The 72089-nt window shown below is 45.2% G+C and overlaps 1 protein-coding gene across 2 annotated transcripts; it reads right to left on the bottom strand.

Moving 5' to 3' along the window:
- Positions 1-10563: 10563 nt before the first annotated feature.
- On the bottom strand, positions 10564-58713 carry DNAJC10 (DnaJ heat shock protein family (Hsp40) member C10). 2 transcript variants are annotated; one of them, XM_040440082.1, is made up of 23 exons: positions 58610-58713; positions 50950-51277; positions 47224-47386; positions 43287-43337; positions 38958-39040; positions 38694-38825; positions 31855-31948; positions 31252-31329; positions 29329-29372; positions 27557-27694; positions 27379-27468; positions 24759-24872; positions 22879-22993; positions 19833-19960; positions 18786-18902; positions 18581-18682; positions 17663-17818; positions 15923-16056; positions 15789-15842; positions 14749-14896; positions 13310-13432; positions 12995-13102; positions 10564-11722 (listed from the first exon to the last, which is right to left on the bottom strand). In XM_040440082.1, the coding sequence occupies exons 2-23, from the start codon at positions 51142-51144 to the stop codon at positions 11711-11713; spliced, it is 2379 nt and encodes a 792-aa protein (XP_040296016.1). In that variant the 5' UTR covers positions 51145-51277; positions 58610-58713; the 3' UTR covers positions 10564-11710. The 2 variants fall into 2 exon arrangements, with proteins under 2 accessions (XP_040296016.1, XP_040296018.1); XM_040440084.1 differs by having other exon boundaries at positions 58585-58657.
- Between the last annotated feature and the right edge of the window lie 13376 nt (positions 58714-72089).

Genomic DNA, 72089 nt, shown 5'->3' on the forward strand with positions numbered 1-72089 from the left:
CACAGGTGGACTCTAGTCAAAGTGCAGAAACATCTAAAAGACGATCAAGAGAAATGGGAGTCCCAAGAGCAAAATTTCAAGTGTCATTGTAAAGCGTCTGAATACTGTCAAAATTTTATTTTTCCTTTTTAATAAATGTGCAAAAACTTCCAATTTCAGTTGTCATTTTTTCATCAAGGGGTGTTGAGTAAAGATTGATGGGGGAAGCTGGATTTTTTTTTATTTTTAGGCCGCAACCTAAAACGTGAAAAAAAGTGAAAGGGTCTGAAGACTTTCGGAATGTATTGTACAAATGCTATGGCTGATAAATACATCAGCTACGATGAAAAAAAATATAAAACTGATAACTATAGCAGAGAGCTAATCTAGTCATCAAGCTTACACGCATGTTCAATACGCATGCTATTGAAAAGCTGATGAAAAAGTTTAAGATGCCCATAGATATCAATTAGCCAGATTTATGCCAAAAGCATACATCTGGTGGATCCTTCGAACTGTGTTAAAAAGCATTGCCTACAATTTTCAATATAATTGGATGGAACAAAAAAATACTCAAATTAGCCACAATATTATAACCACTGGCCAAATACTGTAAAGATACCTCTCGCATCACCAAATAAGCTCTGACTTGCTGAGGAATGGACTCCACAAGACCTCTGATGATAGTAGCAGAACCATAAGTTATTTAAAGGGCATCTGTCAGCAGACTTGTCCCAAGGACACTGGCTGACCTGTTGCATGTGCGCTTGGCGGCTGAAGGAATCTGTGTTGGTCCCATGTTCATATGTGCCCACAGTGCTGAGAAAACTTATGTTTTAATATATGCACTATATGTTTTAATATATGCAAATGAGCTTCTAGGAGCAAGGGGGAGTTGTCATTACACCTAGAGGCTCTGCTCTCTCTGCAACTGCCGCCACCACTGGATAGGACCAGGCAGTGAAAACTTTTTTTTTTTCAGCACATCTCATAGATGCTCAGTCCATATGAGATTTGAGAAATTTAGAGGCCAAGTCAACACTTTGAACTCAAACTATTTCTGAACAGTTTTTGCAGAGTGACAGAAGGCACATTATCCTGCCGAAAGAGTCGACTGCTATTATGGAATGCCGTTGCCCTGAGGCATGTACTTTGTTTCCAACAGTAGTTAGGTAGTACTTTCACAAGAACATCCACATCAACCCAAGGTTTCCCAGCATAATACTGCTCAAAGCATCAACAGCTTTCAAAACTCCTAATGTTTTTTTTAAGTATAAAACACAACACAAGCATTGGCTGTAATTTTTCTTTTTATTACAAAACAATTTCAAAAAGGCTTTCCATAAAATAGAATAAAAACTGTAATAAGCTTGAAGACATTCAAATGCAAGACACAAACATGTGATATGAGCAATATTGTAATCAACCATGATCTGTGATAAAAAAAAATTGTCTATTGTAGTCATATATCGACAAGGCCAAATGAAGATATTAACTGAAAGAGACCATAAAAAATTGACAGTCAGTCAATGGGTACACTACACATCACAAGAATATTGCATCTGTCCATACCTTGGCTGTTTCCATGGTTTGCGGATCAAAGATTAAACAACCATGAAAGTCCGAGATAATCTCTGTTCATGAAAACAAATGTAGTAACAGTGAAGATGCATGTGCATTGGCCAACCATAGAATTCACCCGAGGTCACAGAAAAGCAGCATACAACTACAGTTGCAACAGTCACTACTGCAGGGAGGATTTGTCCAATCACCAGACTGTGGGAATATTGCACCAACTTGAAAGAACCATTTTAAAATGTAGTCTGGTTATACAACATTTAAAGGGGTTGCCCAGTCTTATATAAAAAACAAAACACAAAGTAAAAGTGAAAACTAAAACTTCACACTGCTCTTAGATGCTCATGCACAGTACATTTGAGTAGTCTTTCCCTGTGCTCTCATGTCTAATTTGCTAACAGGAAGTTATCATCTGCCATGTTACAGATATAGTGGAGATGCAACCAATCACCGGTCAGGGATACAAGCCTGCTAGCTTACATTATTATTGTCACTCCTATTTGCTTTTCAATGTTTGTAATAACACCCACACAATGCAGAGGCTACCAACTTGAAACAGTGCAGAGGCTGCTGGAATTAAAGGACTTCATTAACTAGCAAATTCTCTGTGCAGATATAAAAACAGCTGGATAAGGCATAGAAGTTAACAGAGGGGAAGTAAATAACTACAATTCAAGTACTATTCAAAAATCCTTCTTCTCTACCCAACATTGCTATGCATGGAGTGTATAGCTTCAAAAGGCAATTAGGCTACCAAATAGCACTCTTTTTCATTATAGGCATTTAATCTTTAAATCACTAAAAACGCCATAATTATTTAATATGCTTTTTGTTTCAATTCCTCATCATTTTCAACATATCTGCTTGCTGTCTGTCAGTAAATCAGTTGTTACTATGTAGTTAACCGCTAACACACTGGCATTTGTAAAGGAGATCTGTAATAAAGCTTTATTTAGGTCAGAGGACTGCATAGACTGCTAGACAGTGACAAACCCGAAAAATGTTTTCATTCACTGACAACAAGAAGTAATACTGGACTTGGGAGGAAATTAAAAAGTATGTTATAAAGTTGCACAGCCTTTCATTATCAAGTAATAAAACTTTAAACTGACAAGTCCCTTATAAGCTATGGGAATCCGTTAATGCATTTTTTACTGCACTTATTTTCGTAAATAAAATATTTTTCCAATAGGTCTCCATTCAATATTTTTCATCATTTTTCTTCTGCAGCCTGCAGAAGGGTGTTGCAGGCTGCATAGGTCTGTTCAGCGTGAAATCTCTTCTGACTTCTTAGTCGGTAGTCCCTCTCCCATCAGCGCTTGTAAATGCTCACTGGAGCTGAATCATGCTCAAGACAATCTGTCTGATGGATTTCACTCTGAATGGAACAGCGAAGCCTGCAATGTATGAGAACACAGGCAGGCTGCAGAAGACAAACAGCGAAGCATTTTTAGTAAAGACCTATTGGAAACATATTTTTAATACCACAATAAGTAGACGACACAGGAACAGTTTCTTTATGACTTGCATTATGCCGCTGAAAATCTTTTCAGTCGCTTCTCTCCATCTCCTTAGTAACAGACAAAAAAATGGCAGTCAGCATACACTGTAATGTAAGAAAGGGAAATTCTGTAGTCTGTTTCTATGGGGACAGCGAGCAGCAATTAATGGAATTTTAAATGATCTGCTGCGAATCTCAGCAAGACTGAAGCTAGACTTTGAGATTACGTGGGCCTACATTTGAGGTAGGCACTGAAAAAATGATTGCGCTGTATAGCGAGTATAAGGTATTATATGAACATAATAAGTTACAGTAGTGTTGTAAATGAATTTATATAAATGATGCACGAAAATGGACATCCAAAAGTTAGATGGTTACCTTTGTTTCAATAAACATTGCATAAATCAATAGGACGGGTTAATATAAGAAATGTTGTAATATATCTTATCAGAGAAAAATGCTTCCCAAACAACATTCTACTGAAAGATCAGATCACATGCTGCCCATAGAAGTCTATAGAGCGGGGAGAGGAAAGACTGAGTGGGCTGGAGTAAGGGAGAGAAAAAAAAAAGAAAAGAAAAAAAGACACACGTGTCCATAGTAGTCTATGGAGAGGGAAGGAAGAATAGAGCTAGAGGGAGAAAGGCATTTTTTTTCTGTTACGATATATTAAAGTTATATATTCACCTGTATTATCGATTTATGCAAAGGTGGGTGAAACAAGTGACCACCTAAATGGCATCTGTCAGCAGATCTGTAGCTATGACACTGGCTGACCTGTTACATGTGCACTTGGCAGCTGAAGACATCTGTGTTAGTCCAATGTTCATATGCGTCCACCTCGTTGAGAAAAATGATGTTTTAATATATGCAAATGAGTCAATTCGCATAAAACGTCGTTCTAAGCTCCAGCTCCATACAGTATTAAAATGTATTGGCTCCGATGAGCCGAAGTTATTGCTTTGCGAAGTCTCGCAAGACTTCACGCAATAACTTCATAAATTGGTACTGTAAAAAAAACATTTCCCGAACTCTGGTTCGGTTCCAAGCAATAACTTCGGCTCATCGGAGCCAATACATTCTAATACTGTACGGAGCTCCAGCTCCGTACAGTATTAGAACTAAGTTTTATGTGAATCGTCTTCGGATGTTTCATCCGAAGTCGATTCGCTCATCCCTACAAATGATCCTCTAGGAGCAATGGGGGCGTTGCCTTTACTCCTAAAGGCTCTGTTCTCTCTGCAACCAATAAATAGGACCCAAGGTGAGGAGACTTGCTCCCCATTCTTACCACACATGCCCTAATGAGGAATCTCTAGCATTCATGACAGCTAGAGATGAGCGAATTTCATATTTTGAAATTCGCTCACGCTTCGCTTACTGGTAAAAGGTGAAGTGCATTATGCATTCCGCTACCACGGTCCATAACGCAATTCTATGACGGAATGCCTTTTAGAGGCATTCCGTCATAATAGAAGTCTATCGGCACCAAAACGGATCTGTTCCGTTATGCAGGGGAGTCCTCTCCTGCATAACAGGAACGGGACAGATCCGTTTTGCAGCCCATAGACTTCTATTATGACGGAATGCCTCTAAAAGGCATCCCGTTATGGTCCATGGTAACGCAATTCACCTTTTTCCAGTAAAAGAAGCGTGAACGAATTTCATAACCTGAAATTCACTCATCTCTAATGACAGCATGTTAAAGCAGCCTGAAAAACAACTCATACCAGTATGACAATACTCTGACAATTACTACATATATTTCTTTGCACAAGAGGGGTCCGTCCTAAAGAATGAGGCCGTCCGATTATCCGAAATATATCTATTAGGTATCCACTATACATTTTTCTGTACTTAAGCAACTGTAAAACATTGACAGACGGTAAACCATAGGAGAAAATATGCTGCATATACAAATCAGAAACCACAGTATAGGCTGCATCATATCTTCTTGTGGCTATGGAATTTAACCAGAAGCAAAGCACAAACCCCTTGGGAAAATATTAGGCACTTTCAAGTTTTCAGATGAGAATCTAGACCGGAAATATAAAAATGTAGCTGTGCATAAAGGTAGAACAGCATCCATTATGCTTTTCCACAGGAGAGAAAACGGCTCAATTTCCCAGTTAGAAACGATTATAGTGGCATAGTCTGCAGAACAGGTCAGAAAATGTAGAGATTACTTATTGAATAGGTTTCTGATGTCATACACATCATCTTTTAGGTTAGGTTCACCGGCATCTTTAGGGCATTTCCAAAATAAAATAAATGCAGTGGACAAAGTGTAGATGCAAGTGGCCAGGAAAGCAATCAATGAGTCTACTGCAAGATATTAAACCACGTGGTGAATAATAGCTGCAGTACTACCGGTGGTTTTAACAAGAAACCCATCCTTTGAACAGTCACCAGGAGATTCCCTGTTGTACTCTATGCAATGCTTCGTAGGGCTAACTCAGATGAATGTAATGATCTCTTTCACTTACCGATTTGTTGCTTCATTCTGGAGAAAAAGTACTTTTAATCCACATGCAAATAAGCGGTCAAGTGCACCAAGGGCGGGCCCAAGTCATTCTGTGCACCCTTACTCCTCTTGCTTCCCCTGCCAGCCCCCTCCCTCTCCTTGATGATTGGCAGGGCCAAGTAGCAGAGTCATCTCATCTGGTCACCTGCATAGACCTCTTATCTTGCTGACCCTCTCAATCAAAAAATACCTGTTTGAACTCATTGAATCTGGGTTCAATTCTGGGGTTATTGACAAAAAAGAAGATACATTTCTTATGAAACTTCTTATGACACTCCACCCATCCCTGTCACAATTTTATTTTTTACCCAAAATCCATAAATCCCTTGAGAAACCCCCAGGGAGACCCATTATATCAGGGATTGGATCCCTCACTTTGAATTTGTCAGCTTATGTTACACAACTTCTTTCTTACCTAAGAGATACAACCCATCTCATAAATGTTTTAGACTCTGTGAAATGGAGGGATGGTTTCATATGGGTCAGTTTAGAGGTGTCCTCTCTTTTCAGTAATATTAAACATGACTTAGGGCTCTTAGCAATAAGTAATTTTCTGAAAACAGACTCCACCGTGCCGGAATCCCAGAAATAATTTTATCCTGAAGGCTATTGAATTTATATATCACAATTATTTTTCTTAAATGAGGTTTTCTATATCCAAGAAGAGGGGACCACAATAGGGACTAAATTCGCCCCTTCTTATGTGAACCTGTTCATGGGACTTTGAGGACAGGATTCGGCCTACTCTCCCACCCAAACATCAGATTCTATCGCAGATACATTGATGATATCATTTTTATTTGGGATGGGAGTGTGGAAATACTTTTGTCCTTCATAGAAACACTAAATACCAACGATTGGGGGACTAACCTTTAGTCTTGAGTACAGCTTTACAGAAGCCATCTTTTTAGACATTCATCACTAGACACTAGAATCATTACAAAAACCCACTTCAAAAAAGTTGATGCCAACAGTTATTTAGACTATACCAGTTGCCATCACCAGAAGTGGAAAAAGAACATTCCCTTCAGTCAGATGAAGAGGGTCAGAAGGAATTGTTCCGATCATGCTATGAAACAGCAACTCGAGACCCTTAAACATCGCTTCAAAAGAAAAAGAAAAAGGGTACCCGAAAAAAGACTTCTAAAAGAATCCACTAAGAGAATTCTGAATGAAAGTCAAAAGGAAGCCTTGAAACAAAAACACATGGAGTCCAAAAAAGCCCAACAAAAAACCCATATAGACTCCCAGGTGAGCCTCATAGCTAGGTAGAATTTAAAACACATGGCCATTAGACAAATATTAACTAAACATTGGGGGGTACTCAAAAAGATCCAGTTCTTAAAAACTAACTACCATCGAAGAGCACAAACTCTAAAGAATGAAACCCTATACCCCTCCATTATGAAAAGACAACTCCATTAGGAAAGGGGCATATAGATGTAATATGAAAAGATGTAAATGTTGTGCTATCATTACCCATAATAAAAAAGAAATCACGAGCTTCTCCTCAAATGAAACATTCATTTTGAAACACGATATGGGTTGCGGGACCAGCAATATCATTTACCTCTTACAATGCCCATGTAATTTACAATACGTTGGCAGAACTACTCAAACCCTTCGGAAAACAATGATTGAACACCGTTGGAATATAAAACGGAAAGTCCTAACACAGTGTTTCCCGACATTTCTCTATTTGCCACGACAGCGACCCCTCTGTTCTTAAAGTCACCCCCCCTAGAGTGGATTCCGCAATCCTATCAATTATTATGTAGAAAGGAGATGTATTGGATTTATCGTCTCAATACTTTATCTCCCTTTGGAATCAATGAATCCTTGGAATATACAAACTATTAAATATTATGTGCTCAATTAGTATTTTACAAAAAGATTTTTCAAACTCTGTGTTTCGCCCAGTCCATCTTTTTACTGACGAGAGAAGTCATCGTGATTTTATTTGGTCTTATTTTACCTAGTTTTACCATACAAATTTATGTATACACTTATTTATACTAAGATTAATTATTCTATACCCATTATCTTCTTATATACTATATCTTATACTATCATTTGTATACCCATCATATTATACTGTATATTAATGGCGCATTATTTATTAATCCTTTGGTTTTATTTTTATTTCAACCCTGCATTAGGATATTATACACTATATTTGATATATATACTTTTTATATATTGCATACTATATATTTATTGTCCTGGATGAGATATATATAGATAGATATATATATATTTTTTTATTTTTTTTATTTATTAAGTATACATATAATAAAGACATTAGATAAATATAACATCGAGGACTAAAATTATATATATATACAATAAAAATAAATTTAGATAAAAAGGGGAGGTGCCAACATATGGCCACTGTATGATAGTGTCACAATAGACTGTTGGAGCGCATGAGCGATCGGGAAAATATTAAGTATACATATAATAAAGACATTAGATAAATATAACATCGAGGAATATATATATATATATATATATATATATATATATATATATATATATATATATATATATATATATATAAATATATAATCACCTACCCCATATGCTTACAGGCCCCAACAAAATATCATTATTGTACTATTATATTTTGGAACATTATAAGAATAAGTTGATATCGCCCCCCCCTCCTTTTTTTTGTTCCCCGTCCCAAAGATATAGACTCAGGAACGACAGACGATCGCACGCCTTTGCGTTTCACTTCTGCGTTCTATTTGAACCGGAAGTGATAGTGCGCGGGCCTATGCGTTCCACCAGAGCGAAAACCAGAAGTTGCCTCCTTACGATCTCGCCCGAGCCCTGATGGAATTATTATCCCCCTTCCCCGGCCCATACGTCTTTCTAACTATTAGGGGACTGGATTGGCATAAGGATAACTTGACAGGCGCGTTGCCTGTACAACACTTAACATATATACATCCGAGACAACGGGGATGCGTTTCACTGTGGAACACATAGCTTCTGAAACCGGAAGTGATGTAATCCTCTCCCGTGCACAAATCAGGCGGGAATACACACTACACATATATATATATATATATATATATATATATATATAAGACCCACATACAAGACATATCCATACACCTCAGATTTTATATGTATACTGATTGATCCTGAAAAAGGAGGTATGTGGTAACACCCCCGAAACACATTAAGCCTGGCTGTGATACAAATAAAATGAAATTGCCAGAAGTACCATCCGTGGCGACTGCGGTTCTTCCTAAGATTCCACAAGCGATCCAGGCGGGGAAGTTGAGCCTATGGGTGTCTTGAGTATATCCCATACACTACCTCCCCGGTGAAGTGAGTTTATGTATATATGTATATATATATATATATATATATATATATATATACATACACACACTTTTAATATCCCGATTTTTTCCTTGTACTAAAAGGCGACAATATTTTCCAATACTATATTTATACTTATGTCACTGCTCCTATTCTTGACAACGTTAACTAGGTGATTGGCGCCTTTTTCGTGGCTGTTCCTTTTAATTTCCTTGACCTCTCAATCAAGCGAGAAGGAGGAGCTAACAGAGGAAGCAGGAGGAGCAAGAGTGCACCGAGTGGCTCAGGCCAGCCCTCAGAGCACTTAACTCTTTTACAAACAGATTAAAAGTACTTTTTCTCCAGAATGAAGCATACAAGTGAAAGACATCATTATATTCAGCGGAGCTACTCCTACAAGGCATTGAGCCAGGCTGAACAGATCATTTCCTGGTGACACACTCCCTTAAAGAAGACAACACACACAAAAATCAAACCACATGACTGAAGGTGTACATGAGTTATGGGATCTGCTGGCTTGGTAACAGTAGTAAAGTTACTTTAATTCACAAATCAGACAACAACTACCACATTCACAAAGGGCGTTTGGGGATCAATCTTGGGATTCTCCAGGCTCCAAAGGAGACCAAGGCCAGTCCAGTACTTCTACTATAGCACTTTTATTTTTTCTTACATTTAGGAGTCCAGAATGTTGCAAGACTGAAAATAAATACTAAGACGAGACTGTATATTTTAGGAGTAGTCTTGTAATAGATTAATGGGGTCATTTAGCAAACTGGTGTAAAGTAGAACTGGCTTAGTTGCCCATAGCAACCAATCAGATTCCACCTTTCATTTTCCAAAGGAGCTGTCAAAAATGAAAGGAGGAATCTGATTGGTTGCTATGGGCAACTAACTCAGTTCTACTTTACACCAGTTTGATAAATGACCCCATGTGTTTTTTAGATCTGGGACTACAAGCTGCTTTTGTGCATCTAGAGCAGGGATGGCCAACCTGCGGCTCTCCAGCTTTTGAAAACTACAACTCCCAGCATGCCTAGACTGCTTACAGCTATCAGCCTACAGCAGGGCATGGTGGGAATTGTAGTTTTACAACAGCTGGAGAGCTGCATGTTGGCCAGCCCTGATCTAGAGGGTCCATCTTTTCAGCAATTTTTATATTGCTCCAATGCATTTAAAATAAGAATTGAAGCAACTGTAGTCTATGGTCTTAATTAAAAATATCAGGCGATCTATACAGCTCGTTGCAGACATATGGGACTCCATGGTTCCACTCTACAAACTATTATTTTTCCTCCATCTACCCCCCTTTATTTCTAACTTACAGACCGCAGCAGAAGAGGTAGAGAATGTGAATATACAATATGTCCAGGGATAGTTTGTAGTGTGCATACATGCAGACACCTACGTTTGCACAGGAGCTGTATACATAAAATGGTGGGGTATTTTTAAAGGGGTTGTCCTATGCCAAACACTTGTCCCCTATCTATGGGACTGTCATAGATAGCCAAGAGCTTGCAAGAGTGCTCGCCACTCCACTGTAACAGGCCCTCATTCTTGTGATAGGTGGAGGGCTCAGCGGTTGGCCCGCCGCCAATCAGGCACTTATCCCTTATCCTGTGGATAGGGGACAAGCGTCTGTCACGTGATAACCCCTTTAATTAATTTATTTTTTTTGCAACTTTGTAAAAGTAAAGAAACAAGGTAAAGGTTATTCCCATCGTGTACATCTACGGCAGATACACAGGATAGGCTGTAAATGCTTCATATGTGTAGGAGAACCAGGGTCAGAGCCTGTGACCCTCATTCGCCAATTCACAGACGCAGTGTTCCCCGTAAACTGCGGTGGAGACGTGGACGCTCTCATCTCTTTCTCCCATGGGCTACAATGGTAAGGGTCACGCGCAAGTCACCTCTCCATTGGAATCTATGAAGAGAGCTGCCATGTAATAAGGACACCCATTCTCCCAGAGGTAGGACACGCACTTATCACACATCTATGGTATATCCGGTGAAATACCATAAATGTATTTGATGGGAACACCCTTATGATTTAGTCGTCACCCTTTTCTATTTCTTGTACATGGAGGAAAGAATCTCTCGTGTTAACACAAACAGTAAAGCTCCCCATTAAGTTGAGAAACTGTCCTAAATTCCATTAAGGCAAAATTATAATTTCTAGTAAAACTTTTATTCTACTGATTTCAATCACCTACAGTAAAATGGATACAGCAAAGCCAGCCAAAATGACTTCAAATGGTATTCCCATTTTGGACATTTCTGCCATATCCACAGGCTGCAGCTCGCACAACTCACATAGAAATATAGAGAAAACCACACACACGTGGCCACCTCTCTATTCATTCTCCACGTGGATGTAGCAGCTGTCCTACCAGGTGGGTCCACAGAGCTGCATGTCCCAGAGAAGGGATCTCCATCAGACACTCCCCTGTATATGCTATAAATGACGAAGGAGAGCATACACAAGAGACGATTGGTGCTTGCAAATGTCATCGTTCTGATCACAAGTGTCATAGATTTTCTATTTCTCTTTTTTTAGGGCACTTTCAGAAAACTAAACCAATACAAGCCCTGAAATAAACGCCAGCAATAGGAGGTATCCACCTCCAAATTATTGTTGAATGAAAAGGCAACATCTTCTTAAGTGCAGGTGGCAGCTTCTTATCCTCATCAGGCATGGTCCTTCATAATGTCCACCGTACGAGTTTTAAGTAGCCCAAATCAGTACACACTGAAGATGAAATCAGTGAACGTCAATAATCCCCTCTGCATCACAATTCATCCTAGAAAGCACAAACATATTACACATGAGTAGAAACAAACCTTAATGTGGTTGTCCAGACGAACATGCATATGAAGGGAGAGGGAAGAAACCTCTGCCAGTGCCTTATCTCCAGAGAACGGAAATCCAATGTGCCCGATTCCTTAACTTCCCCGACATCTGCTGTCAGGGGAGACTTGGGAGGCCCCACACACTTTAGAAATCTTAACGTACATGGCAAGCTTAATTCTTCCCTGGTTTGACTAAAGGGGTTACCAAGACTTTATTATTGATGACCTATCCTGTGGATAGGTCATCAGTATCTGATCAGTGGGGGTCCGACACCTGGGACCCCTGCTATTCAGGTGTTTGAGAAGGCACTGGAGCTCGTTGTAGCGCCACAGCCCTTTTTCAGCTCACCAAGCACAGCGCCGTACATTGTATAGCGGCTGTGCTTGGTGTCGGGCTCGGATCCATTCACTTCTATGGGGCTGAGCTGCTCCTAGGCCATGTGAGCAATGAGCATGAAATCACATGGCCTAGGCTAAGCTGCGAGAAGGACGCTGCGCTACTGTGAGCGCTGGTGTCTTCTCAAACAGCTGATTGGCGGTGATCCCGGGTGTTGGATCCCCACCGATCAGACACTGATGACTAATGTTGAGCAAGAGCAAAGTGAGCTTCGGATGCTACATCCAAAGTCGCTTCGTTCAAAACTTCAGATTAATACTAAATATAAAAAAGTGTTTTGGCTCCGATTAGCTGAAAACTTTGTTGAATATCTTTGGTAGTTGATTTTTAAAGTGGAAGACCACTTTAAAACTTGGAACTGAACTTGGGTGTAGCATCCAAAAGCTCGCTTCGCTCAACACTACTGAAGACCTATCCAGAGGATAGGTCATCAGTAAAAAAAAGTCTAGTAAATATATGTTCTGAAGCCCGCCATACACATTCCATAACGGTTATCTGTCTCAATCCATCTTCCCACATACATACACGTTCGGCTTGGCTGTACATGTATGTGTATTCTTTGGGGAGAGCAGAGAAGGTTGCTGCCAGACACCTCTGGTGGTGGCTTATGTTAACAGGAGAACAAAAGGATGATTATTATTATTGCCCGCCCATCATCTGTTGGGTACTCGCCATATACACAGTGTGTCGACCAAACCCCTCTGTTCTCAATGTGTTTGCTCAACGAAAGACTAAATGTGCATAGCTAGCTTAAAACTACTATACTGTACAAGCCCATAGGGTTAGAACTGCTAAATTAGTGGTTGAACAATATCCATACATTTACCTTCCGAGATGGCTGATTTTGCTTTTGTAAGAATCCTAGTCTTGCCGTCACCATTTTCACTATTTCTTTGGCATCTCTTGTATCCACGTGTTCACCTAGCACATTTTTCTGCACAACAGATCAATCTCCAGATCAGTACATATCCTGGTAAAATTGCACATTTAGAACAGCTATGAAATGTTTTTAAAAAAATAGGAGCGGATTAAATTCTGGAAGAAGATAGGGCCAATAAAACTGGGCACCAGTCAAGCTCCACATGGCATAGCCGCCTCACTGTATACAACATGCAAGTGTAGAAAAAGATATCGCTAATACCTTTTTAGATCCCATGTGAGGGTAAAATTTCACAGTAGGGTATGCTCTAATGCCCGCTGACTGGCAAATTTGTCCATAAGCTTGGCAGTCCACTTTTCCAGCTTTCACTTTTCCTTTAAGAAGCTGGAAAACAATGCATAAAAGGCACAATATTTCAGAAGGGGTCAGATAGAGCAAGGCAATGGTTTTCTATCACATCACACAACACGTAGAAGGATGCTACTACATTCAGGCTAAAACCTGAAAAGGGCATTATGTCATGCAGCAATACAGGTTTGATATACACTATATACGATACCTATCTATATACAATACACACTTACATACATATACACAGGCAAGTGGTAGTGGATGCACAACAGAGTTATTAGCAAGAGGCACAAGCAGCCAGGAGAAGAGATCTTTGGGACCCCCTCACTAACGTGTGGTCTCTCTAAGGGTCTTCCTGTACAAGAGGCTGATATATTCCAATTTTGCAGTCTCTTAAACCAGTGGAGGTCCAACCTCCGGGAGCCGCACCATTGGAAAACAGAACTTCTGAGGCCCCTTCAGCTTTCCTTCTGCACAGTAGAGCTCTCAGATACCCTCTGTGCAATTAAATGCACCAGCGCCCCAATCACGTGGGTTGTAGTTACCTAACTTACCTACTAAATCGCTTTATTCTTAGGGTATGGCCACACCGTCGAGTTTCTTGTTGCAGTTTTAGAAGCCAAAACCAGGAGTGAATTAAAAAAAAAAATGGATAAGTTGTATCTCTCCTTTATAAGGCTACTTTCACACCTGCGTTAGGTGTGGATCCGTCTGGTATCTGCACAGACGGATCCACACCTATAAATGCAAACGCCAGTATCCGTTCAGAACAGATCAGTCTGCATTATTCTGTCCAAAAAAAAAATCTAAGTCTGAGTGTAAATCAAACGGATCCGTCCTGACTTACATTGAAAGTCAATGGGGGACGGATCCGTTTACAATTGCACCATATTGTGTCAATGTAAACGGATCCGTCCCCCTTGACTTGCATTGTAAGTCAGGACGGATCCGCTTGGCTCCGCATCGCCAGGAGGACACCAAAACGCTGCAAGCTGTGTTTTGGTGTCCGCCTCCAGAGCGGAATGGAAGCTGAACGGAGCCAAACTGATGCATTCTGAACGGATCCTTATCCATTCAGAATGCATTGGGTCTAAACTGATCCGTTTGGGGCTGCTTGTGAGAGCCTTGAAACGGATCTCACAGGTGGACCCAGAAATGGCAGTGTGAAAGTAGCCTAATTTCTCTACTTCTGATTTTTGTCTTTCAAAACTGGATCAGGAAACCAGACGGTGTGCCCGTCCCCCTAGGATGTCAGGACCCCTGAGATCAGTAAACTGAAACCATTAGCGACTGGTTATTCCATTCCAATATAAATCACTCAGCAAGACACAAAGTTGCCAAATACTTACCCTGGCCACAAACTCAAATTCAGGAGCAAAACTCTTACATGGGCCACACCACGGGGCGTAGAAATCCAAAAGCCAGTGATCTTTGCTCTCTAAAACTTTCTCGTTGAAACTTTCAGGCGTGAGCTCAGTGGCAATCTTGGGCAAGTATCTGTTTAGATGGAAAGAAAAGCAAACATGCCATTCAGGAAAATCTCTTCTATAAAACGCGGGCCTCACTGTCCTACAGAAACAGCAGCCAATTAGAACTGAGATTTCCATTTTCCAGACCATTTTTAAGGGGGTGTCTGGTTTAATAAACCACATTTTCAGACACTTAAGAAATTATCCAGGAAATGATAATGATGACCTATCCTCATAGAACTACCAAAGAAAAAAAAAGGTTAACGACAGAATCACTTCTTACATTCTTTTCTGATGTTTTTAGGATACTGAAGATGAAATGACATATGTGTAATCATATGAACAAACTTAAAGTTTAACATGCTATCCTACATAATGGGACCATAATATAGCCACAGGTCAATACTACTAGTACCTAAAACTAATAAAAATGTTGCAGTATTTTGCTACTAAAAGCACTGAAAGAATACCCCGGACACATACGACATGGTGACTGACAGGTGGCTATATAGCAATATGGAACTGTAACTAAAATATGATGTCCTTACATAGGAACAGCATATTATAGTAAAAGACCTAAATTAGGGGACATTTACAACACCGGAACTATTTTTACGGTGCGCAAAACATGGATACTGGCCATGTGCATGCTTTGTCACAGTGCAGACCCAATGACTTCAATGGATCCACATGTTCCTTCTGTGTGAATCCGTATCCATGCGGCTGCTCAGCAAAAAGACATGTCCTATACTTTGTCTCAATATAAGGACCACTGACCCATTGAAGCCAATGGGTATCCCCCGTGATGCGGCATGTACATGGCCAGTATCAGTGTTTTGCGGATCCGTGTTTTGTGAATGCACCCTTAATTTGCTTCTTTCTTTTGTTGGAAAATTACATACAAATAAATAACTACTCACGAAAGCCCCCAGCTTTTGAGTGAATAGGAATCTCTCTGCCAGCCGTTATAAGTTCTGAAAGAAAAGGAAGTAAAGACGCGATTACATGCGGCAGTTCCGCTCTTGCATGGAAAGAACACGACGGTGCTACTCACTGGTAATAATTAGGATTGTCCCGGTTTGCTGGGTAAAGCCTGATTTCTGGATAAGCTTGGACATATTCTTTACTGCAAAGTGAGCCGTATTTCTGACAGTCAACGCTTCCAACATTGATCAATCCGCTTACATGCTGAAATAAAGAAAATCCCATTGCAGTAAAATGGTAAGAGATATATAAGACTCCGTCACTAGGACGCAAGTATAATTATTCTCAGTTGTAATGTGAACCGTATGGGGGTCATTTATTAAGACCAGGGTTTTAGACGCCGGTCTTAACCCCGTGTGCTGGATCCGAAGTTATGAAGAGGCGCCTGCCTTTACACAACATCGGTGCATCCACCGCTGGTCTAAATCTACGCCAGCTTCCTTGCTGCCTTTAATTTAGACAATTTTCTACGCCTTCCCCGCCACGCCAGACCTGGCGTGAGCGGGGAATAGGCGCAGAAATAGGCGAATTTCTGTTAGTAAATTTTCCCCTATTTTTTTATTCAGATATGTTTTGGGTCCAATAGGTCTTTAGACCAGGAACTTCAAAGAATCAGGCAACAAATATGCGCAAAGCTCTGTTCACATCACGTAAAAGAGCCTTCTGTCAAATGTACACAGTCAAGAATACTGCCTTAAAGAGGACCTTTCATCGGTCCAAACATTGTGAATTAAGTATCATGACATATACAGCGGCGCCCGGGGATCTCACTGCACTTACAATTATCCCTGGGCGCCGCTCCGTTCTCCCGTTATGTCCTCCGGTATGTTCGGTTTGTTCTCCCAGGCTGTGAGCTGTGCGCTGCGATTGGCCAGCGCTACAGCCTAGGAGAAGGAGACGCCCACAGGACAAGGGCAGACTCCGCCTACTATAACCAAGTCCCCGAACATACCGGAGGACATAACGGGAGAACGGAGCGGCGCCCAGGTATAATAGTAAGTGCAGTGAGATCCCTGGGCGCCGCTGTATGTCCTGATACTTAGTTCACAATGTTTGGACCGATGAAAGGTCCTCTTTAAGTATACCCCTCTATATAGGGATCCAGTAGCCCATAGTCTACCATGGAAACACATAGGATCTCAATATCCGATCAGTTGGGGTCTGACTCTCTGCACTTAGTGATCATCTGTTTAAAGAAGCTCCGGCACCTACTAAGTAAGGTACTTCCGGGTCTTCCCATTGTGAATGAGATGAGAATCAAGTAGAACTATTACGGACTGCTGCCACGAAGTAGACAGCATGCAGGTAGAAGGCCCCATGAAAACAATGCAGGCTCCAGCGCTCCCACAAGCATTGCTGCAGCCTTCAAACAGCTGATTGCGAAAGGAGTTAGACCGCCGATCTTTTATAGGCCATCAATATCCTAATACTGGAAAACTCCTTTAATAGGATATGAACAAAGCTTAAAAATCCTGCTATTTGCATCTAACATTTTAGGTTGCTTCCAGTTGACGTCTATGAGAGGTCTTATTGCTTGGCCTCTATCTTCTCCTGGAGTGAACCAACTGGCTCCTAAAATCTGAAATGACATGGACATCACTGATTTACTCTAAAGACAGCACACCATAAACTGCTGTCCCATATCCTCCCTGTCGTTGCCACCACACATACGTATTCGTCTTTTAACCCACAAAAATGACCAATAACCCATCCTGAACAAACCCAAAAAGTGCGAATCACATTATCAACTTTCTTAGAACATGGATTAGGTACTAGGACCGCAACGCTTAAATAAGACTGTAGGGTATACCCGTGCCATGCGTTTCCACTCGGGCATTAGGGCTTGACATGGTCCACACCAAGGCGCGTAATAATCCACCATCCAGATTTCATCACGACTCCGTCCCTTTACCAGTTCCTTCAAAGTTTCAGGTGTGAGAGTGACAACGGAAGGATTGCGAAGATCCTGCACGTTAAGAGAAGGATGTCAAAATCTGAAGTTTAAAGGGGTTTTTCCAGGACTTCAATGCTAATATACTATCCTCAGGACAGGACATGTCATCGATATCAGATCAGAGGGGGTCCGACACCCAGTACTCCTGTCGATCAGCTGATTCGGGCAGTCATCCAGATGAGAAACTGTACAGTAAACGGAAAGCTCCTTCCACGGTGTAGTTTCTGGTGCCGCTAAAAACTGCAGCTCAGATCTCATCCACCTGAACAGGAGCCGAGCTGCAGCACCCTGGCCGCTGCCACTACACAGTGCGCGGAGCTATCTGCTTCCATTTCCATCCAATGTATGGTTTCTGGCACCGGTGGCTGCCCAAAACAGCTGATCAGTGGGGATGCTGGTGTTGGACCCCCACCGATCTGATAATGATAACCTATCTGGAAGACAGTTCATCAATATCCAAGTCCTGGAAACTAACTTTGACAAAAGTAGAAGACAGCATCCCAAATTTTTGCAGAGGACGAAGCCAATAGGGTATAATATAATGTAAAGAATATTATTGCAGTGAATGTAATTAGTAAAAGATAAACTTCCAATAGCAGCTGCAATAGGCTGATCATTATTCATAACTATCTCTTCACAATAAAACGCAATAGGGCATAAGACAAACGCAGAGGAGGTTTTCTCGTCTCTGAAAGTGGACAGACCTTTAAAGGACTATTATCTGCAGCATTACATGAGGAGCACTAAGGGATGCGACTATAAAACATACCGTACCTCAATGAACTCCAGGATTTGCTCTGCACTGTGATGTCCCTCGTACTCGTGAATATTAGACTGATTGAATACTACGGTTGTTGGGTAGGCTCTTATGTTATGCTGTAAGGGAAAGAAACAACATTCATCGGATGTGGACACGAATAGTTCAGGACAATATTCATACTGCACGATACAGTGCCGCTGCACTTAATAATTCACTTACCATATTGCAGAGACCTTCATGAACTGTGCAATCCAGAGTGCCGAACCGCACATGCCCAAATACCCGCTTTGATGCTTTTCTCAATTCTGGCAGCAAGGCTCTACACGGAGGGCACCACTAAACATTAAAGAAGTTAACAAAAATTACATATATAGGGTCAGGACACAGTTTTATGGTTTCCTTGAGAGCACATTTGGTTTTTAGGAAACACTTGCATCCCCCATGAAAGGACAATGCTGGAGCACCTTTTCTTAGAACTCTGTGTTGTGCAATTTCTACGTTAGTCCTCCTGGAAACGGATCAATAAATTCACAACGGGGTGTTAGCGCCCCCCTCGTCAATTGGGCAGCAAGGTGGTCTCACAGCGCTGGGGTCCTGGGTACGAAGGTGACAAAGGACAACATCTGCAAGAAGTTTGCATGTTTTCCCCATCGTTGTGTGGTTTACTCACACACTCCTCCCCCAAAAACACACGGAACCCCAGTGGGGACAAGGACTTATTCAAGTCTCCGTACAAGGCTGTAAAATATGTGAGCGCTATATAAAAGAGTACAATAAATATCTCTACACGGAAACACTTTACCAGTGCTGAGAGTGTCAGATGGTTAGCGACATGCCCCACTAATAAAGGGGGATATAAAACCCAATTGTCAGTTTATTCAAACATTTCCAGGAGGAATAACAGACGAACAACAAGATGCAGAAACAAATATTTCTTGAAGCAGACTGGTCAGGATCCCTCACAGGTGAGGTGGCTTTGGTTTCACTGACAAATGAGTAGCTTTTCCTTGACCAAATCCAAACGCCAGGAGTTTATTATTTTTTTGTACTGGATAGTACTGTATAGAACAGTTTAGTCTACTGCGCTAGTTCAGACGGCTGTCCAGATGGAGGCCAAAAGGACACCGTTTACGGCCTCCATTAGGCTAAAATATCCCCATTCCTGGTGGTCATGCTAAACATGATGAGAACATAGCCTAACCTGCCGTATGGAACAGAAGCTCCAGCACCACGGGAAACACAGCGCGAAAAATATTGTCTACTCACAGGAGCAAAGAAGTCCACCAGCCACGGCTCTCTCTCGTTTCCAGGGAAATTCTTAGGACCCAGTGATATCACGTGAGAGTTGACGCTGTCTTTTGCAAAAGTCACCATCTCGTAAACATCTGTTTTTCCTTTAAATAAAAGAAAAATATATAAAAATGCTTGAAAAGAATTGCACAAGTCTCTACTATTCTAGTGACCCAGACTTAGTAGAGGACTCTATGGTGGTCTATGTCCAATTCAGTAGAACTAAGGGAGATCTGGGAACTGCAAATGCTATGCCGATGCTAAAATGAGCCCATCGAATAGGGAACAGGTCACGATTAAATAGATGGCAGAGTGCTGGGGGACCTTGCCCTTATTAAAAGTGTAAAATATTGCGTTTTTGCAAAAAAAAAAAAAAAAAAAAGAAAACAGCTGCGAACAGCATACCTGAAATCACAAGCAGAACTGACGAGTGGAAAAAAACCACGCATGTACAGACCCATTGAAATGAATGGGTCAGGATTCAGTGCTGGTGCGATGCGTTCATGTCACGCATTGCACCCGCGCGGAAAACTTGCTTGTGTGAAAGAGACCTTAGAGTCAGAGAATCATTGCTCTAATCACACTTATTCCTCCATGATTGATATCCCCTTGCCATTTGATGTCAGCGAGCGCAGTTCTGTTCCCTTCAATGCACTGATGAAGCGGAGACGTGTGCACCTTGGGTCACTGTGCATGCCTGGGGTGCACTAGAAAAGGGAGCAGAAACGCTGTGCAGTGGGATGTGAGAGCAGACAATGACTCTGACACGGCAAGGCTTCTGACTCCAGGTATGCGATGCCCACACAGCACGTGCCGATATTAAAATGCTTTATCTGAAAAAAGGAAAACCTGATGATTCTTAGGCTACTTTCACATTAGCGTTTTTTTGCGGATCCGTCATGGATCTGCAAAAAAAGATTCCATTACCATAATACAACCGCCTGCATCCGTCATGAACGGATCCGGTTGTATTATGTCTTCTATAGCCAAGACGGATCCGTCATGGACACGCAATGTAAGTCAACGGGGACGGATCCATTTTCTCTGACACAATAGAAAACAGCAGCGCTATTCTGTCTGCGATGGGAGGGCAACCAAACGGAACGGAATGCATTTTGGGGCATTCGGCTTCGTTCAGTTTTGTCCCCATTGACAATAAATGGAGACAAAATTGAAGCGTTTTCTTCCGCTATCGAGATCCTATGACGGACCTCAATAGCGGAATTGAAAATGCTAATGTGAAAGTAGCCTAACTAGTGCACAGTTGCAATACTGTGGGATAGTCCTACATGCTCTGGCTTTACTAGACATAATGCTACAATGCTGGCACTAGATGATGGGGCACATTTACTAATCCGTCTAATTTTTAGACAATATAAACAGACTAGAAAGTGTAAAAACGCAGCAGATTTGCCTTCTATCTTTCACCTTAAAAATAAAATAAAAGTTGAAGACAAAATAAAAAGCTACGCCCGCTGGAACACAGAGGGGGAAAAAAATGTCACTAAGGGGTTCAAACGCACTTGTGTCCCCTGAGTTGTGCACGCCCACTAGATTTACGTCAGACATACCGTATAAGTGGGGGGAAAGTGACAGTATGCTTATAAAGCGAATACTAATGAGCACTCAATTAGTATGCAGGAGGTTCAGGAGTGGCGAGTGCAGTGCTGGTCGGCTTTTGGGCGCCACGCTGCATTGGGCCCCCGACAGCATATAGCATTTGGACGCAGTGCACATAGATATGCATTATGACCTCAAACTCTGCGACGTCAGGTTGCAGTGCAGCATGGCGCCAGCAGAAGACCAAGGAGCTGTCTTGATCTGAGGTCTGATGAGGTTTGGGGGTCTGATCTGATGTCTGATAAAAATTGGGAGGTGTGATCTGAGGGCTGATGCCAAGTATTTTTTATTTTTTTTCTCCTCTAAAACCTAGGTGAGTCTTATGATCAGGTGTGTCTTATAACGTGAACAATACTGTCAATTCAAAATCTACCATAAAAAGTGACAATTTCAGGAATGCTTTTCCAATTTTAATCTGACTGTTAGGGGGGGGGTTAAATGGCTTTGGACCATCCACCATAGCTAAAATTACTTTAACACTTTTGCATTGCCGTTATATTCCCCGTGTAGGAATATTCTATTGAATGGGGCCTGGAGTATCGCCAGTCTGTGATAAGAGGAAAAGCAACCAATCCGATTCTAACCCTGTACAACAACATCTTTAAAAGGTGTTGTCCAAAGTAATCAAAAAGGGGACAAAAACTGGAGGATGTTACGAGGAATACCAGGAAAACCAGACTGCGAGCAGCATAAAGTGGTGACAGAGACGCTGATTAAAACGCGGGGTCACTTACTCGAATTGACCTAATCATTTTCCCTTCAGCGCGAGTCGAGCACTGGAATCCTCGCAATATACTGCCACGTGTGAGCTCCAGCCTCCTCCCTGCAGATATGTACAAAGGATTCACGGCACTCAGGAATAGGATGCAACTTAGTATAGGATTTTTATTCCATCCAAAATATCTGTATTAATGCGGCCAACGTTTCGGTCCGTCCCGGACCTTGGTCACGGCCATCACACCACACATCTCTACTTGCCTGGCCGTGACCAAGGTCCGGGACGGACCGAAACGTTGGCCGCATTAATACATATATTTTGGATGGAATAAAAATCCTATACTGAGTTGCATCATATTCCTGAGCGCCGTGAATCCTTGGTGTATAATTGCGGGACATTTTACCCCATCATTGAGCACCAGGTCTTTAATAAGAGTGGCGTGCCAGCCAACCATATAATCTCCTCCCCGCAGAAGGTTAACTGTGGAAGTTTTCAATTTAAAACAATAACTTAGGGGGCTTTCTGAACAAACGGATAATCCTGTAACACCATTATCAAGAATTCGCTGATCTTCAGGGGATCATACATTTTCGCACACTACTGACGGCACTTACTATTCTAAAGAGAACTCATATTATTAACCCCTAACAATAACTCAATTGGATCTCTTCTCCACTCACTCACCATGATGGATTTCAAAGTGGTTGATGCCCTTCCCCTTAAATGCCGCCACACAAGGCTTATGAATGTATAGGGAGCTGCAGGTAGAAGGATGGGACTGGCAGTCAAAACGTCCAACCTTACAAGAGACACAAAAGAGCGTTAATACAGATCATAACAGGTGGAAATCCCAATCTATGGGTAATACGTAAAAATGAATCCTCTTCTCCAGTCAACTGCTTGGCTTAAAGGGGTGGTCCAGGATGTTTTTTTCTTTTTTCAATCTCCCCACCCGCGAGATCTATACGGCTCCCCACCATTTCGTTCCATCTACTGCGCTGTCGCTGGACTTCTAGTCCTCACCTGTCAAAATCTGCACTGACAGAGTCATGTGTTCAACTGCAGCCAATGACTGGCCTCAGTAGTAACATGTCCCTGGAGAGGCTAGTGATTGGCTACAGAGGCACACATGACCCAGTCCATGTGGTAGCTGACAGGTGGGGAATGGAAGTCTGGTGAAGACAGACCAGGAGCCACAGAGCGGCAGGGGGCAGATCTCTTCACAGGTCCCGTTGGGTGAAAGAAGGGGGAAGGGAATATAAAAAAAAAAAAAATATCAAAGACAACCACTTTAAGTCGTTTGGTTTATATATTGCATTGTTGGTTCATTTAAAGATCTATGATCAGTGGCTGCAGCTTTAGGCTCCATTCACACGTCCGCAAAATGTGTCCGCATCCTTGCCGCAATTTTGCGGAAAGGGTGCGGACCCATTCATTCTCTATGGGGACGGAATGTGCTGTCCGCATCCACATTTGCGGATCCGCACTTCCGCATCCGTGCTTCCGTTTCCGCCAAAAAATTGCGGACAAGAACAGGCATATTCTATTATGTCGGCAATGTGCGGTCCGCAAAATGAGGAACACACATTGCCGCTTTCCGTGTTTTGCGGATCCGTGTCTCCGTGTATCCGCAAAACACATTGCGGACGTGTGAATGGAGCCTTAGTTAATGACCAGATGGTTCTCTAATTTTTAAGGGGGTTCCCGACTTTCCCCTTGATGACAGATTTTGAGGGAAAGAAGAAGTGGGCTATTGAATTTCAACATACCGATTCCCTTTTACTCTCAGGGGAGAGAAGCTACCGCCAGAACCCATACATACATGTGTATTGGGCGAGTTGTCAGGAGGAACAGCTGACTACCAAATGATTATTTGACCGAAGCCGATCTCAAATGTAAGGCCAGCTTTACTCTCAGGGCTCATGCACACAGCAAATTGCGGATCAGCAAAACACGGACACTGACAGTGTGCGTTCCACATTTTGCGGACACGGAACGTCCAGCCCTCTGTAGAACTGTCCTATCCTTGTCCAAAACAGACAAGAACAGGACATGTTCTATTTTTTGCAGGGCTGCGGAATGGACATATGGATGTGCACAGCACACGGTGTGCTATCCGCATCTTTTTGCAGCCCCACTGAAGTGAATCGGTCCACATCCGATCCGCAGAAAAATGCAGATCAGATGCGGACAAAATCCACGGCAGTGTGCATGAGGCCTTATGGCCAACTCTCGTCTCATCAGGGGCTCAGCATGCTGCTCTATTCCACCTCCATGCTTTACACTGCTTCTGCTCCCCACCAGGAAGTGCATGGGCAGCTATTTGCAACTACAGCAAAAATGATCATCAATTATAATTTACCAAAACAAGAAAAAGAAAAAAAAAAGACAAATTATTAAAGCCGCACATATTCCAGACCTTGTGAGCCTTGATACAAGGGGTTCTGAAGTTCTACGTCTCTGACCATACTTACATCAGACGAGCGGAGAAAAGACTGACTAATGAAGGCATTAAGCCATCACAGGATTTGAAGTCATGGTCACTTATGTACGAGATAACTTACCTGAATATGATCACCATGCAGTAAAACATTGAGCTTTTTGAATTCTGGGAGGTAAAACTCTCGATCGTATCCATAAGTGAAGAATATAAGCCATCGATGAAATGTTAATCTGTCCTTCAAAAATAAATTAAAATAAAGAAAAAAAAATTAATATCAGTCTTTTGTCGCTCAATATAAAAAATTATATTCTGAGGAATGATTTTTTCTGAATTTAAACCTAAAACATGGATAATATTTGTCATGGTCAACCTTGTCTAAATCTTTATTAAACGGATGAATGTGTAATACAGAGAAAGTGAGTTGCATGTGCGGTGTGTCCAGGTATCTGCTATTTCTAAAGCAGGAAGAATCCATTAGATCTCCTGTATACAGGGATGAAAATATTACAATATGCTTGATCCTGATTTTCGATTGGGTTCAGGTCTGAAGACTGGCTAGGGCCACTCCAGGACCTTGAAATGCTTCTTACAGAGCCACTCCTTAGTTGCCCTGGCTGTGTGTTTTGGGTCATTGTCATGCTGGACGACCCAGCCACGACCCATCTTCAATGCTCTTACTGAGGGAAGGAGGTTGTTGGCCAAAATCTTGCCATCCATCCGCCCTTTAATACGGTGCAGTCGCCCTGTCCCCTTTGCAGAAAAGCACCCCCCAAAGTATCTTTCCACCCCCATGCTTCATGGTTGGGACGGTGTTCTTGGGGTTGTACTCATCCTTCTTCCTCCAAACACGGCGAGTGGAGTTGATAGCAAAAAGTTCTACTTTGGTTTCATCTGACCACATGACCTTCTCCCATGCCTCCTATGGATTATCCAGATGGTCATTGGCAAACTTCAAACTGGCCTGGACATGTGCTGGCGTGAGCAGGGGGACCTTGTGTGCCCTGCAGGATTTTAATCCATGATGGCTAGGTGTGCTATTAACGGTAATCTTTGAGACTGTGGTCCCAGCTCTATTCAGGTCCTCCCATGTAGTTCTGGGCTGATTCCTGACCTGTCGTCTTGTGTTTCTTCCATTTTCTAATAATTGCGCCAACAGATGTTGCCTTCTTACCAAGCTGCTTGCCTATTGTCCTGCAGCCCATCCCAGCCTTATGCAGGTCTACAATTTTGTCCCTGGTGTCCTTAGGCTGGGTTCACACGGGCGTTGCGGGAAAATGTGCGGGTGCGTTGCGGGAACACCCGCGATTTTTCAGCGCGAGTGCAAAACATTGTAATGCGTTTTGCACTCGCTTGAGAAAAATCGCGCATGTTTGGTACCCAAACCCGAACTTCTTCACAGAAGTTCGGGCTTGGGATCGGTGTTCTGTAGATTGTATTATTTCCCCTTATAACATGGCTATAAAGGGAAAATAATAGCAGTCTGAATACAGAATGCATAGTATACTAGCGCTGGAGGGGTTAAAAAAATAATAATAATTTAACTCCCCTTAGTCCACTTGATCGCGGCCCGGCATCTCCTTCTGTCTCCTTTGCTGAACAGGACCTGTGGTGAGCATTAATTACAGGTAAAGGACCTTTGGTGACATCACTCCGGTCATCACATGATCCATCACCATGGTAAAAGATCATGTGATGGATCATGTGATGACCAGAGTGACGTCACCAAAGGACCTTTACCTGTAATTAATGCTCACCACAGGTCCTGTTCAGCAAAGGAGACAGAAGGAGATGCCGGGCTACGCGATCAAGTGGACTAAGGTGAGTTAATTTTTATTTATTTTTTTTAACCCCTCCAGCGCTAGTTTACTATGCATTCTGTATTCAGAATGCTATTATTTTCCCTTATAACCATGTTATAAGGGAAAATAATAATGATCGGGTCTCCATCCCGATCGTCTCCTAGCAACCGTGCGATAAATCGCACCGCATCCGCACTTGCTTGCGGATGCTTGCGATTTTCACGCAACCCCATTCACTTCTATAGGGCCTGCGTTGCGTGAAAAACGCAGAATATAAAGGCATGCTGTGATTTTCACGCAACGCACAAGTGATGCGTGAAAATCACCGCTCATCTGAACAGCCCCATTGAAATGAATGGGTCGGGATTCAGTGCGGGTGCAATACGTTCACCTACCGCATTGCACCCGCGCGGAAATCTCGCCTGTGTGAACGCAGCCTTAGACAGCTCTTTGGTCTTGGCCATGGTGGAGAGGTTGGAGTGTTGATTGAGTGTGTGGACAGGTGTCTTTTATACAGGTAAGGAGTTCAAGCAGGTGCAATTATTACAGGTAATGAGTGCAGAGTAGGAGGGTTTCTTAAAGAAAAACAGGCCTGTGAGAGCCAGAATTCTTGCTGGTTGGTAGGTGATCAAACACCAGTACTTATTTCATGCAATAAAATGCTAATTAAATTATTTAAAAATCGTACAATGTGATTTTTTGGATTTTTTGGGTAGATTCTGTCTCTCGCAGTTGAAGTGTACGATAAAACTGACAGACCTCTCCATTCTTTGTAGGTGGGAAAACTTGCAACATTACCAGTATATCAAATACTTATTTTCCCCACTGAGAACATGGAATAGATGCTCCAGAATTTTTGCTATATGGGGGATGCAAGAAGTCTCTAAAACATACATGTCAGGAGGGGCGACAGGTCCTCTTGGACAATGTACTTCTGCTTACCTTTAAGGAATCTGGAGAAAGCATTTCCAAATCTGGAAGATGTTCCATCACTTCTTGGTAGATTTCTTTGGCGTCTAATGAATTAAAGAACTAAACCGGACAAGATAAAAAAAAGGGCATCGATACATAGACATATCCAGCAGTTCTGACAAAATCAGAGCAATGAAATTATTCTCACCAGAACGCCGTTTTTCTCTCTGTCAGATAGACTGGCTCCAGGCGGGAAGTAAGCCGTGGTGCTTGTGGCGATTTCCAGATGGTCACAGAGGTCAGCTTGAGTGGTACAGTCCATCCACCCCACACTTACCAGTCCATCCTAGATCACAAGAAACAGCGGGGAAATAAAAACGTGATCAGCAAATACAAGTAAGGCCATTGGCGGAATTTATCATGACTTTTGAAGTCAGTTCTGCTTGTGTCTTCAGTGGCGTACATTGCGCCAAATATGGTTAATGAATATGATAAATGTGCCACTTCTTTAAAAGGGTTTATCCAAGGCCTATAACATCCCCCTCACATAGATCGTACCTACCTCGCTCCCGCATCACTTCTATGGCCCGCACCGCCTCCGCGAATCCGTCGGGGGGCAGCCAATAGCAATGGGAACGAGACTTCCTAGCATTGCGGGTGATGCTAGGGAGGCTCGTTCCCGTCGGGGACTGCTGTTGGCTAAACACCCCATTGTCGCAAGCAGCCGTGCAGGCATCAGAAGCGACGCGGATGCTGGGGAGCAAGCCAAGTACTATCTGTGTGAGGGGCGCGGGCATATGGGGGAACATTATAGGCCTTCGATAACCCCTTTAAATTCTCACCGTACTTTCAAAAAACTCTGTCACTGTGACATATCAAAAGTTTTGATAGTGGGGGTTTGAGTGCAGAGACCCCCACTGATTGCTAGAACATGGGGAGAGAGGCGCGTGCTTATCATGCTCGCTCTCTTTGCTGCAGGAGATATAAATCGAGATGAATCCATAGACTTTCTATTGAGTCAATCTCACTTCCATCTCCTGTAATGAGGAGAGAGAGTGCAATGTGTGAGTGCTTCTCTCTCCCTCGTTCTCAGCATTCAGCCCTCCACCCATCAAAAACTTTATGTCACTATGACCTTTTGCAGTAGCTTTCCACACTGATAGGATATCCCTCTAACAGGGCACATGGAAAGTGTAGTCCAAGACAGCCCCTTCACAGTGGCTCAGTGGTTAGCAGTGGGGTCTTGCTGCGCTGGGGTCCTGGGTTCGAAAGTCAACCAAGGAAAACATCCGCATAGTATTTTTCTCCTTGTGCTTTTTATATAAAAAAATATAAAAATAGGCCGATAGCTACCAATTATTTTACAGCTTTCATTTTCCAATGGGATCCTGAGAAATGAGAGCTGGAACCTGATTGGTTGCGACCTGTAACCACTTCATTTTTTCATTAAACTTTCCCATTCATTGATATTCCACATCACCCAAAGAGTTTTAAAAAAACTAGTTGATATAATAACTTTGGACAGGTCCAAAGATTGAAATGGACGAGAAAAAAATAAAAGATGATCAGCGGGGGTATGACACCGCACATCCACGCTGATCAGCTCTTCTGCATCGGCTCCAGAGTCAGAACTACACAGGCCGCTCACTGTGCAGTGGACGGAGCTGGTTACTGCAGCGCTGCTTCCACTGAAGTGAACAGGAGTCTCTCTGCAGTAACCAACTCTGTCCACTAAACAATGGACTTGGCTATGAAGTTCTGATGCTGGAGCGACTGCAGAACAGTTGATCACTACAGGTTTGGGGTTTTGGATCCTCACCATTCAGATACTGACTGATAACCCTGAGGAGAGACCATCAATATAAAACTACTGGAAAAGCCCTTTAGGTGGAAATTGTATACACTGCTTAGCACAGCAGAAAAACCCTTTTCTTTCAGATTTTTATATTAAACATTTTTAAAAATGTCTAAATCACTTACGAGCATGCCAGCAAGTTTTAACCGCGTCTGTGTGGACAGGCAGTCTGGAATAAAAGTAAAGAGACTTGGTAAAATGCAGGATACTTTATGGACGATCAAGTTATGTGAAAACCTTACTGAAATTATCATGAACTGACACAAATACACTGGCACATGTATTAACGGCACCTGCTACTATATATGCTTATGCTCAAATCAATGATCACATTAGCAACCAACATGGATTCCAGAAGAGCGCCTAACCTGAGCTTTTTGTCTCACCAAGTCTTCAAAAACAGTGTCACGGTCCCTCCCATGACAGAGGTGAGAAGATCTGAGAGACAGGCGGCACATGAGGATATCTGACAGTCTCTCTGTTTTCATCTTGCAGTGTTGTTGTTTGGTAATGACCACACCTCTTGTCAGGTGCAGCTTGTGATCATTACCGAGGCTCTATTTAGTTCTGACTCACACTGCTTACCCTCCGGTTGATATTTCCTGCTGGAGTTGGTTGAGATGGAGTGTTATTCCTTTGGATCTCCTGCTCCTCCATTCTTCTTTAAGCTAAGTGCATTTTGTTGTTCACTTGCGTTTGTTGTTTTCTAGGCCTCAGAGAGACGCTGGTTCCTTCATCTTGGAAGGAACCAGTAGTCTCATTCCCTGCCACCACTCCGAGGGATTTCGGGATTTCCAGGTTCCCCAGGGCTAAGGTTACGGTGTATGAGTATTTCCACTTTCAGGGTCTACGCATATTGGCAGGAGTCAGGGAGAGGTCTAGGGATTTCTAGGAGGTCACCATCCCTCTCCCTTAGCTTTGAGGCCTAGACTCCGGTCTATTTCCTTCTATGAGTTATCTGGTGTTTTATTTCCCCCCCCCCCCCCCCATTACCCGTGACACACTGACTTGCTACTAGTCCATTACTGAAAGCTCCAATTTGTGGAAATGCTGCAAGAAATCCATTTCCAAATGCAATTCCCACTTTTATATATTCCCATGTAAGATACTTCTCAATCCCAAGCTCAACCAGTAGCCCATCTTCCGCCTCTCTACATTTCCTGAGTCCTTGGAAACGATGACCATCATACTGGACTTCGGGTAACTTGCGTTATTCCCCTGTGTGTACTGGCCAACAATACACTAGAGAAGAAGCTGGCTAGACATAGTCTTGCTTCTGATAGGTCATCAATATCAGTTCGGTTGGGGGGTCTGAATCCTTGCACCCATGTCAATCAGCTGTTTGGAGGGGCTGGGGGACTCTTTAATGTTTACCTGCACTTTGTAATGGGAACGCAGTGTAATTAAAGCTTCCTCTGCCATTCACTTGATGGAACAGTAGGCACTAAACGGGTATTCTGGTTAGAAAAAGTTATCCCCTATCCACAGGATAGGAAATAACTATTAGATCGGTGGGGTCCTGCTACTGGGACCCCCACTGACAAAAGGTTCCTTAATATGGGCAAGAATCCATTCATTCTGAAGAGTGCCTGCTCGTCAGACAAAGCTGCAATTACAAGTAGCAATCACCTCCGCTGCATGGGGATAAGGAATCATTGCTGTGATCACTCATCCCCATACAGAATAATTGTGTCGGGCCAGCAGGTCTCTCTTTAGGCAGCACTACCTGCCGTCCAGAAACAATGAGCAGGCAAAGATCTGCGCTAAAATTTACTAGAGTTTCAGGCCATGTAGCCTATGACCTCTTGCTAAGCTGAACACACTGTTTTCAAAAAGTGGTGAACATAGTGTAAAATGAAAGACAAAAAAAGTAAAAACATTTTTGTGACTTTTTCCTGCCACAATTCTGACTCTCAAACCATAATAAACTCCCCCCATCACACTGAGACACACTAATCATCCTGAGCATTGCTATTACATCAAATGCTATAACCAGGGAAACAGAGAACGCTATTACTGCTGCATACTGTGTGATATGATAACCTTACCTCCAGTGTCAGCACAGAATGTAATTAGCCAGCCAACTCCTGATGCAAAGGAATTCTCTACCAAGTTTTTGAAATTACCTAATCATAAAAGATAAACACAAAAAGAAATTCTTAAACACCTTTGCAGTATTAATATTTACACAGTAGCAGGAAAAAACTGTGCCTTAAGCAAGGGGTATTCTCATGTTAGGCTAGCTTCACACTAATGCTTAGTATCCGGCAGGCTGTTCCGGCAACCCAGCAAATATGGCGAGAATTGGCCAGAAGAAAACAGCTCGGCATCTTTGCCAGGTTGTGGCCGGATCTCTGCCAGTTCCCATTATAGTTAATGAGGCCGGACGGTGGTGTTTAAGATTCAGGCAGTGCTGGAATGCAGAGAGATACAGCCAGCCGGATACTAAGCACTAGTGTGAAACTAGCCTTAGTCATCCATGGCACTCCACAGGATGTGTCATAAATGCCCAATACATACGAGTACCACCTCTGGAAACTGCACCTCTCTCAAGAATGGGAGGTCCCCGTCCAGGCAGTCGCATCTCAGCTGCATAGATGCAATTAGGAACAGTGTAATATCACCGTCAACATGAAACATTACACCCTTACCTGCCCATAACTCTGTTACAGTACTTGAAACATACTTCATGGCAAAATGTACCAAATTCTCATTTGATCGGTCCCCAAAGTACTTGACTGGATTCTGTAAAAGACATGAAAATAGCAAACACTGAAAATAAGTGTATGTAATAAATATATATATTATATATATAGTAAATAGGTACTGAGCAGTCAGTGTTAAATTAAATCTTAATAAAAAAAATCTATTATACTAATACACTGATTTCTGGAACTAAGTGAGAACTTTGAACAAATTTTACACACATTTTTGAAATTCCAGCATGGAAATAAAGTTTAAAGGCTATGTACACGTTTGGGGTCATTTTCTTTTTTTATAATTGCATTTTACTCATTTTGGGCTAAAAATCATTTTTTCAATTGGTCTTTATTAAAAATATTGAGGCATTCTGTCACAAAGGGTTAACAGTTTTTCTAGCTGTGTGAATCCTTTGTGCCAGTCTTTTAATGAACCTCATCTCTAAATTACTAAAAAGGTCATAAACACTTATTTAAGTCACATTCTTATAAGATAAGAGCTGAGCTATAATGAGTGTTTATAATGTCATAGAGCAAAGGTAAGAAACAGGCGAGTTGCCCGACTGAACCGAGAGAAAAAGTCAGATCCTGCTACTAGAGAAACTCAAGGCTGCACAAAGACAGTGGTCCAAAGTTTTTAATAAAGACCAATTGAAAAAAAAACGAGATTTTTGTATAACTTACCAGTAAAATCTCTTTCTCGCTCTTTCCTTGGGGGACACAGAAGACCTTGGTATAGCTCATCTCCATAGGAGGCGTGACACTAAGTGAAGACTGTTAAGCCCCTCCTCCACAGCTATACCCTCAGCCTGGAGAGAGAGACTGCCAGTTGCGTGTCCAAGCAGTGAGAAAAGGCAAAGTCCAACAAGGAACCAACAAGCCAACTACCCAACGGGTAACACAAACTCGGAAACCGTGTAGAGAAAAACAATGAATGGGTGGGTGCTGTGTCCCCCAAGGAAAGAGCGAGAAAGAGATTTTACTGGTAAGTTATACAAAAATCTCGTTTTCTCGCCCAGTTTCCTTGGGGGACACAGAAGACCTTGGGACGTTCAAAAGCAGTCCAAAAGGGGAGGGACCACAGCTCCAAGGCGAAGCACCCGAAGGCATCAAGGAACCTCCGCCTGCGGACCCAGGTGGACCAAGGCAGCATACGCCGAAGCCAGAGTATGCACCCTGTAGAACTCTGTAAAGCGTGCACGGAAGACCTGTGGCCGCCCTGCTCAAATGCATGGCCGAAGCCCAATGTCTCCGGCCCAGGAGGCACCGATCGCTCTGGTGAAATGAACGGCGACAGCAAAGGCAGAATTCTGCCCTCGGTGCGGTAACCTCAGCAATAGCCAATCTGATAAGGCGGAGGAAAACCACCCTGGAGTCCGTCAACTCTAAGTGCGGACCTCCAGGAAACCCAAGAGACCAAACGTCGACAAGAGTCGGAGATCTCCAAGTAAAACCGGCAAGGCCCAAACAACGTCCAAAATCGGTGAAGTGTTGAAGCGAAAGGCAAACACCACCTTCAGAAGGAAGGAACGGGATGTAGAACAGCCCTGCCCTGGGAAAAGACATAAGGCTCAGAACAAAAAGGGGCCATTCAGGCACCAGTCAGAGACACGACTGATACGGAAACACAACCGTACAGGACAGACGGGGTAGAGAGAACTTCTGTAACGGCTCCAAGGACAAGATTGGAGCACCGAGAGCTCAGTATGAAGTTCCCAGGGCGATACCGAAGGACAGTACAGAGGAACCAAAGAGCCATTTCGAGTAAGAAGGTCTTGACAGGCCCAGAGGGCCGGGGAACGCTGGAAGAGGAAGAACAGCGCTGACACTTGACACCTCAAGTAAAGGAATTCCAGTCCCAGGTCCAGGCCGGACTGGAAAAAAAGACAGAACCATGGGGAGAGAAAAGGTCAGAGTGGGGAATGCACAGCTTCCCACAGAACCCCAGACAAAAGAACCATAAGTCTTACGACAGATCCTGGACGAAATACAGCCAGGAGCGGACAGTAGCAAACCCGCTGGAGTCGCCTGGCAAGCGGGCGAAAAAAACCAATGTGATCAGGCGCAGACCAGTAACACGGGCAGAAGTCGACAAAACTGGTCCCGTCGGCCCCCGGGCAACGTTGTCCCGTATCCACCCTAGCGGGGGAGTAGAAGGACAGACTGAAAGGAACCAAAGGGCCCGCCCAGCATCCGCCAGATGCCAGGACAAGACAGGCTAAAGTCCATGCTGATGTAGCCATGTTCTACAGTCCCGGTGTGAGAGATCAAAGGACAATCTGGACCGAAAGGTAGTCCCCCCAAGTTACCGAGAAGGTAAGTCTACAGCAGGACCATTGACTTAGCATGGACCACGCAATCTGCACTCAGCGGGAGGACAGAACGCGGTAGACTCGGTAAATAGGCACAGCTAATACAGCCAGTGTGGACAAGGGAGACAGTACGAGGCCAAAAGGAACACCGGAACCATCCACATGAACAACCATGCTCTCCCCAGAGGGGAGGACAGTGAAGGAACAGCCTCTGAAGTCTGGCGGGACAGAAGCCACATCGGAGTGATCTGTACCGAGCGGGAGCCAAACAGAGCCGGCGAGATAAGGTAGTCGAGACAGAGGCCGGCATAACACCCTCCAATCGAAAGGAGGAGTGGGCAACAGGGAAGCCATAGGACAGCTCAAAAGCAGAACCCTGCTACACTGTGAGATGCCCGGTTCACCGCCTCGCAGAAGGCGAATACCCTGAGAACCCAAGGTGGAAGTCCTCCGGACCTGGGTAATCGAGCACCCAAGAGAATTTGGGTGACTTTCCCCGAGAAAAGCGGCCCGCACCTGGTAGCAGATCAGACTGAAGCGTAGAGGCGCCAAGAGGAAGGACTCATACCACACTACATCCGAAGAGGAGGAAATTGCAGCAGGCAAGGGAACCGCAGTCCTGCCAGAGCCAACGAAGAATTCGAGGGGCGCTCCAGACAACAGCACTCCCGACCATGTGACCACTAACGCAGGGAAGCAATACCGCGGAAGGACGAATGGGCACGCATCTAGGAACCACGAACACTCCCTGGAATAAAGGGCCAACTAAATGAATGAGTACCACCCAGCTCCGTGCAGCAGAGAGCAAGTAGAGCCCGTCCGGGTCAGGTGGACAGAATGAACTCCTTAGAGACGAGTGCAAGGCTTGCGGCCAGCATCGTATCCCAAGAAAACAAAAGTATGCCGCAGGAAGCAGGTGAGGCATACGTACGAGCAGCCCGTAAGCAGTGAGAAGGCCAACCCACCTACAGGAGGAGAAGGCATAAACGGCCCAAACAACGCACAAGAACGTTCGCTCACTGCAAAAAGGTTAATTCAGCGAAAAAGGGGGCTCGCCACAGAGTGCCACAGCATGTACGGAATTGCAAAGTGCAACCTGAAAGGGAGTTATGCACAAGCCTAGTATAGCATGCGATGGAACGCAAGCAGTCCGCCCCGAAAGGGGGGAAATTGTATCTGGCAAACTGCAGTCTGCAAGAGTGCAAAGGCCGGTCCCAAAAGGGAGTGATGCCTAAGGCCGTACCTACTTCAGAGAAGCAGGACATACCCTATAATCCAGCAGGAGGTCCACCTAGTGAAAGGGGAACATGCACAGGGTTATCCTAGCATTAAGTGAGTGTGCAATAATACACCCAACACTGATTTAGCGAGAGTGCTACTACTCTGCCAATGAAGGGGGACATGTACAAGTCCAGTACAGCCATACAAGGACAGCCGTGAATCTCATGAGCGTGCCAAATTCTGCCCATGGAACAAGGGGTGGTCACGCACAAGTCCAGCACCATATCCAATGGGAGTGCAAGCGTTCCACCCATGTTAGAGGGCCATGCTCATGGCCAGCAAGGTATCCGGTGAGAGTGTAGCATGCCGCCCAGAAAAAAGGGGGGGTAATGCACATGGCCAGCATCTCATCCAGGGAGAGTGCGTGCACCCGCCATGTATGGAAGTCATACACATGGCCAGCAACGTACTGGTGAGAGACAAACACAGTCAGTGAGAATGTGTGTATGTCACCTGAGGAAGGAAGGCATGCCCATGGCAGGCAGAGAATCCAGCGAGAGTACGTACACCGCCCACGGAAGAGGGGTCATGCATATGGCTGACAGCGGATCCTGCGAGAGTGCAAGCACCCCGCCATGTATGGGGTACTTACACATGGCCAGCAACGTACCTGCGAGAAAACAACCACAGACAGAGGGATGTATTTATGCTGCCTGAATCATGCCTATGGCCGGCAGCGGAACCAGTGAGAGTGCAGCATAGTAACATAGTACATAAGTTCATCATAGCCCATCAGAGAGAGTGCAGCGTTCCGCCTATGGAAGGGGGTCGTGCACATAGCCAGTACCGAATCCGGTGAGAGTGCAGTATTCCGCCTAAAAAGGGGGGTCATGCACACGATCGGCAACAGATCCAGTGAGAGTGTAGCGTTCCGCCTAAGAAGGGGGTCACGCACATGGCCGACAGCGAATCCAGTGAGAGCGCTGCGTTCCGCCCATGGAAGGGGGTCACGCACATGGCCGGCAGTGAATCCAGTGAGAGTGCAGCATTCCGCTTAGAGAAGGGGGTCGTGCACATGGCCGGCAGCAAATCCATAGAGAGTGCAGCATTCCGCCTAGGAAGGGGGTCATGCACATGGCCAGCACCGTATCCGGTGAAGGTGCAGCATTCCGCCTAAAAGGGGGTCATGCACATGGCCAGCCGGCAGCCAGGGAGAGTGCAGTATCCCGCCTAGGAGGGGGGGGATGCACATGGCAGGCACCATAACTGGAGAGATGATGAATGCTGCCAACGGAAGGGCCGCATGCACTTGGCCAGCGCCGTATCCTGGAAGAGGGCAGGAAAACTGCCTAAAAGGGGAAATGCCCTAGCACCGACGCAGGTTGGGAGCGCAACACTATGCCGCCTGTGGAAAGAGGGCATGCAGACATGCAGCACTACTGATGAGGCTGCAGCGTCCTGCGCAGTCCAATAGAAATATATATATATATATATATTTTTTTTTTTTTTTTTTTTTTTTTAAAACACAGCCTCTCTGAGGCTAAAGGGGGCCACCATATAGTGGCACAGATAGTCAGGAAAAAGGGGGGGGCCAGCCATACAGGCCCATTGGGAGCCGGCCTGTACCCAAAAGGGTTAACATGGATCCGGCCTGGAGGGCGGCGCTGCGATCCCCTGGGGGCGGAGGAACCTCCCGGCGGGAAAAATTCGCGCCTGGAGAAGTTCCCGCCCCCTCCACCAGAGGCCGGAATTTTGCGGCCTAGCAGGCCGTGGTCTAAATTTGCGGCGCCCGGCATGTACCGCCGGAACCTGAGGCGGAGTGGCGCATCAAACCGGCCGCGGGTGCCCACCCCGCGGGCCGGTCGGAATTGCGGCCCAGCAGGCCGCGAAGCCTGGGCCACAATTTGCGGAGCCCCACCGACCGGCACCGACGGTCGGCCGGGGCCTGCTGAAGTCAAGCCCAAAGCCGGCCGCGGGAGCCCACCCCGCCGGCCGGAATGGCGGCTTGCCGGCCGCGGGAGCCCACCCCGCCGGCCGGAAGAGTCAGGGGCCCGGAATAGCGGCTTGCCGGCCGCGGGAGCCCACCCCGCCGGCCGGAAGAGTCAGGGGCCCGGAATGGCGGCTTGCCGGCCGCGGGAGCCCACCCCGCCGGCCGGAAGAGTCAGGGGCTCGGAATGGCGGCTTGCCGGCCGCGGGAGCCCACCCCGCCGGCCGGAAGAGTCAGGGACCCGGAATGGCGGCCTAGCAGGCCGCGGAGCCTGGGCTAAGATTTTTGCGGCGCCCGGTCGCACCAGAGTACCAATGTCGGCCGGAGGCGAGGCCTCACTCCACAGCCGTCAGGCAGGCCTTGAGCAACACTCCGGTAGGAGATGGGGGGGGACCCAGAGACCGGGTGCCTGTGGTAGAAATAAACTATGTTGCCGCTTCTGTAGCTGGCTGTGGAGACAGCCACTGGCTGCATGTCTATGGGAGCCAGGCAGGGGGGGGGGGGGGTAAGGCAGAAGGAGATTGCCGCTCTGCAGGTGCCAGCATAGATCCAGCAGGGGACTAGAGGCCCAGTATGGGGGTCAGGCACGCAGGAGACCGGGGGGGACGGGGACGTAGGGCTGGTGAAGCCTCTCTCTTACCACAGCCGTCTTCACCCTCGGTCCATTCCAGCAGGGTCGCCCCTTCAGCTACTGGCACCGTAGTGGCAGGACGCTGGAAGAGGGACTTGGCGTGCGGGCGACCCTTGGGCTGGCGGGATGCAGGGGAGCTAGGCTGCCCTGGTCCACCTTGCCTTCTGTGGGGGAGGCAGCAGTGCGGGTGACCGGCACTGGCGCAGCTCAACCCCGGGAGAACAGAGAGGTCTAGTGCGACTCTGTTATCCCTGATGATCTGGAACAAAAAGAAAATAAAAAAGTAAAAATCTAAAATTTAAACAAGGAGAATACAGCCCTGCAGAGCAGGGAGTGTCTTGCCTCCTTGGACACTAAGCAAAAAACTGGCAGTCTCTCTCTCCAGGCTGAGGGTATAGCTGTGGAGGAGGGGCTTAACAGCTTTCACTTAGTGTCACGCCTCCTAGGGAGATGAGCTATACCAAGGTCTTCTGTGTCCCCCAAGGAAACTGGGCGAGAAAAAAGATTTTTAGCTCAAGATGAGTACAATGCAATAATAATAAAATAAAAAAAAGCCCCAAAGGTGTACATAGCCTTTAAATGTAATTGTAGTTGCCAAGCTTTAGGATGGTTCTCCATTAATCCCATTTTTCTGACTCACCATTCCAGCTCTGAAAATATAGAGACTTGGATAACTGTTGATTCCTTGGCTCCTGCAAAGCATTCTTTCATCCCTGCAATTGACTGCTCCAATACGTATAAGTCCATCCATTTCTTTAGCAAACTCTCGCCACTACAAAATAAAACCATAAAAAAAGTAACTAAGTGGTTTCAAGAAGTTAGCAAACACAAAAGTGATAAAAAGCACAAGGGGAAAAAAAAAAAAAATTATAAGAGTATAAGGATATTATTAAATTTGACTTACTGTCGGTGCAAGATCATGACAGTGTGAACAGCCAGGAGAATAGAAGTTAACGAACCATACTTCTCCGGAGCTTACAGCGCCATCTTTAGAATAAAAAGAGAAAACAATGGCATGCATGGATAACACCAGGGAGTATTTCTCAATAATGCACGAATAATAATACATTCTTAAAGGGGTTGTCTGGGTTCCGAGCTGAACCCAGAAATATCCCCATTTTCACCCAGTCAGCCCTCTTGATATGAGAATCGGAGCATTTCATACTCCGATGCTCTCCTTTGCCCTGCGCTAAATCACGCAGGGCAAAGGGTTTTTATGGAGATCCGTTGATGTACCGGCACTGATGGGCGGGCCTTAGCACTGCCTAGCTAAAGTCTGCCCATCAGTGCCTGCGACGTCACCGGAAACACTGCTAGGTGGAAGCCTCCGCCTATTAGTGTGCCATTGTAAATAGCCCTTGCCCTGCGCAATCCAGCGCAGGTCAAGGGAGAGCATCGGAGCATGAAATGCTCCGATGCTTATGTCAGAGGGGTGAAAATGGGGATACTCAGAGCTGAACCCGGAAAAACACTTTAATAGATAATTGTTGTTTCATTCTAACATTAACTAGAGTTCGGATAACATTTTGGGGAAGAGCAATGTTAAATAATCAAAACTGGAAAACAGAATTTTCATTTTTTTTATACCTTGCGATTTGTAGCATCAAATAAAAAAAGAGAAGATGCAATATCCCCCGGCATGTCTTTTTTCAGCAAATAGTGGCATTTCCCATACAGTAAATCTGGAGCCTTTTGTCACTGACATTTGTAACATTTAGGCTAGGTTCACATCTGAAGCAGAGGTTCCGGCAGGAGCCTCTGTCACAGATTCCAGCAAAAAAACAAACAAAAAAAACGGATGAATGAAATACCCCATTATAGTGAATGGGATCGGTCAGGCTCTGGCAGTGTCCAGTATATGCCAGATCCAGGGATTCTGGTATTCACTTTCGATGCTGGAACAGAATACTGGAGAAAAAGCTCCAATATGCATGTATATTTTTCCTTTCTTATCAATTTTTTTCCTAACTCTTATAAGACATTAGGACTATTCAAAATAGTCAAAGCAAAAAAAGGAGAAAAAAAAAATATTGTACGTTTGCATATTTTACACACACAAAGTCCGCTATACTACTGCTAAAATAAACAGATTTTTTTTTTTTTTTTTATGGACAAAAAAAAATAAATGGAAAAATGTGTGCGTATTTTTCATCCTGAAGTGATCAGAATTTTTTGTGGATCCTATGGGGTCATGAGAAATCAGTATTTTTTTGGTGGACCCGCATGGCAATTCTGCAAATTTTTAAATGTGTCCTATTCTTGTTCAAATAGTCCTTTCTATTGATGGGAGTGAGAAAAATGTGGAACGCACAAGGAAGGTAGTTTTGCGGATCCATTGCACTCCAAATGGCCGTGATCATTAAAGGGTATATCCACAGGATAGGGGGGATAACAGATCAGTGGGGGTGCTACCTCTAGGACCTCAACCGATCACAAGAACAGTGGCTCTGAACCCTGCAGAGCCTCCTGGAATGGACGGTGTAGCTAGTCGAAAATGCGCGCTGCCGTTCCATTCATTTCTATAGGAATGCCAGAGATCGCCAAATACAGTGCTCGGATATATCTGGCGCTCCCATAGAAATTAATAGAGTGGCAGAGCGTTTGTCTTACCAGTCGCTATGTCCATTTCAGGGGGACTCCACGGATAGGGGATAACTTGTTATACAGTATCTCACAAAAGTAAGTACACCCCTCACATTTTTGTCAATATTTTATTCTATCTTTATATGAGACAACACTGAAGATCTGACACTTTGCTACAATGTAAAGTAGTCAGTGTACAGCTTGTATAACAGTGTAAATTTGTTGTGCCCTCAAAATACACATAGGCATTAATGTCTAAAACAATGGCAACAAAAGTGAGTACACCCCTAAGTGAAAATGGCCAAAATCTGCCCACAGTGTCAATATTTTGTGTGGCCACCATTATTTTCCAGCACTGCCTTAACTCTTGGACATGGAGTTCACTAGAGCTTCACAGGTCGCCACTGAAATCCTCGTCCACTCCTTCATGATGACATCACAGAGCTGGTGGATGTCAGAGGCCTTGCACTTCTCCCCCTTCTGTTTGAGGATGCCCCACACATGCTCAGTAGGGTTTAGGTCTGGAGACATGCTTGGCCAGTCCAGCACCTTTACCCTCAGTTTCTTTAGCAAGGCAGTGGATGTCTTGGAGGTGTGTTTGGGGTCGTTATCATGTTGGAATACTTCCCTGCGGCCCAGTTTCTGAAGGGAGGGGATCATGCTCTGCTTCAGTATGTCACAGTACATGATGGCATCCATGGTTCCCTCAACGAATTGTATTTCCCCACAGCCGGCAGCACTCATGTATGCACCGTGACACTCTCACCACCGTTCTTGACTGTAGGCAAGACACAATTGTCTTTGTACTTCTAACCTGGTTGCCGCCACACACGCTTGACACCATCTGAACCAAATAAGGTTATCTTGGTCTCATTAGACTACAGAACATGGTTCCAGTAATCATGTTCTTAGGCTGCATTCACACTTCCAAATTGCAGGTCCGCAACACACCAGCCCGGCACCCCCATAGAAATGCCTATTCTTGTCCGCAAGTTGCGGACAAGAATAGGACATGCTCTATCTTTTTGCGGAGCTGCGGACCCAAAGATCGGGGCCGCGCACCGCAAATGCGGCTAGCACACTGTCCGCATCCATTCCGTCCACATAGAGAATGAATGGGTCCGCACCCGTTCCGCAAAATTGCAGAACGGATGCGGACCCATTTTGCGGACGTGTGAATGGAGCCTTAGTCTGCTTGTCTTCAGTAAACAGTTTGCGGGCTCTCTCGTGCATCATCTTCCTTCTGGGACGACAGCCATGCAGACCAATTTGATGCAGTGTGCGGCATATGGTCTGAGCACTGACCATCTGGCCCCCCACCCCTTTGACCTCTGCAGCAATGCTGGCAGCACTCCTACCTCTATTTTGAAAAGACAACCTATGGATATGATGCTGAGCACGTGCACTCAACTTCTTTGGTCGACCATAGACAGGCCTGTTCTGAGTGGAACCTGTCTTGTTAAACCGCTGTATGGTCTTGGCCACCATGCTGCAGCTCAGTTTCTGGGTGTTGGCAATCTTCTTATAGCCTAGGCCATCTTTATATAGAGCAACAATTCTTTTTTTCAGATCCTCAGAGAGTTCTTTGCCATGAGGTGCCATGTTGAGTGTGAGAGCAATAACACCAAATTTAACACACCTGCCCCCTATTCATGCCTGAGACCTTGTAACACTAACAAGTCACATGACACCAGGGAGGTAAAATGGCTAATTGGGCACAATTTGGCCATTTTCACTTAGGGGTGTACTCACTTTTGTTGCCAGTGGTTTAGACATTAATGGCTGTGTGTTGAGTTACTTTGAGGGCACACCCAATGTACACTGTTATACAAGCTGTACACTGATTACTTTACATTGTATCAAAGTGTCAGATTTTCAGTGTTGTCCCAAGAAAAGATATAATAAAATATTTTCAAAAATGTGAGGGGTGTGCTTACTTTTGTGAGATACTGTAACTGGAATACACCTTTAAGTCTAAATGTTGTAACATATTTAACCACTAGAGGGGGCTGCTGATGGGGCATTCAAATGAATGGGAGCTGAGCTGCCGCAACCCAGCATGGCCACTACAAAGTGGACAGAAGGGCTGCTTTCGGGTCCGTCCTCTGTTATTTCCGGCACCTGTTGAGAACTGCTGATTGGTGGGGATGCCAGGTTTTGGACCTACACCAATCCAATATTGAGGACATATCCTAAAACTAGGTCATCAATATCTAAAATCTATACAAGTCCTCTAAGAGCCACCTCTCGGATCCCTAGCTATCGGGAGAACAGTGGTATGGTGAACCTGTTTCACCGATTCCCGCGTACGTCACTACTCATACAGCATAGTGGAGATGTAGCAAAGTGTGTGCACAGTCCTCTGGATCGGGGTCTATGAAAGTTATAGAAATAGCCAATCAAGAAGCTCTCATGAACAATTCAGGTTACGAAATTCTTTATCACAGCTCATAAGGTAAAGTCGTTTTTTAAATGTTAAAACTTTATTGTCCTAGGCACTGGTGGGTTACCTATTCCAGGGCCACACTGATAGGACCTCGGCATACCAAAACATTTTAAAATTGGGATTATATTTTTTTTGTTTCCTATAAGTCTGAGTGACCACAGAAGCAAAGCATAAAAATAGGTAGAAATACACTAAAATACTTACCAAATTCAGTTTTATCCAAAGTGTAAATTTGAGGGTCATCATCATAAATACCTTAAATCAAGATTAAAAAAAGATATATATATTAGTTATAAGAAGCGTTCTTTATGTTTCCATCCATGGGTGGCTTGTGAAAGCTCGGACAGGTCTCATATGCTATCTATACCATCCGAACAACATATAAAAGGGGAGATCCTGAAGCTCGGAGAAAGAAAAAAAAAAGTTTAAACGATTTGGGTCCTACTGCAAAATGTATGAACTCGCCAGACTGCGACGGTCACAAGGATGCGTTACGGTCTTGCTGCGATTTATGACAAAAACAAGATGGGACTAGGGTTCAGCGAAACGGGTTTGGATTGCTGTAGCCGAACCTGATGAGTTTAAAAACTTTGTTAAAAATATGGTCTCCGTCCTACTTTAAAATATATGTCCCCCACAGAGGCCTTTCCAAAGTTTCTGCAAATACCACAAGACTTACTTCGTCTCACCTCTGTCATGTGTCAGTTTGTTTATTCACATAAACTCAGCTTTGTGCCTCATTAAAGGTGTATTCCCATCTCAGACAAGGGGGGCATATCGCTAGGATATGCCCCCATTGTCTAATAGGTGTGGGTCCCACCTCTGGTTTTTCCAGGGTCTGGCCACTGCCAAGCTCTCTCCCCATAGCATGAAATGAGAGCGCACCAAGCTTGCGTGGCCACCGCTCCGATTCATTTCTATGGGGTCAACGGAAATAGCTAGCTCGGCTATTTTCGGCGGCCCCACAGAAATGAATGGAGGGCAGCTACGCAAGGGCAGTGCACCCTCCACAATCTTCAGGGGTCCGTTCTCAATGTAGGTGCAGGTCCCAGAGGTGGGACCCGCACCTATCAGACAATGGGGGCATATCCTAGTGATATGCCCCTATTGTCCGAGATGGGAATAACCCTTTAACGAAGCAGTTCAGCTTCGTATTTCGATACACTAATTTTCTCGAATAAATGGAGTGACACGTGATAGAGGTGAGACGAAGTAAGCCTTGCGATACTTGCAGAAACTTCGGAAAGACCTCAGCGGAGGACATACATTTTACAGTAGGACGGAGCCCATATTATTACCAAGTTTTTAAACGAATCGGGTTCGGATACAGCAATCTAAACCCGATTCGCTCAACCCTTGACGGGACTAAAACAGAAATAGGAAATGGGGCTTGGGTGAGAAGATAAACTGGCGACAAGTAGTAGCTGATTTACAACATACAGCATGGGTACATATTATAAATCAGCTACTCCCTGTCAGTGCTGACTGCACATTCTGCCCTGCATCTCACAGCAGCTGGTAAGTTACTCACCTTGCCGGGGATACAGAAGAATTATTTACAGTCAGCGCTGACCATGCTGATCAGTATCAATATAGGAGGGCAGAGCAAATACATATGCATAGTACAGATGTTAATTTCTACAAACATATAGGAGCAAGTAGGGAGGGAAAAAGAATTAACCCCAGCCGTCTTTACAGTGAGTGCTGTGCAGTGTAGACAGACATACCTTAGCAAAAGCTCATTTAGAGAGTGCTGCTAAGGGTACTTTCACACTTGTGGCAGAGTGATCCGTCAAAACGTATGCAAACTGATGGCATTTGTAAGACGGATCAGGATCCTGACCCGTCTTACAAATGCATTGAAATGCCGGATCCGTCTTTCCGGTGAGATCCGGAAAAACGGATCAGGCATTTATTTTTTTCACATAAGGACAGATCCGGCATTTCGTTATTTTGAATACTGGATCCGACACTAATACATTCCTATGAGAAAAAATCCCGTATCCGGCATTCAGGCAAGTGTTCCGTTTTTTTTGGCCGGAGATAAAACTGTAGCGTGCTGCGGTTTTATCTCTGTCCTGATCAGTCAAAAAGACTGAACTGAAGACATCCTGATGCAACCTGAACGGATTGCTCTCCATTCAAAAATCATGGGGATAAAACTGATAAGTTATTTTCCGGTATTCAGCCCCTAGGATGGAACTCTATGCCGGAAAAGAAAACCGCTAGTGTGAAGGGACATTTCAGGGCAAGTTTTCTCATATAGATGTGCAAGTTTTCTAAATAAAATGTATTAGAAAAATGTTCTCCATCACTGTCCCCACACATTAGAAAAAAAAAAAAAAGGCTCTTTAAAAGGGTGGTCAACATCATAGACAACTCCCTAACTATGAGAGGCGAGATGGCGATTAGCTGATCACTGTGGGTCTGGGTCTTGAGACCACGGCCAGCAGCTGATCTTCTCAGAAGTTGGCTTTGCTCTGACTCAGGCGTCCAGAAGTTGTCATGATGGGACCCGCCCTGCAAGCTCTCTGGCTATGTAATACGTTTTGTATAAAAACTGAACACATTACTTGTTTCCCCCCAGGGACTGTTCACAGATTTCACTGAGATTTGACAGTGTATTCGCTTTGTAACAAACAATACGAGAAGGTAAGGCAGCGTGACAATGGGCGGCTTATTGAACCGTTGCAACAGGAACTGAAATGAGCCACGGTGGCCTCCATCACTACATCCTGCTGTGCACAGGAGCATGACCACTCTTTAAACACTGCTACAGTACGTGGACATTTGTTCTACTCTGTTACAAGTTAAAGCAACCCTTCAGTTCAAGAAAAAGTATGCCCATTAACTGGGGAATGGACAGAACACTCACCTGGAGACCTCCTTTTTATCTTTTCAGCTGCAGAACGTCCAATTTCCGGCCTCATCTTTGCACATCCAAGATGGCTGCACTGCTTCTCAGGACGCACACTGATATCGCCTGCTTGTCCAAGCTCTGACCTTAGTTTGGTCAGGGGCAGCAGAGAGCGTCTTAGACAGTATGCATCAGGTAGTCTGAGAACGGTGCGGCCACCTTGGATGGCAGAAGAGGAGGGAAGTGAAAGATCAGCAGTTGAAAAGATGAAAACGAGGACACCAGGTAAGTGTTCTGTCCGTTAACGAGTTAATGTTTGCTTCAAAGGGTCACTAACTTTAAAAAAAAAAAAAAAAAAACTTTGGATACATCATAGAGACATATCAAAAGTTTAGATGGGTGGGGGTCTCAGCGCTGACCGCGAGACGCACTCTCATATCGTGCTCTTCTCGTTGCTGGTGACAGAATCGCATAGAACCAGTCTCATGCAGCTGGAGAGAGCACAAGATGTGTGCGTTCTTCTCGCTCCTCGTTCTAGAGATCTGTGGAGGTCTCAGCGCTCAGACCCTCACCCATCTAAACATTTGATACGCATCTCTGACATATCAAAAGTTTTTAGCAAAGTTAGTGACCCTTTAAATCAGAACTAATTAAAGGGATTCTGTCACCAAGTTTTGGGCTATAGAGATACGGACATGCACGGCTAGATCGCCGCTAGCATGTCCGCAATATACCGGTCCTATAGGGCTGTGTGCTTTTATTTTCTTTAAAAAAGGATTTTAGAGATATGTAAATTAGTCTTGTAAGGTGCCCAAGGGGCTGTACGAACCTTCCTGGTGCCCAGCCACGCCCGCCTGTGAAGGAGCCCAGCACCGCCTATGTCCTCCGAGTCTCCTCCTTTCGTCATCGATAGATAGATTGCCGCATCGCGATATTATGGCTATCTATCGATGACGAAAGGAGGAGACTCGGAGGACATAGGCGGTGCTGGGCTCCTTCACAGGCGGGCGTGGCTGGACACCAGGAAGGTTCGTACAGCCCCTTGGGCACCTTACAAGACTAATTTACATATCTCTAAAATCCTTTTTTAAAGAAAATAAAAGCACACAGCCCTATAGGACTGGTATATTGCGGACATGCTAGAGGCGATCTAGCCGTGCATGTCCGCAGCTCTATAGCCCAAAATTTGGTGACAGAATCCCTTTAAGGAAACCAAGAAGAGAGGAAAAAAAAATAAATAAATAAAAAAAAAAAATGTGTGAGAAATAAATAGGAAAAACATACCAAAGTCATATTGATAGAAGCTCCAGCTCTCGTAATGGCGTCCTTGGCTCTCATCCAGGCCCTTCTCCCCATATTTATCATACTTCTTTCGAAGTTCTTCATCTTTTAGAACCTCATATGCGCGGTTTAGTTTCAAAAATTTGTCATGTGCACTCGGATCATTCTGGAAAGATTAGGATCAAGTCGTTAAACAATGAGCGATGACCATAATCAGCAACGGCTGAAAAACCAAACGCTGGTAAGGGTCCTACCAGATGGGAAGACGTTGTTCCATTAACGAGCAGCAAGCGTCAATTTACCAATGTGGCGATGATTTCTCAAACTCAACGGCACCCAAATATATTAAATTATTGAAGCCCTGGAATCGGATCTCTCCTTTCTGGCATTCAGGAAAGATAATGATGGCCACATCGGTAGTCAACCAGCTCCACAGGTCATCAATATCAGATCAGTGGGGGGCGGGGTGACTGCCAGCAACCTTGAGGATCCGCTGTTTGAAGGGGTTGCGGAGCTCAAGCGAGCTCTTCGGCGATTACCCGCAAGCCGTCTAACTTGTAGCGGGGGTGCAGTGTAACTACGGGCGCTTGACATGTTCACTTGAATGGGAGAGGAAGCTGTAATTACACTGTACCGCCATTACAAGGTAAACGTTGAAGAGGGCGCAGCACTTGCACGAGTTCTGCAACCCCTTCAGACATGTAGCTAGTGTTGAGCGAACTTGTGTTTAAAGTTCGGCGTCTGAAGTTCGGGTTATCGAAGAATCGCGTTATGGATTCCGCTACCACGGACCATAACGGGATTCTTCGATAACCCGAAGCCAAACTTTAGACGCCGAACTTAAAACACAAGTTCACTTAACACTAAATGTAGCCCTAAACTTACATTCATGCCATACAGGTACATATTTTATCATTTGAATTTTGGAACGCCCTTCAAGGGAACCTGTCAGATTGAAATGGTGTCTGAGCTGCAGGCAGCATGTTCTAGAGCAGGAGGAGCTGCGCAGACCGGTATATAGGTTTATGGGGAAAATTTTTTGGATAACATGTCATTTATACTTTAAAATTCCTGCTCATTCTGGGCTTTTTAGTCCAGGAGGCGGAGCTATCCGTGACTGACATCTCTGTATACACAGTCATAGAGGAAACGCTGTCAATCACCGATAACTCCGCCTCCTGGACTAAAAAGCCCAGAATGAGCAGGAATGTAAATGTATGAAGTTACAAGTTTTACTGAATCTTTTCCCACAAAACTATACGCCGATCTTCTTGGCGCCTCCTGCTCAGACACCATGCTTAGCGTGACAGGTTCCAGAACAATGTGTCACCACGAGTCAAATACAAGCACCAACATTTGCAGAAGGGTGTAACGTGTATTAGAGAGCCAGCTGATGACATCACCAGAAGAAAGTGAACAATCTGGAATAGGAATATGAACAGTGATATTTCCACGGCAAGGCCAGCACTGCCTACTCCTATACAAGAGCGTGTTCTCAATACATCCACATGCAGAGCAGCAGTAACAAGGCAGTGTTGAGTTCAGGGATAGCCTGCGTCTCACTGGCGAGCAGCACAGACGTCTATTCAGATGGTAATTTGCACTGGATTCCAATGTCCTTTCCCACACTGACGACTGCATAGAAGACTGGTTTGGTATCAGCTGCATCAAGCAAATATTTGGGGTCTAACACTACAAAGAAGCCATTTTCAACTCAAACAGGACCCGTCGCCACTCCTGACATGTCTGGTTTAGTAACTACTTGTATCAAAAACAATTCTGGGGCATTTTCATATAACTGTTCTCTATTGTTACTGCTAGAAGTTTATGAATGGATTGCCAGCATTCTGCAATAAAGGTCCAGCTGGGCGTTACCAAATGGGGGGGGTGTCACTGCAAAGGCTTACATTATCTAATAAGTGCTGCCAGAGGCAGACTGTGCAGGGACACCCCCCACTAGTAACACACATCTGGACCTTCATTGTAGACCGTTAGCAATTCATTCATAAACAGACGGCATGTGAAAAATGTCTGGTTAACTTAGACAACTCCTTTAAAGGGGGGTTATCGGTGATGGGCCTCGATCACGTGCTGCTTCCACTTCCGAGAGAACGTGTCGTACATTAGGCACGTGATCCCAGCGGGTTCTAACCCCAGGCTGGGATCGCAGCACATCTTGGATAACCCCTTTAACTGGAGATCAGATGAGAAAATACATATGCAGATCAATGGCGTTTACAAGGGTAGATATTACTTTCATCCCCTCCTTGACAACAGATGGGAATGCCCTCATCAGGAAAGCCATGTGCACTTAAAGGGGTTATCCAGGAAAGGATAATGATGACCTGTCCTCAGGATAGGCCATCATCCTCATCACATCAGCGCTGGTCCGGGTCCGCACACCCCCACCGATCAGCTGTTTCAGAGAGACGCAACGCTCACCAGAGCTTCGGTGAGAACTGTGAACTCACAGCACGTTACCGAGCACAGCGCCATACACTGTAGAGTGGCACTGATTGGTATTGCAGGTCAGCCCCATTCACTTCTATGGGACTGAACTGCAACTAGGCCGATGTGACCGATGTACAGGGAGTCGGACCCCCGCCAATCTGATATTGATGACCTATCCTGAAGATAGGTTGAAGTAGAAGAGTCACAGCAGCATCTCCGTTTTTTTTCTTTTTTATGCTTGATAAAGGCTGGTTACAGCCGAAACGTCGCACTTTATTTGTATACATGTTGTGAAGCTTTTGCAAGAAGAAAAAAAAAGAAAAACGGAGATGCTGCTGTGACTCTTCTACTTCAACCTTCTGGCATGACCGCTGTGGATCCACGGTTTTTGGGCGGCTGATGCATTCTGATGACGCGATGAGACCGTGTGTGCCGCTTTCATTCCTTTTTCTACTATCCTGAAGATAGGTCATCAATAGTATTTCCAGGATAACTCCTTTAACTCTAAAACTAACTTTGGATTTGGTGTCTCTTTTTGTCCCCTGTTACTATTCTTTACCCATGGGGAAAATTACTCACGACATTAGGCCATTTGAAACTTTGGCCAACTTGCACTTGGAAAATTACGGTTTCTTTAGGGTATAAGAGCAAAAATGTGAGACCGTCCTTATTAAGGTACTCTCCTGCTGAGAGTACGAGCAGAATATTGAAACCAGAGTGTGACCTCTGTATCTATGAAGCAGGATCTTGAAAAATAAACTTCTTAAGGGGTTATCGGTCACTAAATCAGACCTCCAGACGTGGTCAACGCGCGATATCAGTGGCAAGGGGAGCAGAAGTGCTGGTCCAGGAGCCACACAGACCAAATCTATCAGCGGGGACCAGATGACTATTGGCCACATCTGGAGGTCTGATTTAGTCTCTGATAACCCCTTAAAACTTAAGTGACTGAACGTAGTGGTCCAACCGCTGGAACACCCACTGATCAAGAGAATGGAGGTCCTGTGTCTCCCCATATGAACACAATAGCATGCACGTTGCCGCTCCGTTCATCTTTAGGAGACTTCTGGAGATAGCTGAGCGTTGTGCATCTCGTCAGCAGTCCCATGGAGATGAACAGAAGGGCATCGCACGTACTCGTCCATCGCTCCATTCATACAGGAGAGCACAGGACCCCCGTTCCGTGACTGATTGCAGTCCCAGCAGTCTAACCTCAGTGACCTTTTTTTTTTAAGCTAAACAAAAAAACATATTACGATGTGATAACTCTGCACTTACCTGGTTTTTGTCAGGATGTAATTTCAGTGCCAACTTCTTAAATGCTTGCCTAATTTCTCTACTGCTGGACGCCCGGGATATGCCAAGTAAACCGTAGTAGTCCTCATCTGACCAGACCAGCACAACCAGAGAGAAGACAATAAACCATAGAGCCACGCTTCTCAGGTTACCAGTTCTTGCCGTCAGAGGATCCATCGTTCATGCAAATGGTGATAAATTAAAATACTAAATGTGCCTGTGGTAGATTTGTCTTCTTCCTCTTAGTGATTTTCCATGGTGTCTTCTTCTTAGCACACGACGGCTGCCACCACCACCACAGTCCTCTGGGCTGCAAATCAAGAAAAGAATGCTCAGTTGCATGAACATTAGAAATATGCAGTCACACAACACTTACAACTTAGCAAAGATTGAAATGCGCCGCCCCCTCCTCCATTAGGAGACCTGGTTTTGTCACTTACGACAGAAAGGCTCGTTTGTGTTCCCATCCATATCTTAAGCAAGACCCTTGAGATATCCCCATTTGCCTGGTGGTTAACAATGGCATTCCTGTGCACGGGTTTTTGCTACCCAGTAAGCAAAAGTGATGGTCCCATAACAGCCGCATGACCTACCACCTTATTCAGCTGCAACGCTTCAGCGCTTGGCCAAATATTGATCTTGGGCTTTTCTAGGCCACTGTAACATGAAACCAAACCCAAGATGCCATCTGCATGGGCATTTTACTGGTAAAACACCCATACTACTGAACTGCACGTGGTTCCTTAAGACATCAGCTGAACGTGGCCCCATTTCATTTTTCAGGTACACCAGGTGCTATACAGTAGTGTTCCTCAACTCCAGTCCACAAGGCCCACCTGCCGATCAGGATTAGAGAGTATTCCACCCAAAGAATACCTGTGGTAAATCCTGATGCACTGACACCATTTATATCAATCCTGAAAACATGGCCGACAGGTGGGCCCCCGAAGGCTGGACTTGAGGAGCACTGTTCTACAGGACCCTGAAGAAGCTCCCATCCTCATCACAGAAAGCAATTATGGCTTCCAGCAGTTATTTATGACATTTATTTAGGACTTCCTTCATCCATATCTGTTATCTTCCTACTTGTCATTAAGCTTCCGTTTTTCTAACTTTGGGTTGACACTATGGGGGCTTCAGAACTAATTATCAGTTTTTCATAAAGTTAAGGCCTCAAATTCCAATAATTTCAGCTTACAATGGTCGTCCCAAATCGGATTAATATTGTAACTTGAGGGAGCGCTCAGATAAAGAACGGCGGTTAGATTCTTGTATCACATTCCTGTTTCTTCGTGTACAGAGGACTATGACTTGGTGTAAAAAAAAAAAAAAAAGAGACTAGAACCGCATTATCTATAAAGTAAATAGATCATATCATCCCAGTGCCATTAATCTGTGAACCTGCATTATATTTGCTTACTACTGAATACACATCAGCTCAATGGACCGGAAACGTAGAGGAACAATGTGGTACCATCAGCAGTATTACCTCACAGACAGACCAACACTTCTATGGAAAATGGCAGAAATGGTCTGAAAAGATCAATTTTCCAAAAACTTTGGCTTCCACAAAAGGAGATAAGGATTAAATATCGGCTTAAAGGGGTTGGCCCATCTCACACATTGGAGGCGTATTGCTAGGATATGCCACCAATGTCAGATAGGAGCAGGTCCCCCAGAGGTGGGACTAGCACCTATCTCTTGAACAGGGCCCCCAAAGTGAAGTAGAGCGCACCTAGCATGCGCAACGCACTCTACATTCACTGCTATGGGAGTTCCGAAAAGAGCCGAGCGAGCTCAGCTTTTTCCGGAACTCCCATAGAAATGACTAAACAAAGTGCAACCGCCTCACCATTCACCTCTGTGGGAAGTTCTGAGGCGATACATGAATGTAGAAGATAGCTTTTGAGGGCCTTTTACACAGGCCAATGATTGGGCCTTCTATTGGGAACAAACTGTCATATGAACGCTTACTCCCGATAATAGCCCTGTGTAAAAGTGCTGCCGATCACCCAACAAACAAGCAAATGCTGAAGTGTTGGCAGATTTGATTGTTTAGGCTGCACAAAGTATCATCATTTGTGGGCATCTCATTGCCCTCCATAAAGAATGATGTGCTGCTGACAAACAATAAAACTGTATGAGACAAACAAACAATCACAACAACGATCATTCATTCCCATACATCACGATCACTGCTGCATGTAAATGTAGCTAAGGAGCAGATGAAAATCGTAAATGATCCCCCCAAATAAAGTGGTTCTGCAGTTTGTTTACACTGATGAGCTATCCTCTTGATAGATCATCAGCATCTGATCGGCGGGGGTCCGACACCTGGGACCCCCGCAGATCAGATGTTTGAGTAGACAGCGGCGCTCCAGCAGCGCCGCGGCCTTCTCACTGTTTACCGCTGGCCCAGTGACGTCACAACTAGTATCACTGGTCTGGGCGCGGCTTAGTTCTGTTCACTTGAATGGAGCTTAGCCCCGCCCAGGCCAGCGATATTAGTCGTGACGTCACTGTGCCGGCAGTAAGCAGTGAGAAGGCTGCGGCACTGCTGGAGCGCCGCTGTCTACTCAAACAGCTGATCGGCGGGGGTCCCGAGTGTTAGACCCTCGCCAATCAGATGCTGATGATCTATCCAGAGGATAGATCATCAGTTTAAACAAACTGCAGAACCCCTTTAACGTCCATTCCCAATCGTTGACCGGCTACCGGCTGAGTAAAAGGGCCCTTAGACCACACAATGGCCAGAATAAAATTAGTGGCTACTGTGACTGTAAGAATACTGAATGACTATCCTCAGGATGGTTTTATTCACAGTTTGAACACAATCCTGTTCAGGGGAATCTGTTGTAGAATGAGGAGGTATATTTAAACAATATCACAGAACTACCACCATTCTAAAATATAACCTTTATTGTTATTATATAAAAGTAGTTACACCCTTTTATAAATACAAAAAATAAATAACAAATGAGAAAAGAAAAATAAGAATCTAGGTCTGGTAGTAAAATCCCACTGAGGTTGTTTGGTAAGGGTTGGAGTAGATTAGTAGGGACCTATTGGGATGAATGTCCCTGGTTCTGGCCCTGATGTAAGATTCCCTACCTGGATACGGAATAGCCGCCCTGATAAGGGCGATCCCGTTTCTCGTACCTCCTGATGACCCTAGAAGGACCCTGATAGGGGAGGATAGACTACCCTAATTGACGACCTATACTAAAGTACAGAAAAAAAATAACAGATAGAACAATATAAGTACCCAACAATAGTGAAGGTGAATCTCCAGGTAAATATCAAAAAGAAACCAAAATATAGAAAATGAAGATGTTCAAAACCGTCCCTGCGCGTTTCGCCTGGTTGTTGTCAGGCTCATCAGGGGACAAGATTGATCATGGAAAACCCGACACCCAAGTACCTAATACATTATTATATACACTTTAGTTCATTTATTTTTAGTTAATTATTTTTGATACTTAATAAAATCATGATAGAAAACCACTGGCTCAAATGAACATAGATGCTCTATCAGCCTAATAGCTGGTTAGTTAGTCCAACAAAAATTCATATCATGCCAGTTATGGATTTGAGAGATAGGGTCAAATGTGTATAATCCAATCAGGAATGACTCCTATATCTCACAATCCACGATATGGCTGACTAGCGATATACCAATTTATATATACATATGTATATCCCACATACAGTATTAGAATAGGTTAGTAGTCAAAAGACCAAGACAATTATAAGGCCTAGAGAGTGGTATAGAAGTATGACTTAGGCCTCATGCACACGACCGTTGTGTGCACCCGTGGCCGTTGTGCCGTTTTCCGTTTTTTTTCGCGGACCCATTGACTTTCAATGGGTCCCTGGAAAAATCAGAAAATGCACCGTTTTGCAGCCGCATCCGTGATCCGTGTTTCCTGGCCGTGAAAAAAATATGACCTGTCCTATTTTTTTCACGGCCAACGGTTCACGGACCCATTCAAGTCAATGGGTCCGTGAAAGAACACGGATGCACACAAGATTGGCATCCGTGTCCGTGATCCGTGGCCGTAGGTTAGTTTTTATACAGACGGATCCGAAGTGCGGCACCTGAAGGGGTTAATTGTGCTGATCACGGCCCCCTGTAAGAGATTAGGGCTGCCAGGCAGCAGACCCTCCCCCCCCTCCCCAGTTTGAATATCATTGGTGGCCAGTGCAGCCCCCCCCCCCCTCTATTGTAATAATAGGTTGGTGGCCAGTGCGGCCCCCCCCTCCCTCTATTGTAATAATTAGTTGGTGGCACAGTGTGCGCCCCCCCCCCCTCCCTCCATTGTAATAATTCGTTGGTGGCACAGTGAGCTCCACCTACTGGTAAGTGACAGGTCTGTGCGGCGCATTGCTAAATGAACTGTCACTTACCAGTAGGAGGAGCTCCCGGCCGGACACAGACATCGCAGCTCCCAGGTAAGTATGAATCTTTTACTATTGTACTATTGCTAGTAACCCGCTGCCACCAATGATCGGGGGGGGGGGGTAGATGGTAGGCCGCACACTGGCCACCAATGTTGTTAATGCTATAGAGGGAGGGGGGGCCAATGGGGGGCGCACACTGTGCCACCAACGATTTGTTACAATAGAGGGAGGGGGGGGGGGCGCACACTGTGCCACCAACGAATTATTACAATAGAGGGAGGAATATATAGACAAAAGACCGGCACTCACTGTTTGATGATTTTGTTGGCTTTATTCAAAGCATGGATTCAGCATTACTAAGAGGGGGGAGGGGGGGGGCACACTGTGCCACCAACGAATTATTACAATAGAGGGAGGAAGGGGGGGGGGGGCGCACACTGTGCCACCAACGAATTATTACAATAGAGGGAGGAAGGGGGGGGGGGGGGCCGCACTGGCCACCAATGATATTCAAACTGGGGAGGGGGGGGGGGGGGGGGGGGGGGGGTCTGCTCCTGCTGCCTGGCAGCCCTGATCTCTTACAGAGGGATATGATAGTACAATTAACCCCTTCAGGTGTGGCACCTGAGGGGTTAATTGTGCTGATCACGGCCCCCTGTAAGAGATCGGATGCTGCTAGGCAGCAGGGGGCAGTCATGTACACAGTTTGTAGTATATTCTAACTAGAAGCGTCCCCATCACTATGGGAACGCCTCTGTGTTAGAATATACTGTCGGAAATGAGGTTTCACAATCTAACTCATATCCGACAGTATATTCTAACATAGAGGCGTTCCCATGGTGATGGGGACGCTTCAAGTAAAATATACCATCGGATTGGAGAAAACTCTGATCCGATGGTATAAAAGGGACTCCAGACTTTACATTGAAAGTCAATGGGGACGGATCCGTTTGAAATGGCACCATATTGTGTCAACGTCAAACGGATCCGTCCCCATTGACTTGCATTGTAATTCAGGACGGATCCGTTTGGCTCCGCACGGCCAGGCGGACACAAACGACTTTTTTTTCATGTCCGTGGATCCTCCAAAAATCAAGGAAGAACCACGGACGAAAAAACGGTCACGGATCACGGGAAAACGGAAGCCCGTTTTGCGGACCGCAAAAAAATACGGTCGTGTGCATGAGGCCTAACACCTATGGTATAAAAATCAACAGAATCTGGCCACTTCAACAATGAGTCTCATTCTATATAAATGATCAGACATATACTGTCAACATATAGTGCGACACTAGTAACAGTCAGATGATGCTGTCATAATGCGCGGTACTTGCGTTCCCCAGGAGGGTTTGTAGGCCGTTGATAATATCCATAGGTTAGGAGGCCAGTATCTGCTGATGCATCCTGATAGCGTTAGGATGTGCTGACGTCCAGTCTGATGGCCTCAGGATAGGCCATCAGACTTGTTGGGGGTCCGACCGTCGGCACCACAACCCTTCAGCAGTTTAAAAGGGTCTTCAGCAGAATAGAGCAAAGATGAGATGTCCTTCACTGCTACCACTAACGAGGCGGCATGCAGGCAGATGGACCAATGTAATCCATGAAGAGGGCGCAGTGCTCGGGGGAGGGGCTGAGAGTCGGAACCCCCCACTAATCTAATATCGGTGGCCTATGCTGAGGCTGTCCTACAAGTGGACCCCCCAATGTAACTAAAAGCTAACTTATTTCCACTTATTGATAAAGTCAGGTTCACACATTGGGGGAGATTTATCAAAACTGGTGTAAAGGAAAACCGGCTTAGTTGTCCATAGCAACCAATCAGATTCATCCTTATATTTTCCAAAGGTGCTCTGAGAAATGAAAGGTGAAATATGATTGGTCTCCCCCATTGTATACTTGTGGAATCAGCACCGAAATACTGGAGAAGAAAAAGAAAAGAAGAAGAAAAATAAAAAAGCAGAGCACCTTGTAAGTGGATGTGGCATTTGGGGGGGTTGGACAGCCTTAATACTGATACGATACACTTGCGCCGGACACTATCCTTTCATACTGATAGACTGTCCATCAACCAGATTATTATTTTTTTATTATTATTTATTATTTGTTAATTTAATAATATGCTTATGAAGTATTCACAGGAGCGGTAATACATGTCAGACTGCTGGGACCACTACAACAAGACCCCCAAGTTCCCTGTAAGGGTACGACCAAATGTAACGACTCCGCTGCTGTATTTACACCACAGCGGTGTCTCTGAAATCCGCCACCGCCTGAAATAGGCTGTTTTTTTATTTATTTTATTTTTTGCAGGAATCCCAGCAGATCTTCCGCTGCTTTTAACCACTGCAAAGGATGAAAGCCGCGGATAAGGGCTCATGCACACCACCGTGGTTTCAGTCCGCACTTTATGCGGATCGGGCGCGGAGCCATTCATCTCAACGGGGCCGCAAAAGATGCATCTGCACGTCCGTTCAGCAAAAATATAAGAACATGTCCTATTCTTGTCCATTTTGCAGACAAGGATGGGACATTTCTATGGAAGCTACTGGAAGTGGCGGCACACAGACCGCGAAACACTTACGGTCATGTGCATGAGCCCTAATACTGAGGCTGCCATCTGACGCGCTACTAAAGATCGCAGGGCGGCCATTGAACTGACTGGGCTTGCAGATTTATTTGGTGACTCTGGTGTCGCAGTAAATTGCGACCTGAACTGCAACTCCATTCGGGTCAATGGCAGCACGACTAGGCGGCACACAGATCAGTCTGCGTTTTTTTCCCCCTCGTTTCTGAAATCTCATCCACTTTGCGTCGGATTTCTGAAATGCTATTTCGTTGCGGCTCACACCGCGTGGCCGTACAGCTCATAATACGTTTTTAATACTGAGCAATCAAAATTTTAATACACTTCACAGCAAATTCCACAATCACAATGGAGAGCTTCACTCTGACGATGATATCTGACGATGATATCGCAGCTACAAAATTATCGCTAAGTCCCGACACAGCCCTCCTGTGGTAACCACTCCATCATCCTGATCTCTGCCAACTTTCAAGGTATACAATGAGTAGATCGCAATACACAGCTCACAAATAGTTAACAGTTTAAAGACCTAAAAATTGAAGGGAGTGTCCATGTAAAGGCCAGTAAGCACAGTTGCGTGTGCTGACAAGGCTGCTGCTCCCCGGTACTCCCCGCAGCATGAACACACATACCGCACAGACTGTGCTGCTCTCCTACCTCCAGTCCTGAGCCGGCACCGCAGCGTGAGACGAGCCGGAAGCCGCCTGTACACATCAGGATGACGCGCCGGGCTGTGATGACGCTGCACACGCTAGGCCCCGCCCACCTCCGTAATACCGAAGCCTCCGCCGCACAGGATTGTGGGACTCGGGCCGGCTCCTTGTCTTGGCGCGCACGGATTGGTCCGCGTCACTGGGGCCCCTCGTACTATCACCGGGGTGGTGTACGGCTCCTGCGGGCCCTTACAGGAGCGGGACCCTCGTTCTATGTCTGGGGTGTAGTTGTAATGGCATTTAGGTCCCAGCTCAGTATTCTGTATTACAGGATAACGCCCATTAAAGGGGTTCTCCAGGAATTAAGGAAATGAGATAATACCTGTTAAGGAAATTATCCAGCTTTTCTGAAAGTGGATATAAAATCCATAAGATGTTTTTCATTTCTCTGTGTACGTGATAGCATGCGGTGACAAATGGAGGAGAACAACAAGAAGATGACATAAACTAAAAAACCTATAGGAGTCAGGCTCCATTCACACGTCCGCAAATGGGTCCGCAATTTTGCGGAACGGGTGCGGACCCATTCATTCTCTATGGGGACGGAATGGATGCGGACAGCGCACGGTGTGCTGTCAGCATCCGCATTTGCAGACCGCGGCCCCGATCTTCAGGTCCGCAGCTCCGCAAAAGATAGAACATGTCCTATTCTTGTCCGCAGCTTGCAAGCAAGAATAGGCATTTCTATAGGGGTGCCGGGCTGGTCACCACGGACGTGTGAATGCAGCCTCAGCCGTGTGTGATAAGATAAGGTTTGTATGTGCTAAATCGCAAATATGCATTTCTTGCTAAAAAAAAAAACTAAACTCATCAGTTAACACATTTTTGGAAAAGTGAAACTTGTAAAATACTAACCAATCAATAGATGGATTCAGTTCTAACCAATCGAGAAGTATTATCTGTGTACCAATCAGAAGCCATTATTGAAATATTTGTAAACCAATCATGTTTTATTTTGAGAAGTTACACCCTTTGAATTGCATATAAATGAATGGCCCAGGACACTCCCACTTTGGGTTCCTGTCAGAGGTTTTGAACTGTCCTCAGACTTCTGTCATTTTCCTCCGTCGACGTCATTCACCTGAACACGAGGCAACGATCATCACGTGGCTGACCCGTGGCCTGCCACAACATACCTTATAATAAATATATTCCCAAATACCTTTCATTAGTTAGAGTGGCTCGTTTTGTCTATAGAGCAATCACTAAGAGAAATAAAATGGCCGCCGCCGTGCTATCAGTACACACAGAACCTGTCCGAACCACACAGGAGGACAAGTTACTTCACAACACTGAGCTGAAGAGCTGCCTCATCCTCCTCTCTGCTCTGTGGGAATGGAAATGATGAGGTACAGAGAGGAGGGTGGGGGTAATGAGCAATGTCCGTCCTCTCTGTACTTCATGTCTCTTGTGAACTAAATTCCCCAGAGATTCGGCTAAAGTTCTTATCAGCTGTATTCAGGATCATAATCCCTGACAGGTAGAGCAGAGAGGAGGATGAGGCAGCTCTTTAGCTCAGTGTTGTGAAGTAACTTGTTCTTCCTGTGTGATTAGGACAGGTTCTGTGTGTACTGATAGGACGGCGGCCATTTTGTTTCCCTTGGTGATTGCTCCCCCGACAAAATGAGCCATTATAACTAATGTAAGGTACTTAGAAATATATTTATTATAAAGTAATATTTAAGTATTTTAATTTTCTTAATTTCTGGATAACCCCTTTAATAGAATGGTCACTTATCAGGAAATACTCTTAAAGGGCTGTTCTATCCTCTGTTGCCCTCAGAGATTTGTGTCAGAAATAAGAAAAATTAGCGTTAAAAGGGGTATTCCCATCTCAGACACTAGGATATGCCCCCATTGTCTGATAGGTGCGGGTCCCACCTCTGGTACCCGCACCTCCAACGAGAATGGAGGTGGGGGAGAGCTGTGGCTGGAGGACCCCGGGGTCCGTCCACCACAAAGCGCTGCTCCTATAGAAGTGAATGGGAGCGCACCTGGCACGCGTGGCCCCCGCTCCCATTCATTTCTATGGGACAGACGGAAATAGCTGTGCAAGCAATGGAGGGTGGCTGCGCATTTCCCTGCTCCGTTCTCATTGTAGGTGCGGGTCCCAGAGGTGGGACCCGCCCCTATCAGACAATGGGGGCATATCCTAGTGACAAAACTGAACCCTTTAAACTGAGCCGTAGGGCTCATGCACACGGCCGTATGTATTTTGCGTTCCACAAAACACTGATCCGCAAAAAATACGGATGGCATCCGTGTGCATACCGTATTTTGCGGAACGGAACAGCTGGCCCTTAATAGAACAGTCCTATCTTTGTCCATAATGAGGACAATAATAGGACATGTTCTGTTTTTATATGGAAAGGGAATGGATGATTAGCAACCCTGCTCAGTGGAGAGTCCCCTCACATTTGTAGCCAAATAGTCCTCGTCCCGGAGCTCAGCCGGGTTCTTACTCATTTCTATGGGCTGCAGAGTCCGCAGATTATTCCGTACTGCACAGATTGGAAGCGTCACAGCCCTGATCCATGATAAGGCAATGTTCACACCGGCTTTTTGCCCCAGATACCGTGCAGCATCCGCGCTGAAACCGCACCCCCCATTGTTTACAGTGGGAATCTATACCGCCGTTCATGCGGCTGTGGATTATTTACGCACCAAGAATGGACAGATTTCGTGCTGACACCACGGGAAACTGTGGCAGGAGCCTGCTTTTAGTTTAGCTCCATTCAATGGGCCTTAAAGGGATATTCCGGTTGTTTAAAGTTATCCCCTATCCACATGGGTCGGTGTCCTCCGGAATTCCCATAGAAATGAATGGAGCGGCCGCAAGCATGCCTTACTGGCCGCTCCGTTCATTTCAGGGGGCGCTGGGTCCCCGTTCTCGTGATTGGTGGGGGTCCCAGCGGTAGGACACCCACCAGTCTAAGGCCTCTTTCACACGACCGTATTTTTTTTTCCGTTTACGGTTTCGCAAAAAAAAAACGGTATGTACTCTGTATGCATTCTGTTTCCGTATTTCCGTTCCATTGGAAGATAGAACATGTCCTATTATTGCCCGCAAATCACGTTCCATGGCTTCATTCAAGTCAATGGGTCCGCAAAAGAAACGGAACACATACGGAAATGCATCCGTATCCGTTCCGTTTTTGCGGAACCATCTATTGAAAATGCTTTGCCCAGCCCAATTTTTTCTATGTAATTACTGTATACTGCATATGCCATATGGATAAACGGAACGGAAACAAAAAATGGAACAACGGAGCCATTTAAAACGGACCGCAAAACACTGAAAAAGCCATACGGTCGTGTGAAAGAGGCCTAAGGCCGCAATGCATGAAGACAGTCCGTGGGGCAGCCTCAGTGGATCGCGGACCCATTCACTTTAATGGGTCCTCTATCCGCCCGTTTTGCAAAAAGATAGGACATGTTCTATCTTTTTGCGGAACGGAATTACGGGACGAAACCCCACGGAAGGACTCTGTAGGGTTCTGTTCCGTGCTTCCATTTCGCATCTCAGGATTTGGAATCTCTGGAATGGCCACGGAACTGCGCCTGTGCATTTCAGATCCGCAAATGCGGTCCACAATACGGCAACGGGCAGCACACGTTCGTGTGCAGGAGGCCTAATAGTTATCCCCTATGCTGTGGGTAGGGATTAACTTGTAACAACCGGAATACCCCTTTAAACACAAGCAGGTCCCCGGCACAGAATTTTAAAACCTGATGCAGAAACTGCGGTGGAAATTGACAGTGAGACAGCCTAAAGGCAACGGGGGAGATTTATCAAAATTGGTGGAAAGGAAAACGGGCTTAGTTGCCCATAGCAACCAATCAGATTCCACCTTTCATTTTCCAGAGTTTGTTTGGAAAATGAAAGGTGGAATCTGATTGGTTGCTATGGGCAACTAAGCCAGTTGTACTTTACACCAGTTTGATAAATGACCCCAATGGGGCAAATTTCTGAACACTTTTCACCTAGACCGTGTTGCAAAATTTGGAGCATCACTGGCGTCTAAAGTTGCACCAAGTTGTAAAGCAAATGCACTAAAAAGAATAAGAGCACGTAGACAAGCAGATCATTTCCGTTACAGTTTGAACGTGAATGACTTAGGTTGACAATAATCTTGTAGTGTGAAAGTCTGCAGCAGCTGAGAGATGATGATGATGATCATCATTTCTGGTTATTGAATGATGGTAATGTAAAAGTACATTGTGCGGGAAAGTGCGGCGGCCATGACAGACGGCAGCGGGAGCTGAGGCACAGGGGATCCGTATGAAGGTATCAGATACAGCGGGTTAGGGTTATACAATTCAGTCAGCGCAGAGTTTTAGTTTTAGTTGATAAATCTTTCATGCAAACATTTGCCACAAAGTTATCCAACCAATCGTTGGTGTAAAGTTGGTTAGTGACCAAATTGATCATCCGGCTTGAGTCACTTTGTGGCAGATTTAGGCCTCCTGCGCATGTTGCGGAATACGTGCGTTTTTATCCCTGAGAGTTTTCAAGCACTCATTAGCGATAATCTGCCAGAACATTGGGCAGTGTACAGGGGCCTTTACAGTCTGTCGAAAGTTACACTGTCTACACTTTCTACCACCAGAAATACCGTTAGGTAGCTGACTGATATAGCGATGCGCCAATGTCAGCACTACATAACAGTATGTTTCTAACATTTGTCCCTGCAGCCGTTTTAGTAAAAAAATGCACTTTTATAATATGCTAATGAGCCTCTAGGTGCTATGTGGGCGTAAAATCAGCACCTAGAGGCTCCGTCTACTCACCCATTATCCCGCCCAGGTCCCCTGTTCTGCCTGCCCCGCTCCTCTTGATTGATGGCACGGTCCACCGCATCGTTGACGAAATCCCGCGCCTGCGCCGTTCACTTCTGTCTTCGGCGCAGGCGCAATGAGTGAAGGCCGCTCTCCTGATGCCGGCTTCCTCACTGTGACGTAGTCGGCGCAGGCGCAGTGAGGAATCCGGCACCAGGATCGCATCATTCACTCACTGTGCCGAAGACAGAAGTGAATGGCGCAGGCGCGGGATTTTGTCAACGATGCGGTGGACCGTGGCATCAATCAAGAGGAGCTGGGCGGGCAGAACAGGGGACCTGGGCGGGATAATGGGTGAGTAGACGGAGCCTCTAGGTGCTGATTTTACACCCACATAGCACCTAGAGGCTCATTAGCATATAATAAAAGTGCTTTTTTTACAAAAACGGCTGCAGGGACTAATGTTAGAAACATACTGTTATGTAGTGCTGACATTAGTGCATCGCTATATCAGTCAGCTACATAACAGTATTTCTGGTGGTAGAAGCCCTTTAAGCAGAATTAGTAACTCTGCCCCAGTGTGCACTATGGCTTAGATCCCTTGCAGGCCCAGTAGAGATTCATTTCCTGCAGCTTACATAGAGAGCTGGCATAAGGAATTACTGAGCCACGCCTTTCTCCCAATGTGATCTATAATTAAGGGCTCATGCACACAAACGTTTTTTGCGTTCTGTATACGGACTGTATTTTGATTCCGTATATGGTCCGTATACGGAACCATTCATTTCAATGGGTCTGCAAAATATGCGGACAGCACTCTGTGTGCTGTCCGTATACGTTGCTCCATTCCGTGACCCCGCAAAAATTATGAGACGTTTTGCGGACAAGAATAGGCATCTCTATAATGGGCCTCCTGTTCCGTTCTGCAAATTGCGGAAGGCACACAGGCGAAAATCCGCAATTGCGGATCCGCAATTTGTGGACTGCAAAAAAACGGAACAGTCATGTGTATGAGCCCTAAGCTTCATGCAAGACGTCCGTGGAACACGGTCCAGGAGATACCGGACTGGCATTGCAGGAGCGCACGGCGTCATTGGTTGCTAGGATGTCGTGCGCCTCTGCAATGCCAGTCCAGTATCTCCTGGACCGTGTTCCACGGACGTCTGCATGAGGCTTAAATCTGATTTTATCATCTGCAGCATGTTCTCAAGTCCTCACATAAATAGGGGTTTCTAAACCCAGTTAGGTGTTTTAGGCCCCTTTCACACGGGGGCGAGAATTCCGTGCGGGTGCAATGCGTGAGGTGAACGCAGATCCATTAATTCCTATAGGGCCTGCATTGCATGAAAAACGCAGAATATAGAACCTGCGTGAAAATCACCGCTCATCTTAACAGCCCCATTAAAGTGAATGGGTCCAGATTCAGTGCGGGTGCAATGCGCTCACCTCACGCATTGCACCCGAATTCTCGCCCGTGTGAAAGGGGCCTTAGTGTCAACCTTTTTTTTGGGGAAAAATTTGCAACGAATACGCCATACAGAATATAGCGCAAACTCATGTACGTATTAGACCCCATTCACATTTGCTCAAATCAAAAGTAGAATATAAACAGGAAAAAAAATAATAATGGAGAGATTTGTACCAAATGCCTGACCTTCTGCAGTTCTACTAAGGCCCCCTGCACACGAACGTGTGCGCCCCGTGGTCGTGCTGCGGCCAGCAATGCACGAACACAGTCCGTGGGACAGCCACAGCGGATCGCTGACCCATTCACTTGAATGGGTCCGCGATCCGGCTGTTCCGCAAAAAGTTAGGACATGTTCTATCTTTTTGCGGAACAGTAGTACGGGACGAAACCCCACGGAAGCACTCCGTAGGGTTCCATTCCGTGCCTCCGTTCCGTACCATTCCGCATCTCCGGATTTGCGGACCCTTTCAAGTGAATGGGTCCGCATCCGTGATGCGGAATGCCCACGGAACGGCACCTGTGTATTGCGGATCCGCAAATGCGGTCCGCAATACGGCAACGGGAAGCACACGTTCGTGTGCAGGGGGCCTAAACCAAAGTTGAGTTCAATACCCGTTTGACCTGCTTTTCATTGGGCTGAACTATAGGTTTGAGCAGCTTCCTCCTCAGTCATTATGTTCAGAATAACAGGCTCCAGGCTTACATCCTGCAAGATTATGGGGATTATGGTTGTCTGCGCCTTTTAAGACAGTACTAATTGTACTTCCCTGTTAATAGGCAGTGGAGCATATTTATCAAACTCCCCTGTTTTTAGGTTTTGAATTATACGGGCGTATTTGCTTCAGCTGTCTGTCTTTTGCTGACTATTTATGAAGCACCAGACCTATACGCATTAGGGCTCATGCACACAACTGTATGTATTTTGCAGTCCGTAAAAAACGTATCCGCAAAAAATACAGATGACGTACGAGTGCATTCCGTATTTTGCAGAACGAAACAGCTGGCCCCTAAGGCTGGGTTCACACTTGAGCGTTTTACAGCGCGTTCAAACGCGCTGTAAAACGCTCAACACATGAAAACCAATGCTTCCCTATGGCCCTGGTTCTCACTTGAGCGTTTTACAGCGCTGAAAAACGCGCTGTAAAATGCCCTACGCTCAAACAAGTACTTGAGCTTCTTTGGGGCGTTTTGACGCGCGTTTGTGGCCACAGGACATTGCAGTCAATCACACAAACGCGCGTCAAACGCGCGTTTACTATTGCAAAAAACGCTCGTCAAAAACGCGCGTTAAACGCGCATATCAAAGACGCTCAGGTCTGAACCCAGCCTAATAGAACAGTCCTATCCTTGTCCGTAACGCGGACAATAATAGGACATGTTCTGTTTTTTTTTGCGGAACAGAAATAGGGAAACAGAATGCACACAGAGCACCTTCCATTTTTTTTTGCGGACACCTTCATACGGAACGGACACTGAAAGAAAATATGTTCGTGTGTGTGAGCCCTTAGTCTGACTTCTAGTGGTTCTTTATCAGTATGACCGGTTCATATCACTATGACTGGTCTAATTAGTATGCGCATGAAAATGTGGCGCAAGTGAGCTGAAATTAGTTGCACTTCTCCATATTTTTAGCCAAAATGTCACACATCTCACCACTCAAAACAGGCGCAGAAAAGCCCGTTAGCCTGGAGTAGAGTAGAAATTGGACAACTTCTGAATTAGTCAAAAAAAATCGAAATAGGCGAACAAAGTGCAAGTGCCTCTAAAACTGGCACATTTTCAGTAGTCAATGACACTAAGGCCTCTTGCACACGAACGTTGTGCGTCCGTGGCCGTATCGCGGCCCACATACGGCGGGTCTGCAATACACAGGAACCCGCCCGTGTGCAGTCCGCATCACGGATGCGGACCCATTCACTTGAAAGGGCCCACAATCACGGAGATGCGGAATGGAGGGACAGATCGGAACCCCACGGAAGCGCTACGGAGTGCTTCCGTGGTGTTTCTGTCCGTGTCTCCACACCGCAAAAAAAATAAAACTTGTTCTATTTTGTTTTGTGGTGCGGACGGATCACGGTCCCATTCAAGTTCAATGGGTCTTGATCTGTCCCGACCGCCAAATGGACATTGCCCGTGCATCTGGGACCGCAAATTGCGGTCCCCAATGCACAGAACGGATGCACAACGTTCGTTTGCAAAAGGCCTAAAGCCTCATTCACATGTCAGTGATTTCCATCAGTGATTGTGAGTAGTTTTTTATTCCCTTCATGATCTGAGCCATAATAGTATGACCTATAGGTAGTGGGTTGCTCTCGCACCACGCCCTACTATTACGCTACGACCGTGTGAAGCCCGTGCCCGTATTGCGGACCGCATTTGCGGATCCGTAATACGCGGGTCCCGTTCCGTGGCCATTCCGCATCACGGATGCGGACGCATTCATTTCAATGGGTCCGCAAATCCGGAGATGCGGAACGGAACCACGGAACGGAACACTACGGAAGCACTACGGAGTGCTTTCTGGGGTTCCGTTCCGTGCCTCCGCACCGCAAAAAGATAGAGCTTGCTCTTTCTTTTTGCGGAACGGAGGGATCGCGGACCCATTCAAGTGAATGGGGCCGCGATCCCTATGTGGCTGCCACACGGCAGGTGCCCATGCTTAGCGGACCGCAATTTGCGGTCCACAGCACGGGCTTCACGCGGTCCTGTGAACAAGCCCTTAGGAACTGGGCCTGAGAAATCTACAGCAGGTGTCGGCTGGAAGAATACAGATGAGGGGGTCTAAGCAGTTATATAAAGGGAGGGGCTCCCTCTGTAAGCCCATTGGTGTCGCACGTGGTTGGGACCAAACAGTGTTACCCAGGTTTGGCATGACCCTATTATTGTCTGCCAGAGGCCGGACATAATTACTGTCAGTATAGCACGGACAGGCATAATGCATTGCAATACTGAAGTACTGCAGTGTATTATTGAAGTAATTAAAGGATTGCAAAATTAATGTCCCCTCATGGGGCTAAAAAAATGAAAGCAAAGTTTGCAACAAAAAAAATTGAAATTCAAAGCTAATAATTGGTAATGATACATACTATAAGGCAGGGGCCACAGGGCAACTTTGATCGCAACAGTCTCACCTCATAATGGAAGTGAATGGAGTTGCAGTGCGACCCCAGAATCACAAAAAATCAAACACTGCTTGATTTTTTTTGCAAATCTAGGGTTGCTGTCATGGCGACGTGCGAGGCATGCTGCTTCCCATCTCAGTTAAATTATGTTTTGAAGCTGCTCTGCTACACAACGATATTCGGTCACGGTCATAGTTGCCGCTTAGCCACAGCCTTAGGCCTAGTTCACACGAACGTTTTTTTTTGCGAGTGTAGGGGCCGTTTTTTTGTGTTCCGTATTAGGTCCGTATACGGAACCATTCATTTCAATGGTTCCGCAAAAAAAAAACGGAATGTGTTCCGTATGCATTCCATTTCCGTTTTTCCGTTCCGTTTAAAGATAGAGCTTGTCCTATATTTGGCCGTAAATCACGGGTCGTGCCTCCATTCAAGTCAATGGGTCCGCAAAAAAAACGGAACACATACGGAAATGCATCCGTATGTCTTCCGTTTCCGTTCCGTTTCTTTCTGAACCATCTATTGAAAATGTTATGGCCAGCCCAATTTTTTCTATGTAATTACTGTATACTGTACATGGCATACGGAAAAACCAAACGGAAACACAACGGAACTCAAAAACGGAACAACGGATCCGTGAAAAACGGACCGCAAAAAACAATAAAAGCCATACGGTCGTGTGAACTAGGCCTTAATTTAACTTGTCATTTATCCTGCATGATGGAAGCCTTTAACAATCACCTAATAAAAATGACAGAATAGCTTATTTTTGTTTAAACCCAAAAACAGGAATTACGTGTAATCAAAAGTTGTAAGTAAATGACACGATTACTCCCACAAGCTCGGCAAAAAAAAAAAAACTGAAATAACTACTGTATGCTGACAGAAAAATAAAAAAGTTATGGCTTTGGAATGCGGAGATGAAAAAGAAAAACAAAAAAGGCTGTGTTCTTAAAGGAAGTTTATTTTCAGGGGGTCTTTTGGCAGAATGACCTACCCCCCCTCCCAGACAAACCTGTGGAGGGAAGCATACTTACCTGCTCCCTGCCTCCTTTGCTCCTCAGCCGTTGACTTCACTGCAGCCAATGTCTGGCCCTCTCTGTGACTTGCACTCCTTGTGTCATGAGATGGGCTCATATAGACTTTCTACTGAGCCTGTCTTCAGCGGCGAGGAGACATATTTTTACATTTTCCATGTCATCAAGGCTACATTCACATCTCCGTCAAGGAGATTCGGCTGCCTGATCTGGCTCAAATGTCGGCTGCACATAAAAACGTTGCATGCAATGCTTTTAGTCCGGCTAAAACCCAGCATTTATGGAGGAAAATCTGCCAGATCATCCTACTAAGCCTATGTTAAGAATCATTTGTCAGTAGTCCTCTCATAATCATCACATGCAGGATTATAATGAAATTTAAAAGGTCTGTATAGATAACACAGGATCCACCATTCACAATAGGTGATGGTCGCAGCTTAGGCTACTTTCACACTCGCGTTTTGGGCGGATCCATCATGGATCTGCAAAAACGGATCCGTTTCAATAATACAACTGCATGCATCCGTCATGAACTGATCCGGTTGTATTATCTGAACATAGCCAAGACGGATCCGTCATGAAGTCCATTGAAAGTCAAAGGGAGACGGATCCGTTTTCTATTGTGTCAGAGAAAACGGATCAGTCCCCATTGACTTACATTGTGTGTCAGGCCGGATTCATTTGGCTCAGTTTCGTTAGGCGGACAGCAGACTGCTGCAAGCAGCGTTTTGGTGTCCGCCTCCAGAGCGGAATGGTGACTGATCGGAGGCAAACTGATGGATTCTGAGCGGATCCTTTTCCATTCAGAATGCATTAGGCCCCTTTCACATGGGCGAGTATTCCGCGCGGATACGATGCGTGAGTTGAACGCATTGCACCCGCACTGAATCCTGACCCATTCATTTCTATGGGGCTGTGCACACGAGCGGTGATTCTCACGCATCACTTGTGCGTTGCGTGAAAATCGCAGCATGCTCCTCTTTGTGCGTTTTTCACGTAACGCAGGCCCCATAGAAATGAATGGGGTTGCATGAAAATCGCAAGCATCCGCAAGCAAGTGCGGATGCGGTGCGATTTTCACGCACGGTTGCTAGGAGATGATCGGGATGGGGACCCGATCATTATTATTTTCCCTTATAACCTGGTTATAAAGGAAAAATAATAGCATTCTGAATACAGAATGCATAGTAAAACAGCGCTGGAGGGGTTAAAAAATTAATAAATTTAACTCACCTTTATCCACTTGTTCGCGCAGCCCGGCATCTCCTTCTGACTTTAACTGTGAGCAATAGGACCTTTGATGATGTCGCTCACAGTTAAAGACAGAAGAGATGCCGGCTGCGCGAACAAGTGGATAAAGGTGAGTTAAATTTATTAATTTTTTTAACCCCTCCAGCCCTATTGTACTATACATTCTGTATTCAGAATGCTATTATTTTCCCTTATAACCATGTTATAAGGGGAAATAATACAATCTACACTACAACTAACCCAAACCTGCACTTCTGTAAAGAAGTTCGGGTCTGGGTACCACAGTTGGTTTTTTATCACGCGCGTGCAAAACACATTGCACCCGCGCGATAAAAACTGAACATCGGAACGCAATCGCAGTCAAAACTGACTGCATTTGCGTTCCTACTCGCGCAGGTTTGCCGCAATGCACCGGGACGCATCCGGACCTAATCCGGACACGCCCGTGTAAAAGAGGCCTTAGGGCAAAACTGATCCGTTTTGGACCGCTTGTGAGAGCCCTGAACGGATCTCACAAACGGAAAGCCAAAACGCCAGAGTGAAAGTAGCCTTATCTACTGCCTCCCCGTACAGTGACCTCTGCACAGGTCACACAGCATGCCTAGAAAACTCTCCTGTAGAAGTCAAATCGTCCTCTCCAATCTATTCTATGTGATTGCTGCAAATCATATCTCTAAATACCGCTAACAGCAGCTCAGGCAAGATAACCGCTCCATAATGTTGCATAGAAAGTAAAATAAAAAATCTACAATCAGAAAATTAAAACAGGTTGGAAGAATGAGTGTGTGTCACTATCTGGTTTTAATTAACAGAAAAAATATAGGTGACACATTCCATAAGAAACAGGTACAGGTCAATAGCCAAAGGCTAATGTAATAAGAAGTCATTGGTGGTCCAGTGGCTTCACAGAGAGAACAAGAGCACAGCTGCTGGGAGGAACGCCACTAACGAGTGCCGGCACCTGCGCGTAATCAGCAGCGCGTTTCCGAACATGCCTTACCGCTGATTACATGCCGGTCCTAGCACTCATCAGTAGCAGCGGAGCAAGTATATAAGGGGGAGGAGAGCATCCATTCCTCGCGATCCTCCCAGCAGCTCTGCTCTTGTTCTTTCTGCAAAGCCTCTGGACAACCAATGACCAGCATACACCCCCATAAATTAGGCGCATACTGTCCGTGTGCGCCAGAATGAAATCTACTGCACAAATGAAGATAAATGTGGCAGACCCGCTGGCCTCGCCCCCTCCCCTCCCTCTTTTCAGAAGGTGGCGAGGACAGCACAGAAACATCACACGGGGTTTGTGCCTTTTTTGTAGGCCAATAAAGAGACGCACGGAGATGATACATCTCACCCATAGTCTCTTGGAATGGTTCTCAAGGCTACAGCATTAAAGGGGTTGTCCCATCACAGACAATGGGGGCATATCGCTAGAACGGAGCGGGGACAGGTGGTGGAGGGCGCACTGCGCATGCGCAGCCGCCCTCCATTTTATTTCTATAGGGCCGAAGAAAACAACCAAACGCTGGCTTGGCTATTTCCGTCGACCCCATAGAAATGAATGGGAGTGGTGGCCGCGCAAGCGCAGTGCACTCCCATTCACTTGTATGGGGAGAGCGCTCCTCCAGGCACCACTGTCCCCTCTCCGTTCTCTGCGATATGCCCCCATTGTCTGTGATGGGACAACCCCTTTAAGGATGCTTGTCCAAAAGTGCAAATGGAATTGTGGTGAGATGTGATTATACAGCCGTACAACAGCATATTTTAATAAAG

This window comes from Bufo bufo, chromosome 7 (assembly GCF_905171765.1).
Source record: "Bufo bufo chromosome 7, aBufBuf1.1, whole genome shotgun sequence".
Classification (NCBI taxonomy): Eukaryota; Metazoa; Chordata; class Amphibia; order Anura; family Bufonidae; genus Bufo; species Bufo bufo.

Excerpts from the sequence above, each read along its gene's own strand:
- DNAJC10 (XM_040440082.1), bottom strand. The coding sequence starts at position 51,144 with ATGGATCCTCTGACGGCAAGAACTGGTAACCTGAGAAGCGTGGCTCTA. Across the intron at positions 22,994-24,758 it reads TGCATGGTGATCATATTCAG|GTTGGACGTTTTGACTGCCA; the intron begins GTAAGTTATCTC and ends GTCTCTTGTAAG. Across the intron at positions 18,903-19,832 it reads TGGTGGACTTCTTTGCTCCT|TGGTGCCCTCCGTGTAGAGC; the intron begins GTGAGTAGACAA and ends TTTAATGTTTAG.